Raw genomic sequence first — 72,089 nt, forward strand, 5'->3', positions numbered from 1 at the left:
TTATTCGAAGAATACTGAAGACTCTAAGATTTGTACTAGAAAAGCAGTTGGGTGCTTTAAGTGGAATTTAATAGGTCATCCAAGTAGTATCATGGAAAACTGTGTGGAGGGTGGTGTGAAAGGTGGGGACCCTGCTCAAGAAGTTCCAAGGGGGTTGAATATTAACAAGTGGCCTATAAATCATTCTTATATTTCAGCAAAGAATGTGGCTGTTGTTTGTCCTTGTCCTAAAATTCTGCCTGGGGCTAAATTGAAGACTGTGGATTAATGGCTTTGGCAGAGGAGATTATAAAACAGCATTTTTGTTTGTTTGATTTTGGTTTTTTTTTCTTGGAGACAGGGTTTCTCTGTGTAGTTTGGGTGCCTGTTTTGGATCTCCCTCTGTAGACAACCTGGCCTTGAACTCACAGTGATCTGCCTGGCTCTGCCTCCCTAGTGCTGGGATTAAAAGCATGTAACACCACTGCCTAGCTTCTAAGACAGCACATATGGACTGGGTCATGTGGTTATTAATCATAACTCATATGCAGATCTACAATGATAAGGAGCAAGTAAAAAAGCTAAATAAACAGTTTGAAGGGAAAAGTAGCATCAGGAAGTGTAATGGAACTAAGTCCCGCGCTCAAGGAGTAAAACATTTAAAGGAAAACCTGATGCTAAGTGGAATAAAGGGAGTATGGCATCAGGTCAAGACGCCACCCAGATAAGCTTCCAACTTGTGAAATATAATTTTAAAAAGCTTAAGCAGTGAAGGAGACCATTGATAACAGAAGGCTCATGAAAATGTTTCGTGCTGTAAAGCAGCTGAACTTCGTTGCTTCAGGCACTAGGTCCTGGCTTTAGAGTCAACAATACAATGAGATCCCAAGATACTGTATATGCCAGAATCATGGGACACATGCCAAGGGGAGCTGCAGAGCCAAAAAGAAGAGAAGTATGTTGCAATCAACAGAGATGAAAGGAGTCGGAGATCAGAAGACTGCTTTGACATCAAACGTGGAAATGCATCCTTTGGAGTTTTCCCTGCTGGTTTTCCAACTGGCATTTGTCCAGTATTTGTCCAATATTCCTCTCTATGCTCCCTTTCCCCTCCTTAGGAACAATAATGTACAATCTATGGCATTGTATGTAGTAAGTGTGTGATCTGCTTCTTTAAAAAACTATTTTTATTTTATGTGCTTTGGTGTTTTGCCATGGGTGTTTGGTCCCCTGGAACTGGTGTTATAGGGAGTTGTGAGCTGCCATGTGGGTGCTAGAAATTGAACCTGTCTGCGGGGAAGGCTTTGCCCTGGAGAAGATGGGAATGGGCGGCGGGCTGGGGGGAAGGTGAGCGGGGCGGGAGGGGGGAGAACAAGGGAATCCGTGGCTGATATGTAGAACTGAATTGTATTGCAAAATAAAAATTTAAAAAAAAGAAATTGAACCTGGGTCCTCTGGAAGTACAGTCAGTGCTCTTCACCGCTGAGGCATATATCTCTAGCCTGTTTCTTAATTTTTATTTTACTAGGGTTACTCTTAAGAGATTGCCATGGGTCTCAGAAGAGAATTTGAACTTAGGACTTTTAAACAATGTTGAGACTGTGGTAGGCTATGGGGACTTTTGAAGCTGGACTCAATACACTTTTGAATTGTGATATGACTACCAGCCTATTGGGCCCAGGGAATGGAATGTGGCAGTTTGAATAAGAATTTCCTCCATAGACTCACATATTTTCATGCCTAGTCTCTAGGGAGTGGCACTATTTGAAAAGATAGAAGGATTAGGAGATGTGGCCTTGTTGAGGAAGTGTGTCATTGGGATGAGCTTTGAGGTTACAAAAGTCCATGCCAAGTCCAGTCTCTCTATTGGCCTATGGATCAGGATGTAACTCTTAGCTACTTTTCCAGGGCCACACTTGCCTGTTACTATGATCTTTGCCATGATGGTAATGAACAGTTAACTTGACTATTTTCAGGGAATTTAAAGATCAATGTCCACAGCTGACCATGGGGCAGTGCACTGACAAAATTTCTCACAAAGTAGATCTTTAACAGATTCAGTTATAGAAAGCAAATCATCAGGCTATTTCTCTTGGTGACTTTCAAGCAAGCAGCTCTCTTCCTAACCCTGACTCAGAAGAGAGACACGTGAAGAAGAGTTCAGGATCAACACTCTTTTAGTGTGTCTTAGTGAAAAAGAACTTTTGGAAGCCTAGATATAATCATATTTGCCTCCCATTGGAGATAGGGATTCAGCCTAAATGGCCTTTCAGGAACTTCTTATTCATGTTGGCAGCCTGGGGAGGTTCCAGATCCTTCAGATGGCTTTCCTTCTGATCTGCAATGGCATGGTGCTTCCTCACACTCTTTTGGAGAACTTTACAGCAGCCATCCCTGGTCATCGCTGCTGGGTCCACATCCTTGACAATGGCACTTTCTCTGACAATGAGAGTGGGATCCTGAGCCAAGATGACCTCCTGAGGATCTCCATCCCACTGGACTCCAATTTGAAGCCAGAGAAATGTCGTCGCTTCGTCCAACCACAGTGGCATCTCCTTCATCCAAATGGAACCTTCTCCAGTGTGACAGAGCCAGACACAGAGCCCTGTGTGGATGGTTGGGTGTATGACAGAAGCACCTTCCTCTCCACCACTGTGACCCAGGTCAGTCAATTCCTTTCCCCATCAAGAGTTTATGATGGGACTTTACTGATAGCCTAAAGAGCGCACATGTTTTGAAAATAGCCCTTTTTTTAGCCATTGTAATTATTTCTTTATTTACTATGAGACACATTATTTAATGCATCTAGTGATTGTTATAAAAATTTTAAGAATTTATTCTCCTTATCTTTTCATTATAGGGATGAACATTGTTTAAGAAGTAATTTTTGTGCCAAGTCAGTTTAATCAAATAATTCATGTGGAACCTCATAAACATTGTGACAAGTCAGTGTCATTTAGCTTTAATTTCAAATGTAAGATATCTGGATTACTATACAAAACTACAGTGGCTGGCTAGGAATGTGGCCCAGTGCTATAGTGAATGTACAGTACGTGTGTGGTCGAGGATTCAAACTCTAAAACAAACACCCTCAAAAAATGTTACCTTCTTTTATGACTAGAATGTGGCTAATGGCTAGCACACTTCCAAAATCGTTAAAAGCCCTACAATCCATCACCAATATTGCAAAAAATAGATAGATAAATAAGTAATAAAGTCAGTGCCCAGTCTCCACACCTGAAGTAGTCACAGGGAGGATGGTGTGATGATACACAAGATCCCATAAATTCTCCAATGGTCTCAAATCATTGCATGACATGGTCACATTAGAGAACTTCTTTTTGGGGAAGGAATGTGTTTTGAGCCAGGGTTTCTCTGTGTAGCCCTGGATGTCCTGGAACTCACCCTGTAGACCAGGCTGGCCTCAAACTCAGAGATCTGCCTTCCTCTGCCTCCCAACTGATAAAATTAAAGGTGTGTCCCACCATTGCCTAGCCATTTGAGAACTTCTTAGCACAAGTTACAAGTCATTAGTGTAACCTACAGAATTACAGGAAGATTCCTGGAAATGGGTTTGTTTAAGCTGAAACTGGATGGTAGAAGTCAGATGATGATGAAAACAGAAGCTGGAGAGGAAGATGGGACTGGTACAATATAACTGGAATCTCAAGTTGAATTATTTTGAACAAATTACATTGAAATGCTGCCATGCTTGTTTTCTTCTCTTTCAGTGGGACCTGGTTTGTGGATCTCAGGCACTGAATTCAGTGGCTAAATTTATATTCATGATTGGCATTTTTATAGGACATATCATAGGTGGCCATTTATCAGACAGGTGAGTGACTATGCTTTACAGCTCTCTCTACATGTCAGTATTTTGTTCATCTGTGAGTCGTTCATTCATAAAGAAGTAGTCATTGCAGATTGTATTTCTCTATGTGTACCTTTGAGCCTGGAGATCACTGAGCACAAATGAAAATGTTAAGTGTTAAAAAGTTCATGTGTTATGTGGACACAGAAGTAGCTATTCAAGATATGGTTTAGAGAAGAAGTGAAATAACATGATTTAGAAAGATAAGAAGAGTTAGCTATGGGAATGAGACAAATATGTTTCATCATATAGAATTAAACCTATTTGAATATCTTAATGAAATACTTAGTGGAAAACACCACTATCACTCTTGGTCTGGGTCACTAGACTCCAGGCTTCACAGACATTGCCCTAAATAGTCATGGTGACAAGAGAAAAGAAACTATGCTTTAATTGCGCAAGCATGACAGTAGAATGTCCTTTGATTCCTGTGGCATATGTGCAAGGTGCAATGGGTGTGGCTGGGAAGCCATGCCTGTTGTTTTTATTTTTGCTTCTGCCAAAACAATTTCTCTCTTTCTTTAATTGAAAATAAAATTTTTTCATACAATATATTTTTTATTATGTTTGCTCCCCCCATTCCTTCTAGATGCACCCTACCCATCCAACTTCAGGTTGTGTTTTCTCTCTCCCATTTTAAAACAAACAAGAATACAAAAATTAAAAAAAAAAACAAGAAACACATACACAAACAAAACCCAAAAAGCACAAAAAAGGAATTAAAAATAAACAAGCAAAAGACCAATGAGACCCCCCTCCCAAAAATATGCCCAAACAAAGCAAAATGAGGTAAAAAGTCTACAAAGATACTACTGAGTTAGTTTATTTATTGGCAAGCTACTCCTGGGCCTGGTACCTACCCTGAAGTGTGTCTAGTATACCCAATGAGACTCCACTGGCGAAAACTTTCTTTTCCTACACCAGTGAGTATAAGTTTCAGATAGCTTCTTGATTAGGGGTGGGAGCCTGTGTCCACTTCCCCCTCTCAGTGCTGAGACCTTGTCTGGCTTAAATCTATGCATGCCGTGTGTGTGCTACCACAGTCTCTGGGAGTTCATATGTGCATCAATCCTTTTGTGTCTGGAAGACAGTTTCCTTGGAGGCATCCCTCCCCTCTGGATCTCACAGTCTTTCCACCTCTTCCACATAGTTCCCTGATACCTGAGGGTAGAAACCTCATTTAGGACTGAGTGCTCCAAAGTCTCTCACTCTCTACACGTTGTCCAGTTGTGGGTCTCTGTATTAATTCCTATCTATTGCAAGAAGTAGTCTCTATGATGATAACTGAGCAAGGCACTGACCTATGGGTTTAGCAGTATGGCAGTAGGCATCATTTTAATGTTGTGTTCCTTTAGCAGAAAAATAGTAGTAGGTTTCCCCTATTCCCACGACCTCCCTAGTCTGGGGTTCTTGGCCACTTTAGTATTCTTGGGTATGGGTTCCAGCTCAGAGGGTGGGCCTTAGATCCAATCAGAAGTAGTTGGTCACTCCCTTAACATTTGCGCCACTCTGTCACCAGCGTTTCTCACAGACAGATCACTATCACAGATTACAGGATTTGTAGCTGGGAGCTATTGATGATTGCCTTTCTCCTTGGGTAACATGCACAGAAACTTCTAGTCCCATGAATGCTAAACCATAGGGGTAACCCTTCTAGTTAGGCACCAGTTTGACTTCTCCATGTTCACTGATATATGTAAGTGTAGCCTTCAGTAATAGGCATTTTCAAATGCCATTTAGTGTTAGTTGTCTTTTGCCATATTCCTTCCTTCACCCTTCTCTCTCATCACCTTCTCTATTTAATCCTCCTATTATAGTTTTCCTTTTGTCTCTCCACAACAATATATTCTATTTTCCCTGCCTTAGGAGATCCTCTCTTCATTCCTAGTTCTTACTATATACTCTGTGGTTATTAAGATTTCCATACACATGAAAAGGCTTGAAAGCTAACATGGACATTATGGTGGTTTGAATAAGAATGGCCTCCATAGGATCATAGATTTGAATGCTTGGTCACCAGGAAGTGGCACTATAAAGAAGTATTACCTTGTGGAGTATGGGTGGTCTTGTTGTAGGAAGTGAGTTCTGAGGTTTCAAATGCTCAAGCTGGGCCCAGTGTCCATCACTCTTCCTGTTGCCTTCCAATCTGGATGTGAAACTTTCAGCTATCTCTTGAGCACAATGTTTGTCTGTGTGCTGCCATGCTTTCCACCACAGACTAAGCATCTGAACTTAAGCAAGCCCCAATTAAATGTTTTCCTGTGTAAGAGTTGCTTTGGTCATGAAATCTCTTCACAGCAATAGAACATTAACTAAGGCACATATACAAAAGAACATATATTCTATTTGTCTCTTTGCTCATGGTTACTTCACTCAAGATGATTTTTTTTAGCTCCATCCATCTACTTAGAATTTTATAATTTCATTTTACTTGACAGCTAAATAATATTCCATTGTGTAAATGTACCACACTTTCTTTATCTGTTCTTCAGTTGATGGGCATCTAGGCTGTTTCCAATTTCTGGCTATTTTGAATAGAGCAGCAATGAACATGGATGAGCAAGTATCTCTGTAGTAGGATGTAGAGTCCTTTGGGTATATGTACCAGAGTAGTATAGCTGGATCTTGAGGTAAATCTGTTCCCAGCTTCCTGAGGAACTACCACACTAATTTCCATTGTGACTGTACAAGTTTGAGGTCTCACCAGCAATGGGTGAGTGTTCTCCTTACTCCACATCCTCTCCAGCATGAATTGTTGATCTTGGCCATTCTGACTGGTGTAAGATGAAATTTCAAAATAATTTTGATTTGCATTTCCCTGATGGCTAAGGATGCTGGACATTTCTTTGTGTCTCAGCCACATGTGCATTGTCTCTTGATAAGTCTCTCCTTAGTTCTGTACCTCATTTTTAACTGGGTTTCTGTTTGTTGTTGTTCAGGTTTTTTAGTTCTTTACATATTTTGATATTAATCCTCTTAATCTTTTGCTATTGTGTAGGCTGCTGCTTTGCCCAAATGATGGTATCCTTTGCTGAACAGAAACGTTTTAGTTTCATGAGGTTCCATTTATTAACTGTTGTTCTTAGTGCGGGTGCTGTCAGGGCCCTTACTGATTTCTGTCTTGACCCATTGTTCATTCAGAAGTGACTTGTTCATTTTCTATGAGTTTGTAAAGTTCCTGTTTGGGTGATATGTTCTTTAGCTATCCATTTGATTCATTATAGGTTTTCCTACAACATTTCTCCATTTAGTTTTTGTTTGGATTCCCTGGTTATTGGTGAGACTGGGTTATTATGATCACCTACTATCAGTGTATGAGGGTCAATATGTGTTTTTTTTTTCATTTTTTTTTTTTTTTTGGTTTTTCGAGACAGGGTTTCTCTGTGTAGCTTTGCGCCTTTCCTGGGACTCACTTGGTAGCCCAGGCTGGCCTCGAACTCACAGAGATCCGCCTGGCTCTGCCTCCCGAGTGCTGGGATTAAAGGTGTACGCCACCATCGCCCGGCTCAATATGTGTTTTTAACTGTAGTAGTATTTCTTTTATGAACTTGAGTGTCCTTGTGTTTGGTGCATAAATGTTTATAATTGCAATATCCTCTTGGTGGATTTTTTTTCTTTGGTGAATATGTAATATCCTTCTCTATCTCTTCTGATTAGTTTTGGTTTGAAATCTGTTTAGTCAGATATTAAAATCTCTATACCTGCTTGTTTCTTGGGTGCCCCGGCCAGCGGGGTGTCCACAGGGGCGACCCACCTGCGGGAGAGAATGAAAGGGACAGGGAGACATGAGAAAAGACAGCAAGACAGTGTTCTGATCAAGCTGCAAATTTTATTCTCCTCAGCAAGGCTTATATAGCATGGGAGGGGGAGGGGGCAGAAAGGAGGGAAGGGGTGCAGTTGAAGAGAGACATGCAGGTGAAGGAGGACGTGCAGTTCGTGAGGTTGCAGGATGTTGTGTTAGGTGATAAGGCCCATTGTTCTGTTGCTATGCTACCTGACCTACCTGACCTGTTCTTTATCTTTGGGGACATCTGGTTTAGGGCAGGGGCTTGTTCTCTGGCCTAGCTAGTACTTTTCCATGGTCCATGTTTGGTCCCTGACATTTCCACCTTCTATACGTATAGCAAAACAAAGAAAGTAGGCCCAAATATTTTTGTTGTGATGGGGGAGGGGTGACAGAGGCTCTATCCCTGATAAGTTCCATTGTTGACTGTCAGGTCCATGTAGGCATCCCCACATGCCCCAAAGGAAGCTGGAACGATGCAGTTTTTTACAGGGGGCGGGTTTGAATTCAGGAGGAAAGAGTATAGGGTCTGCATAACCGCCTTGTAATAGAGCATGTCATCCAAGGCACCCAGGATGGTGGAGCACTTTAGTCTCCCTGCCTTCTGCAGTCCCAGCTGCACCCTCAATCTCCTATGCAGTGGGCTCCAGCTCCTAGGCACAGGTGCATCCTCCCCTGAGCAGAGGGGCCTGTGCTGATATGGAGTCTTTATCTGGTTCATCAAGGCCATGATCACGGAGGTCGAGGTGATGGTAATGAACCTGAATTTGTTTTGCCTGAAGTTCAGCCAGCTGACCGTGCACAAATCGAGTTAGTCAAGACAAAGCCCAAGGGCCGAATATCAAGACAAGAATGAGACCAACCAAGGGTCCCAGAAGGGATGGCAGGAGGGTGGTTAGCCAGGGAGATGCAGAGAACCAATTTTGGAACCAGCCTAGCTCTTGATCTCTTTCTTTTTTGCGCTTCTCTAAGCCTTTGCAGACCTTGGCCATGCTATCCCTTGCTACTCCTGTGTGATCAGTATAAAAGCAGCACTCTTCCTTAAGAGCAGCACAGAGACCTCTTTGCCGTAAAAAGAGGAGGTCGAGCCCTCGGTGGTTTTGGAGGATCACCTCTGAAAGGGAGGTGAGGGAGCATTCAAGGGCAGAAATGCCTTGCTCAAGCTGTGCTATATCCTCATCTATGGAAATTCTAAGCTCTGAATAATGTTGATTAGATAAAACCAGGGAAGCTATGCCTGTACTGGCCCCTGCAGCCCAGACCCCCCAGGAGGACAGCCAGAGTGACCGCAGTCACGGGTTCCCTTTTCCAGTGATGGGGGGGGCATGAGGGCAGCCATCTCTGCCAGAGTCTTCTCTTTCCATCTTCCCGAGAATTGATCTGGGGAATAATAGGTTAGCCTAGGGATAAGTGGGGAGTAGATAAGACAACAAAAACCAGCGGGAGGGAATAATCAATCTGAAAAGAGGCTTGGGAGGAAATGGCTCTGGTGATTAGTGACAGGGCCTTATGGGCAGCTGGGGTCAATTGACAGGGGGAGGTGGGTTCACTGGGGCCCCAAAGAATGTCATAGAGGGGTAGAAGATCAGCGGTAGGGAGTTTTAAGTATGGTCGAAGCCATTGAATGTCCCCGAGAACTTTTTGAAAATCATTAAGGGTGGTAAGGTTATCTGTGCGCAGCTGGATGTGCGGGGACTAAGACTCGATTGGAATGCAATTCAAGGCCCAGATAACTAAAGGGCATGGAGCGCTGGATCTTATCAGGGGCAAACTGTAAGCCAGCAGCACAAAGGGCCTGTGACAGATCTTGGAAGGTTGCTTCTAGGATGGAGGAGCTAGGGGCAGCCAAAAGAAGGTCATCCATGTAATGTAAGATATAAGTAGAGGGCCATTTTTGGTGTGTGGGATGGACTGCCTGGGACACGAACTTTTGTCAGAGAGTCGGGCTATTTGCCATTCCCTGGGGTAAGACGCGCCAATGAAAGCAGAGCATAGGGCTCTGAAAATTAACCTGAGGGAGGCTAAAGGCAAAATAAGCTCAATCATCAGGGGTTGGCATTGGGAGCGCCGGCAGTGAACCCGCAGGGGCCTCAATGACTGGGGCACAAAGGAAGGCAATGGGAGGGGGAGGTCCTTTGGATCCTGAGGATATCATTAACAAGGTTCCAAAAGGAAAAGGTTACAACAGGGACTTTGTCTGGGCCAAAGATGCGGTAGTAGTCAGTAAGACAGTCGCCCACCCTTTTCTAGCATTTTTCATCAATCATCCCTTCTTGGGGAAACCAGGGACAACAGTCCTCTAAGTGACTAAAGAATTTGTTGAGGTCTAGCCGGGCGGTGGTGGCGCACACCTTTAATCCCAGCACTCGGGAGGCAGAGCCAGGTGGATCTCTGTGAGAGAGGCCAGCCTGGGCTACCAAGTAAGTCCCAGGAAAGGCGCAAAGCTACACAGAGAAACCCTGTCTCGAAAAACCAAAAAAAAAAAAAAAATTGTTGAGGTCTTTTTTATGAACCCTTATCCCTTGTGTCTTGAGGACCTCTTTAATGCCCTTAATGAAAAGATCATAGGAAGAACTTCCCTGTCCCATGGTTAAGTCTAAGTTTAGACTAACCTCGTCCTTCCCGCTCTCCGGATTGTCAAGAAAGGGTGTCGAGTCAGGCAGTCTCAACGGATGATCAGCAAAAATATCTCCACCAGACGTCTGGGCTTTCCTGGAGAAGGACATTCAACTCCCAACGAGGTGAGGGTCGAGCCACCACACTGGGCCAGTTGCCCTGGCCAGCAGGGTGTCAACAGGGGGCGACCCACCTGTGAGAGAGAATGAAAGGGATGGGGAGACATGAGAGAAGACAGCAAGACAGTGTTCTGATCAAGCTGCAAATTTTATTCTCCTCAGCAAGGCTTATATAGCATGGGAGGGGGAGGGGGCAGGAAGGAGGGAAGGGGTGCAGTTGAGGGGAGACGTGCAGGTGAAGGAGGACGTGCAATTCTTGAGGTTGCAGGATGTTGTGCTAGGTGATAAGGCCCATTGTTCTGTTGCTATGCTACCTGACCTACCTGACCTGTTCTTTATCTTTGGGGACATCTGGTTTAGGGCAGGGGCTTGTTCTCTGGCCTAGATAGTACTTTTCCATGATCCATGTTTGGTTCCTGACACTTGGGTCCATTTGCTTGTATTACCTTTTTCCATCCTTTTACCCTGAGGTGATTTCTGTCCTTGGTGATAAGATGTGTTTCTCTCGGGCTGAAAAAAGATGCATCCTGTTTTCTAATCCAATATGTTAGTCTATCTTTTTATTGTGGGAATTGAGACCACTAATATTAAGAGTTACCAATGAGCAGTGTGTATTGATTCCTGGGTTTTTTTGTTACATTGTAGAGTTTTTTCCCCCTAGAATTATTTATTCCTTGTGATTTCTTGGGTGTGGTCAACCTTTTCAAAATGAAATTTCCCTTCTTGAACCTTCTGTAGAGCTGGATTGGTAGATAGAAATTGATTGATTTTGGTCTTATTGTTGTATGTTTTTCTTTCTCTGTCAATTGTGATTGATAGTATTGCTGATTATAGTAGTCTGGGCTGGGTATCTGAGGTTACTAAGAGCTTTTAGAAATCCATCCAGGCCCTCTGGCTTTTAGTCTCCATTGAGAAGTCAGGGGTTATTCTAATGGGCCTGTCTGTCTATGTTAGTCTTTTATCTTAACAGCTTTTAATATCATTTCTTAATTCTGTACATTTAGTGTTTTGACTAAGTGTCATGGGAAATTTCTTTTCTGGTCCTATGTATTTAGTGTTCTGTATGCTTCTTAAATCTTAATAGGTACCTCCTACTTTAAGTTGGGGACATTTTCTTCTACAATTTTGTTGAAAACATTTTCTATGTCTTCAACTTGGGATTCCTCTCTTTCCTCTATCCCTATTATTCATAGATTTGACCTTTTCATAGTGTCCAAGATTTCCTAGTTGATTTGTCCCAGATTGCCTGGGTATTTTTATATTTAACATTTCCTTTGACTGAGCCATCCATTTCTTCTACCTTGCCTTCAACCTGAGATTCTCTCTTCCATGTTTTGTAATCTGTTGATGAGGCTTACCCCTGAGGTTTTTGTCTGACATCTTAAATTTTTAATTTCCGTGTTTGAGTTTTCTTTAGTGATTTTATTTCTTTGTTAAATTCTCCTTTTATATCTTATACTGTTTTCATTATTTCTTTCAACTATTCCTTTGTGTTTTTACAGACTTCATTAAGGTATTTGTTCATTATCCTCTTTAAGGTCCTTGAATATATTCATAATTGTTATTTTGAAGTCTTTGTCTTGTGCTACAGCTATTTTGCTTTTTTCAGAATCTACTGTAATAGGATTCTGGTGGAGTCATATTGTCTTGGTAGTTCATATTTGTGCTTTTTCGCTGAGATCTAGGCATCTGGAGCTGTAGTATTTGAGGTGTTTCTTAGTGTAGATATTTGGTCTTGTTTTTTTTGGGTGAGTGTTCTGTTCTTTGGTTGCTGTTGCCCTCTATGGATGCTAGGCAAGTGTGGCGGCTGTGGGGTCCTTGGTAGAGAGTGATTCTGAGGGTTGGTGTGCAACAGAAAGGAATGGAGATGGGCTGGGAGGAAAGGCTAAGAGGGTAGGTGGAAAAGCTAAGTTGTCCCAAAGCAGATTCTAAAAAATCACACTTCCAGCCAAGCAAAGTAATTCATCTAACAACAATGGTCATCACAATTTGTGGTATATGAATTTGGATTCTGTGCCTGAAAACATGTCTTTTAAATAGAAACCCATTTCTGCCAAGCAAGTGGCTACATTTTCACACAGCAGAAGAAGTCAACATGGGGCTCTCACATAGTACACAGTGCATACAGCTCCTTTGCTCCTCTTTCACAATCCAATGAATGAAGGTACCACCCTCATAATTAATGAAGTCTCAGAGATCCAATTTCTTAGCACTACTGTTCTGGCCCTAAAGTTTAAATGTGTGAATCCTGGAGGAACACATTCAGATCACAGCAAATGTGTCTTCTGCCATTCATGGGAATAGAATGGTATCTATACCAATCAGGTCATATTGGTGGGAGGGATCTATCCTTAAATCTTGAATCTTGTGATCATTCTCTACCTATTGTTTTCATTTATGGAGTAATGATGATAAAATTTGTCTCTCTGTGACCTATTTCTTCCTTTACTTTTGTGTTTTCATTTTCTGTGTGTTGAAAATACTGTATTTATGTAAATATAAAATTAATATTTTAGTATATGCTCCTCTATATCTCAATGAACACCCATTAAAGTATTAACTACTTAATTAGTTTTCATATTTATTATTCCTTTTTGACAACTGTGTCTCATTATGTAGCACTATGTAGCTTATGTTGGTTCTACATGTATCCCAAGGTAGTGTTTAAATCACAATTCTTTTAACTCAAACTGCCAAGCTTTAGGATTATTATTGTTTGTTATTGGTTTTCTTTTTTTTTTACTCTATGTTCTTTGAGGGCCCAACACCCAGCTTCCAAATAATTACATGGAGACTTATTCTTGCTTATGAATGCCCAGCCTTAGCTTGGCTTATTTCTAGCCAGCTTTTCTTAACTTAAATTATCACATCTACCTTTTGCTTCTGGGCTTTTACATTTCTCTATTTCTGTACATACTTTTTCCTTCTTATTTCATGTCTGGCTTTGTGGCTGGGTGGCTGGACCCTGGTATCTTCTCTCCTCCTTTTATTGCTCCTCCTTCTCATTCTTTCCTTCTGTTTATTCTCTCTGACTGGCAGCCCTGCCTATCCTCCTGCCTAGCTATTGGATGTTCAGCTCTTTATTAAACCAATCAGGTATTTTAGGCAGACAAAGTAGCACAGATTCAGAGAGTTGAACAAATGCAACATAAAAGAAAGCAACACACTTTTGCATCATTAAACAAATATTCCCCAGCACAAATGAATGTAACACATCTTAAATTAATATCCCACAACAAGGGTTGAAACAGATGTTAAGGCTGAAACAGAAAGTTTGGGAAAACAGGGCAATATAAATAAAAAAGCAAGCAGCTGGCATGAGATGGAAAATTACATAGACAAAAGGAAGGACCATACTCTGTGAAAAATAAAGCTGGTCCCAACAGGCTCTCCTGGCCCCCACAGAGACCCTCTCTGAGGGGCATGCCCAAAGCAACTTTACTCTAGAAAATTTCTCAAAGCCATGGGCACTCCTACCTTCATAAATATTCATGCAATTATTGTATCTAATTTCAACAGTCTGAATTGTGGGTTAAAAACAGCTCCTAAGAAGCTTCCTCCTCTTCCAAGGAGGAGAATGCCCCAGACCATTCCAGGAAGTAACAAGGGGAAGACATCTAATAGACACAGACTTACAAACTCAGATATTAGAGGAAAACTTTATTGTTGTCACTTGGCTCATTTGACTGTCTACTCTGGAGTGGACTTTGTGCTCTTGGTCACTCTCCTGATTAAAAATAAACTAGGACCTATTGTTCTGCCTGAACTGGTGTGAATTCCTATACCTTGGCAGCATAAGAAACAAGACTTCTGCAAACAGAACTCCTGCTAATGTCTTACTGTGTGGTCCGAACTGGCCTTGAATAATTTGTATGCTAGAGTACCATTAAAATCATGATCCTGGTGCCTGAGTTTACCACATTATGGAATTACAGGTGGATACCACTGCACTTGGACAAAGAGTTCTATAATGCATTTCTGTCCAATATTAATATTGCCTCTTCAACCATCTCTTTCTTGCATAGACTGTGTTGACAACATTATTTTATCTATTGAAAGAACTAGTTCACATCTAGGTCTTTATCTTTAATTCACTGTCATTATCTCTATTTTTTCATTGAGGTCTTTAGCCTTTTCACATTGGGTATTTTTCTAATACGGTTGTATGTAGCTAGAGTTTTTCTGCCTGGCCCACAGTCAGGACAAATCTCTCTCACCCGCCAGTCTCATAGCCTCTCAGACCCAACCAAGTAAACACACAGAGATTTATATTGCTTACAAACTGTATGGCCATGGCAGGCTTCTAGCTAGCTGTTCTTATATCTTAAATTAACCCATTTCTATTCATCTATAATTTGCCACATGGCTCGGGCTTACCGGTATCTTAACATCTTCTCATGGCGGCCAGCTGGCCGCATTTCTCTGCCTCAGCTCCACTTCCCAGAATTCTCCTCTCTCCTTGTCCTGCCTATACTTCCTGCCTGGCTACTGGTCAATCAGTGTTTTATTTATTAACCAATCAGAACAGCACATTTAACATACAGAACATCCCACAGCAGTTGTATTTACTCTATTATTTTATTTTTAATTAATTTAGCAGACATGTGTGTGAATATAGAACATTATCATATAACTAGAGGTGACACACCTCCTCAAACAACATGGAGATGTTAAGCTTATACATCAAACTAGTTCTAATATTAGAGCAATATTAGTTTCATCTTCAAGGAGTATCCTGACAAATGTCTGTCTACCACCAAAAACAAGAATTATCCTGGCATTCCAAGAAACATGCATAAAACCTTTAGACAGTATGATATAAAGAAATTTAAGACTTCTATGACAACACAGGACAAAAGACAAATTGTCTTTGCAACAATTTGGTAAAGTCATAAAAATTTCAGGGCATTATACTTCAAAAACTAAAATAAATGAAGAATATTCTTTGCAAAAGTGAGAATATGAATTTCCAATTTCTACATTATAACAATCAAATACAAATTTTTACAAGAACAATAAAGTCATAAATATGACAAGAAAAAAGAAGTATGGCCTATTCAAAATGAAACATACTAGGAATGGTCTCTGTGGGAGATTCAATAGACAAATACTTTAAAAGACATCTTAAATATATGCAACAGGATGAAATCAAGCATAGACAAAGTATTAATGACAACTAGGAAACTAGACTATAGGAACATTAGTAGTAGAAAGCATATAAAAGAACAAAACATAAACCTGGATTTTAAAAATACAATAAATCAAAAATTTCCTAGAGACATTTAGTAGCATGTGCCACTAATACAATAATGAATTAGAGAAGAGAAAATGTTAAAAATGTCAAAATTAAGAAGCCAAAAGATAGATTTACAAGTAACGCATTCAGTGGACTTCTGGGACATCAGGAAGCTGACCAAAAATATGCATTATGGCAGTATAAGAATTAGGAGAGAGTGGGGAAGGAACAGACTTTTTGAAAGATATAATGATATGTTTTATGTAATATATCAATATTCAAAGCCAACAAGGTAAAATCTAAGACAGTGAATGCAAAGCCTTCCTTCACAGGAATAATCAATAGAGTCTATACATCAATAGTCAAAAGATTGTATATAAGCAATTGTATAAAGGCGATTCATTCTCATTTTAGATTTTCTATTTTGAATTTAAGTCTTTTGACACCACAGGTTCATGTATTTGATTATTTGGTTCCCTAGCTGAGGGAATGCTTTGAAAGTTATGAGACTTTGGGATGTGGGAATTGACTGGCAGAATTGGGTTGCTTGAGGTTGATGTTGAAGGAGATACCCACTTTGGTTTCTGTGTGAATTCTAATTGGTTTAGACTCCAAGGGAGGAAGTCTGTCACCTGCTCCTGACACTGTAGCTTCTCACTGTGGCAGATGGCACACTCAAAAGCTGTGAGCCCAAATCAATCTTTCCCTTATGTAGCTTCTGTCAGACATTTTGTCACCGTGACTCAATAAATGGTTAATAGATATGTTATGTACATAATTTAGTATGACATACTTGTGTTAAAGTTCTAGATTTGTGGTCTGTCATACATGGCTTAACTCATATGGAAAACTAGTGATATGAAATGAAGAAGAGCCAGGCAGTGGTGGTGCATGCTTTTAATCCCAGCAGTCAGTCAGCAGAGGCAGGTGGATTCTTGAATTTGAGTCCAGCCTGATCTACAGAGAGTGTTCCAGGACAGCCAGAGTAACACAGAGAAACCCAGTCTTGAAAAACCAAAAAAGGAAAAAGAAAGAAAAGAAAAGAAATCAAGAAGAGCAGATGTGGAGGTACACACATTAAATCCCAGCACTTAGAAGGAAGAGGCAGGCAGATCTCTGAGAGTTTGAGGCCAGCCTTGGTGTCATAGTAAATTCTAGGCCTGCAAGGACTACATAGTAAGACCCCATCTAAAAAAGAAAGAGATTGGAAAGAAGCTCTTGGCTGTAGAGGAAGTCTGTCCTTTTAAATTTCTTGATGATTTATCATTTCAAAGTACTTCCTATCTTCATTGTTTGTGCAAACTCGCATTGTTCCCATAATCAATTCCTTCCTTTTCCTCAGGTTTGGGAGGAAGTTCGTTTTCATAGGTGCTTTACTGCAAATGGCCATCAGTGAAACCAGTGTGGCTTTTGCTCCCACCTTCCTCGTCTACTGCTTGTTTCGCTTCCTGGCAGGAATTTCTTCCTCATCCATGAGAACAAACAGTGTGTTGCTCAGTAAGTCAAAGCTTTTGATGGACATTGTCCAAGCTTTGGGTTTGACATGGACGCCCTGTCCAGCTTTCTTAGAAGTCAGACATCGTTTTCTTTTCTTTCAGTATTAGAATGGACAAGCCCCGAATTTCAAGCTTTGGTAATGGCACTGGCATTTTGTGCTGGGGGAATTGGGCAGGCAATATTGGGAGGCCTGGCTTTTGCAACTCGAAACTGGCACCATCTCCAGCTGGCAATGTCTGCACCACTGTTCTTCTTCCTTATTCCCACAAGGTATGAGATTTCTTTCCTCCTCTGTTGTATAATCCAGGGATGACAATACACATGGAATCAGGACATAAGAAAGGCATTTGTATTCCATTGTGTATATGTACCACATTTTGTTTATCCATTCTTCAGTTGAAGGGCATCTAGGTTGTTTCCATGTTCTGGCTATTACAAACAACGCTGATATGAACATAGCTGAACAAGTGCTCTTGTGGTGTGGTTGAGCATTCCTTGGGTATATGCCCAAGAGTGGTATAGCTGGATCTTGGGGGAGATGGATTCCCAATTTTCTAAGAAATCGCCATATTGATTTCCAAAGTGGTTGTACAAGCTTGCATTCCCACCAGCAGTGGAGGAGAGTTCCCCTAGCTCCACATCCTCTCCAGCATAAGGTGTCTTCAGTGTTTTTGATCTTAGCCATTCTGACAGGCGTAAGGTGGTATGAGAAAAACAATGACATCATGAGGTTTGCAGACAAATGGATGGATCTAGAAAAAATCATCCTGAGTGAGGTATCCCAGACTCAGAAAGACAAACATGGTATGTACTCACTCATAACAGGATACTAGATGTGGAACAAGGATGACTGGACTGCTACTCACATCACCAGGCAGGCTACCTGGAAAACAGGACCCCAAGAAAGACACAGGGATCGCCCAACGACAGAGAAATGGAATGAGATCTACATGAACAGCCTGGACAGGAGTGGGGGTAGTGAAGGGCGAGGGTCGAGGGAAAGAGAGCTTGGGTGAGTGGGAGATCCCAGCTGGATCAAAAACAGAGAGGGAGAACAAGGAATAGGAGACCATGGTAAATGAAGACCACATGAGAATAGGAAGAAACAAAGTGCTAGAGAGGCCCACAGAAATCCACAAAGATACCCCCACAACAGACTGCTGGCAATGGTCGAGAGACAATCCGAACTGACCTACTCTGGTGATGGGATGGCCAAACACCCTAATTGTCGTGCTAGAAACCTCATCCAACTACTGATGGATCTGGAGGCAGAGATCCATGACTAGGCCCCAGGTGGATCTCTGGGAGTCCAATTAGCGAGAATGAGGAGGGTTTATATGAGAGAGAATTGTTGAGACCAAGGTCGGATAAAGCACAGAGACAAATAGCCAAACAAACGGAAACACATGAAATATGAACCAATGGCTGAGGGGTCACCAACTGGATCAGGCCCTCTGAGTGGGTGAGACAGTTGATTGGCCTGATCTGTTTGGGAGGCATCCAGGCAGTGGGACCGGGTCCTGTGCTCATTGCATGAGTCGGCTGTTTGAAACCTGGGGCCTATGCAGGGTCCCTTGGCTCAGCATGGGAGGAGGGGACTGGACCTACCTGGACTGAGTCCACCAGGTTGATCTCAGTCTGTGGGGAAGGCTTTGCCCTGGAGGAGATTGGAATGGGGGGCGGGCTGGGGGGAAGGTGAGGGGGGCGGGAGGGGGGAGAACAAGGGAATCTGTGGCTGATATGTAGAACTGAATTGAATTGCAAAATAAATAAAAAAAAAAAAAAAAAGAAACCATAACAAGCCTAAAAAAAAAAAAAAAAAAAAAGAAAGAAAGGCATTTGTGCTTGGTCTACACAAGACCATGAGCACTTCACTTTGTCCTTATGTGACACGAGGACAAGCAACTCTGTCAGACAAAACTGAGGATGCTGAATTCACTTGAATTTAAGATGAGCACAAAGTACTTTTATAAAATAATAATCATACATATGAATAGTAAAAGACCGACATTTTCTGACAAGTACTCATTCTTTATTTGAAAACTGTTAGTTCTGTGTTTTGTTTAATAGCTGGTAAAGTACACGAGATTTCAGTGTATTCAGATTACTTAAAAATAATAGATACTTTCAGTGTAACTATATCCAAAGTAATGATGTAGTATATTTACAGTAAAAAAATGTATAATAATTGATTGATGTTCAAATTTTACCATGCACAAATTTATTTTATTTACTAGAGAAAAAAACCCAAAAGCAGAAATTATCAATGAATTCTTACCAGAATGTTCTTGGCCTTTCTATCTATCCCTGCTACTAAGTTTAAATTATCCAGACAGTAACAGAATAAACATTTAAAGATCATATTGCTTCTGTTGTAGTTTGTATTTCTATGAGTAGTTTTGCAAACCAAAAAAAATTCTTTGAAAATTATGGTAACATTGATATTAATAAAAGGCATATAAAGTAAGTTTATATTCACAATTGTTCAATGAAGGAAAATCATGTCCTCAGTTTAAAGCTGTAGGCAGAATGGCCCATTTCTCTCACTGGCTCTTTGGATTCTCTTGCTTTCCATTTAAAAAAGAATTAAGAAGTGCTATGATGCCATCAACAGAGGAGGCATATTTGGTCAGGAAAGACCACAAAATGTTTATAGTAAATATAGTGAGATGAGTCCATACAGAAAAGAGGGAGGACCCTCTGTCAGGCTCTTCCATATCGCTTTATCTTCATAGCACAGCCAACAAAATTATGATGCTGCTATAGCCAGGCGGTGGTGGTGGCACACACCTTTAATCCCAGCACTTGGCAGGCAGAGGCAAGTGGATCTCTTTGAGTTTGAGGCCAGCCTGGTCTACAAAGTGAGTTCCAGAACAGCCAAGGCTACACGGAGAAACCTTGTCAGAAGAAAAAAAAAGGAAAACATTTGATGCTGCTGTCCACATTTTACAGATTAGAAATGAAGGTAGAGAGGTAGAGTTAACTTGCTTTTGTGGCCAGAAAGCACTAGTTGCTAGGAGTAGGACTGCACTTTGAATGACGGAATTAGTGAACAAAATTTATTCAGTGGCCCTTTTTTAGGAAAATAACAAAGTAGGAATAAATGTTTACCTTAACAACAAATTTGGAAAATGTCTACAAGTATCCTTCATGTTGCCATTCTGGGAACTCCATGTAAATGCATATTTGGGTAAGAATGAGCAGACCAACATAATTCCAGGTCTGCATTCTGGAAAGTGTGGGTATAATGTATGCATGAGTCATTTCCCATTGTCCTTGTGAAGGTCTAGACAGTGTAAGATTATATTTATTAATATAACTGAATGAGTGGTAGGTATTAAATTAAAGAATATAATGGTTCAAGGATAAAGTAGTTTAAAAATGACTGCTGGCGAATTATCTCACATCCATCATCTTGAGCAGGTGGCTGTCAGAATCAGCTAGGTGGCTGATCGTGACCAACAAACTCCAAAAGGGCTTAAAGGAACTCAGAAAAGCTGCATGCAAGAATGGAATGAAGAGTTCTGGAGACATCCTAACCATGGAGGTGAGTATAATGGACTTGTTATGACACAAAGAAAACACAAGTTTGACATATACATGAGTTAGTGTCTGAGAGACAATGTGTGGTCACTAAAAAGACTTCATAATGATGTTTCATTCAAAAAGAATTAAAATCACAGTGACAGTGGCACATGCCTTCAATCCCAGCACTTGGGAGGCAGAGGCAGGAGAATCTCTGTGTTTGAGGCCAGCCTAGTCTACAGAGAGAGTTCCAGGATGGTCAGGGCTATGCAGAGAAATCCTATCTTAAAAAAAAGAAAAATTAAAATCACTTCTGTTTTTCTTCATTTTGTTTCTTGAATTCTGTGTGTGTCACTTTTTTGTTAACACAAGGTAAAGTCATCTGGGAAGAGGGACTTGGAAGTGAGAAAATGCCACCATTAGATTGGCCTATAGGCAAGCCTATAGGGCCTTCTCTTGTTTGATGTGGGAGTGCCTAGCCCTCTGTAGGTGGTTGTCACTCCTGAGTAGGCAGTTCTGTGTTATATAAGAAAGCAAGCTGAGAGAACCAAAGAGAGCAAGCAAGTAAGCAACATTCCTCATGGCCTTTTCTTTTCCAAGTTCCTGCCTCGAGTTCCCACCCTGACTTCCCTTCGTGGTACACCATAGGCTAAAAGATGAAATAAACCCTTTCCTTCCCAAGTTGCTTTTGGCACTGTGTTTATCACAGCAATAAAAAGCAAACTGGACAAATTCAATTTTTAGAACCTTTAACACAAATCTTAAAAAGTCTTATTAATAGAAAACACTCAGAGGCAGATATTGAGGAGAATTCTGAAAGATCAGAGAAGCAGAACAAGCCACAGCTAACCTCATCTCGCCAACTTCTCAGCTGATTCTGTTTCCTCAAACTGAAAGCTTCTGAGTCCTCACCCAAATGTATCTCAGCTGAACTGCTACTAAAAGCCTAAAAGCTTAAAAGCCTCTAGCTCCTGGTCCTCATGCCTTATATACCTTTGATTCCTGCCATCAGTTCCTGGTATCAAAGGCGTGTGTCCTTCCCATACAAGATATGAGATCTCAAATGCTGGGATTAAAGGTGTGTGTCACCTTGCCTGGCTGTTTCCAATGTGGCCTTGAACTCAGGGATCTAGAAGGATCTCTGCTTCCCAAGTGATAGGATTAAAGGCGAGACCATTTTCTGGCCTTCTATGTCTGTCTAATGACTGTTCTGTTCTCTGACCCTAAATAAGTTTATTAGGGTGCACAATATATTGGGGGACAAAATATCACTGCAAGAACCATCTCCATAGGATTTGATTTTTTTACTTTTTATTAGAATATATTGGTTATATGTTGTATTGGTTTTCATTTTGACTGCTTCATACATAGTGTATTTTTATCATTTTACATCATGCCAGCTCTATTTGCTTACCCTCACACTTCTGCTTATTCCTTCCCCTTCCCAATTAGTCCCGCTTCTACTTCAATCTCTCTCTCTCTCTCTCTCTCTCTCTCTCTCTCTCTCTCTCTCTCTGAACAAGTAATTTTAATTAAAGTTTCTTACAAAAGCACTGTGAATTGTGAAGATTTAATTACAATGTTTGGGCAACTCAAGACATGGCCACATCACTAAAGAAAATATCTCTCCTTGCAGCAACCATTAACGGATGAACTCCCTATACATCCTCAGGAGGGATTTATGAGCCTTTCCTAATTAGCAATAGCTAACTACTTATAAATATTCAATGAGAGGTAGGGCTTTAAGAACTCCTCTACTCTCCATGAAGGAAGCTGATGGGCTCACTCCCTTGCAGTTTAAAACTCACGGGCCATGATAAGACAAGAAGATAGTACTATACATCACTCTACACTTTCCACTGCCTTTTACCTTCTTTCTTTCCCCACTTTCACAATGTTCCCTGAACTTGGGAAAGAGTGATATAGCTATCCCATTTATGGCTGAATTCTCAGCATTTGACCAGTTATGACCCAGAAGTAACTGCCACCAATTACAGAAAAAGAAGCTTCTCTGACCAAAGCATTGATCTATAGAAATTAAAAATAAAAATACGGAAGCAATTCAATTGGAATACCATCTCTATTTAGCAAAATAACTACAGTAGTTTCCCAATAAGGTCTGTGACATCCATAGTCATGGGCTTTTGATGGAGTTTAAAGCACCAATGTAAATTCCCTCCTGTGAGCAGGCCTCAAATACTGGTTACCACCGTAACAGTGATGTCAGATACACTGTGAATACAACTTGCCAAGCAATGATCAGTCATGCAGCACAAATGTCTACAGCTGAGTAAAATTATGATGACAATTCTCCAGAGCAGCATACATAGCACCTTCTAGAACTATGAAAGCTAGCCTGCAGGGAGGAAGTTTGCAAATTAGTTCTAGCTGATTTCTCTATGTCCTGCAACCAAAGCATGTAGTATACTTAGTAACAGGTCCTTAGCATTGGTTCTGTTGGGAAATTTAAATGAATTTGTGTGATAGTTACTATTGATTGTAAACTTGAAACTATCTAGACTGTCCTAGGAGATACATTCCCAAACATACCCGCCTGTGTTTGACAGTTTTGATTAGGTTAGCCTCTTGGAATAATTGAGCTTGGAATTATCATGATTAGGTTAACTGAAGTAGGAGAACATCCAAAAACTGACAGCAACATTTCCTTGGGCTTGGGTCCCCAATTACATAAAACGACGAAATCTAGCCAAGCATAGACATTCATTACTTTCTGCTTCTCACACGCAAATGCAGTATGGTCAGACACCTCCTCAATTTCCTGCTGCCGTGATTTTCCCATCATAAAAGACTAAACCTCAAACCATGAGTCAAGATAAACCCTTATTTTCTTATCTTTCTTTTGTCAGATTATCTTATCACAGCAATAGGACAAGTAAGTAACACAGAAAATAGTGCCATAACTATAGGTGAGGCTGCACAAGACCAAGTCTTGTGTGTGGGGGTTGGGGAATTCACTAGAGCCAAAGGACCACACAGAATGATGTTCTAGAAATTTGCAGATGGGGTAGGCCAGGCCCACATCTCAACAGGAACAGAAGAATTCACCATATTCAGTGGAATCTCATGAAATCTCATGACCCTTCACTATTCATGGTTTTTTTTTTTTTACCAGAATTCTAATCTGAACTCCGAAGAGAATCATCCATTGAGCTCTGCTTTTAGCATTCTAACATTTCCTTACCCTGTGTCAACACTCTTCCACATCCCTCCAACAAACAACTTAATGTAATATCATCCTCCAACTTCATTCTAGACATGCTACTTGTGGGGGTATAGCATGCCATGATGTGCTTCAAAATAGAATGAACCTCAAATGAAAATAAATACTCTCTGTAAAGAATTAATCCTTCTGAGACTGTTTTTTTTCTTTTGAGGGGGTTTGAGGGTGTGGGGTAACTATGTTACCCTACTGCCTCTGCCTCCCGAGAGCTATGGCTAAAGAAGTACACCACAGTGCCCAGCCTAAGACTATTTTTTTCAGTCATTAAAAAATCAGAATTTCCCCTTCTGTGTTAGCATGTATATTGGTGTTACTTTTGTTCATATTTTGATGAAGCAGCCATGCTGATGGAACTTCATGAATGTAGTTTCTCTAACATATCTAGAAGACAAAAATCTTACAGAAAGTTTTCTGTTTCTCTTGTTCTTACAACCTTTCCACCAATGGAAAGGGGAAACTCCATGAAGCCCCAACCATAGACAAAGAATTGCAGCGATTAAGGAAGGCTGGGAGCAACAGAAATCCCATGAGGAAGAGGCCCAAATTGGTTATCTAATGCCAAGTGATCATCCCTTTATTTAGGGGTGTGTGTGTGTATGTGTGTGTGTGTGTGTGTGTGTGTGTGTGTGTGTGTGTGTGTAACAGTAATTAAATAAATAGAGGCCATATATTTGAGAGAAAGCAGGGTGGGTGGCATAGGGTAGATGGATGGAAGAAAAGAAAGGATGAAAATTATGTAATTACATTTTTATTTAAATTTTTTTAAATATCAGTGAAGCATCAGGCTCAGATGTCAAGTCATACAAATACATCTGCTGTGTGTGGAATGGGGGACCATATTCTAAATAACTCTTCACTTTTTTCCTTTCTAATCTGGATTTCTAACCTTTATCTGTCTTTCAATAATCTACATACAACTATAGTATCCTGTTTAACATGTCCTCACTGTAGAAATGCCTGAGTTTCCTTTCACTACTGGGCTTACATTTCTCACCACTTCTATGCCTGCCATTATTTTCTTGGTTTCTGTATATTGCTCAGTAGACAGAAACAATAATTATTGATCTAGTCTTCTGTAGGTTACCAGAACACTTACAATGTTTATCATTTTTTGACAACAGTTTGTTGATGTTGTTGAAGGTTGTGAGAAACACCATGAAAGAGGAACTGGGGGTGGCACAGACAAAGCATTCCCCGTTGGATGTGTTCCGAACACCCAACCTACGTAAGCGGATCTGTCTCATGTCCTTTGTGAGGTAGGCTTCACACAGATACTCTGAAAATGGTGTAGTGGTGGCTCCTGCTTTTAATCCCATACTCAGGAGGCAGATTTAGGCAGATCTCTATGAATTTGAACCCAGCCTGGTCTATACAGAGTTCAAGGCCAGCCAAGGCTACATATTGAATCTTGTCTAAAAAAACAGTACAGATATTTATCTTCTTATTAACAGACTCATAGAGAAATGATGAGGAATTTCTATACTGGGGGGATCCAAGGGTTTAGATTATGCTAACACAGAGTTAACTGTGTTGTGAGGAGTGTTTATCCAATTACTCTGACAAGTTCAGTACCAGAAACTGTTGCTTAGAACTTCAGTCAAGGAAAAACTTGGAATATAAGCTTCCTCATTTGTCTGTTTCCATATCAAAGGAGATAAGACTTCAAATATCAACTACATGAGGGTATACATATCAATGGGTACACACAGATATAAAGTTATAACTTTCATTCAGATCAAGCTTTAAGAAAAACTCTAAAACCCTGGATGGAACTAGCTTGTATTCCAAGATTTCTTAACCCCTTAAAAAATTTTAACAGTGATAATTTTTTCCTTCATCATAGAATATTTTTATAATTACAAAATGATCTCTCACTTGTAAATTTTCCAGAAAATAGATGCCTCAATATTTTAACAAGTAAAATGAGCTGCCTGAAGTAATTACATTATTATGTGTTGAGCAACTACTCCAAACCGTATGATGTGACTTTTCTCTTTTTTTCTCCACAGATTTGTGTCATTGATATCTGTTTCGGGACTGCTTATCCACCTCCAATACCTGAGCAGTAATGTGTTCCTACTGCAATGTCTTTATGGTATGCTGTCCATCCCAGCCAATGTTCTTGGAAAATTTTCAATGAACCACATTGGCCGCAGAACAACCCAAATGATTTTCATGTCTCTGTTGGGAATCTCCATTTTGGCCACCATATTTTTGCCTCAAGGTAAGAAAAGGACACATGATTACCAGAGAAAATACAGCCATCCTTTTTCTCAGGATTTGCCAGATTCTACCTATAAGAAATTGGGGATAGGAGCATCCTGTGGATTTGCGGTAAGCTGTCCAGGCATTTATAACACGTTATTCTATTATTCTAGGATAACAGCCAAAATTTCAGTAAAATTAGGTTCAGATAGTTGTCTTTATTGCATGCAATAAGTGTCTGCTACATTTATTCCCAAATGTGTTTAGGTCAACAATGAATCAGTCTCAGATTTACAGCTGATCTCAACTAGGTAACACACCTACAGAGCCTATTCAGATGCATAGCTTTGTTTCTTGTAAAAATGAAGCTCAGAACTTCCTTTCCCAAACTGGCCAAATGGCATTACAGAGCAATTGACTCAGAACAAAGGGTCTTTTGCATAACCAGGTACAGTAAAGATGGAGTAGAATTCCTGGTCTGGGTGGAGTCACATGGCCAGAGGAGAGAGGATCAAGGCAGAGTTTTTGTAGTGAATGGGTTGGCCCAAGGAGAAAGCAGTGAGGATAAGTTTTTAAGGAGTGTAGGTGGATTTGAGTCAGGTCAAGAGAGGAGAGGAAGGAACAATGCAGGACTAAGGAGCAGAGGAGGATGAGGTCAAGAGCATAAGAGCTTAGTTATTACTAGGGCTATGAGAGGACAGAAGAAGAAAGGACAGAGAGGAACTGAGTGTCAGAACAGAACTGAATCTATATAGATAGAATTTTGTCTTAAAGAAATAAAGTGGACAGACAAAAGAGCCCAGTGTACTTAGGTTCTTTTCCCTCAGATTATCCCATCACTAACCATAGTGTCTTCCCCAGGACTCAGGGGAGAAATTTCTCAGGGCAAGTCCCTAGAGAAATTCCAATACTTCATAGCATTTATGTAGGTTAAGAACTTACAATTCTGACCAAAACACACTGTTCCTTCCTCTGTCCCACAGGTTCTCATTACTTTAGCTTCAATGACAATTTATTTCCTGAATATATGTATCTACTCATAACTCACATTGTATCACCATGAATCCAACCCTGGGTTGGAGAGTTGTCTCAGGAAAAGAAACATCACTTGCACTTGTTCAAAGAAGTAGGAATGGACTAAGTCACAGGACTGTTAAAAATGATTTCATTGAGTTAAATGAGTGTATGTCAGGAGGACGTTGAGGGGGTCACCAAGCTTTGCTGAAACCCAGGACTCTGGCATGTTTCATAAAATCCCAAAACAGCAGTGGTGATTCTTGAATGTCAGCAGTGATGTCAGTTTTCTTCCTTGCCTCAAGAAACACTCCAATTTGTAAAGCTTTCATGGCCCTTTTTTAAAATTTAGTTATTTTATTTTGTGTGTATGAGTATTTTGCCTGCATACATGTATGTACACCACATGTGTGACTGGTGTACACAGATGCCAGAGAGGGCATTGGATCCATTGGAAACTGGAATACAGATAGTTGTGAGAAAGAGTCAAACCCTCGTGAGACTTTTTAAATTGAGTGGAAATTGACCCTGTGAATTATTTTACAACTTTGACAGGTTTTCCCAGCAAGAGTCCTTATCCTTGAGTCCTCAGGCACTATTCCAAATCAAGCCAGACCCCAGCTTGCCCACCACTGTAGGCCTTCTGTCCTTCCACTCTTCTGTAATATTGTACACAGGCCATGGATTTTAAATATTGTGTGTATCTGAATGAGTTGACAGTCCTCCATAATTTCCTTCATGACAGCCCTACATTCTGTCTGAAGGATTGCTGAGGCCCTAGAGAGAAAAGGTGAATGTGATTTCCTTCCACAGCTACATGCTCTCCACTTCTTAAGCAAATAGGAGACACTGCATCCACTTTTTTTCAGAAGCTTGTCTTCATTGTAAACCAATATATGCAAACAGGTCACCTTTCTCAGCTTGTAGCCACTGAAAATTTACACATCTCTGCATTCTCCCTCTACTAAATTTTAGGTCTATACAAATTTCCAACAAAATTATATTCCATTTTTGATTGGGGAGCTGAAAAGTTCTACACTTAGATTCATGTGTCTGTCCCACCTGACTGTCACCTGTCTTCCTCTCTAGAAATGCAGACCCTGCGAACAATTTTGACAACACTGGGAGGAGCAATTTCTTCTGCCTCTTTAACGAGCACTCTTGTGCATGCAAATGAGCTAGTCCCCACCATAACCAGGTAAGACTCAAATTCAGAGCAGATTGTTTTCTCAGTTCATTCACTGTTCCTGAAAGGACAAGAACAAAGAAAAACTGCTGGGTAACTTTAGCAACCAATTGTGGTAACAGGAATGGCCACAGTGTCCTGAAAGTTTATATTTTGTCAGATAGATTCAAGTCCAACATACCTTAACCAGCATCTCCTATACAATTTGGCACCACCTGGAAGAATGCAGCTACCAAGAGACACACAACTCTTTTAATGTTTTATTTTGGATTGGTCTTTCATTGTATGTATTTTTATTTTTTTATGATTTCATGCAGGTATGAGGACATTCACTTCCCATTGTCTTCAATCTTCTCTCTCTGCCCACTCTTGCTAACTCCTTCTTCCACACTTCTACCTCCTATACTCATGTCTTTTTTTATTAGCTGCATGTCTTTAAACTAGTGTAGAAAATTTGGGTTCCAATATAACATTTTCAGATACTATCATTTTATCTATCTAACTCCCCTGTCACTCCATCCCCACTTACATTCCCAGTCCGATCCTCAGTAACCCCTTTTTCTTTCATGTCACATACATACTATATATAAATCCTTCTCTCCACTTAAGACCTCCTCCTGACCACTTATGATCATTTATTTCTAGTTTCATACTCCATACCCAGACCTCCACCCATATGTACACATACATGTAAACTAAAGAGTAGTTTACACATATGACAGAACACATGTAGTATTTATGCTCCATAGCATGATATATTGTAAGTGATACACAAGTGTCTTAACACTCTGACCTTGACAAAAAGATAACACCAAACAAAACAGAAATTTGAAAGTTACCAGCATCCTTAAATCAATTACACTGCTCATTGACTTGTAGTTAATGTGAGAGATGAGGTCATAAAATCTGTGTGTGAATTTGCTAGATTACTTCTGATTTATACTTTATGCTCCAAGGGCAACTGCTTTAGGAGTCATTGGAATTGCTGGTAGTGCTGGAGCAGCCCTGGCTCCCCTCTTTATGATCCTCACGATGTACTCTGCTTCCTTGCCCTGGATCATCTATGGGGTCCTCCCCATCATCAGTGGCCTTGTTGCCCTTCTCCTTCCTGAGACCAAGAATCAGCCTCTGCCTGACTCCATCCAAGATGTGGAAAATGAGTGAGTAACACCTTTCCCTTTCCCTTAGGGTACTTGTGTGCCAGTGGTCTGTGATGAGGAAGGTGAATGGGAATTCAGGGTGAGTTTCTCCCTGGCAAGTGACAACTAGGCATTTTCACATATGGTCATTGGCATTGGCACTGAGACATTTTGTACATCCCTTTATATAGGGATTTCAAATGTATTTCGAAACTCTACATCACAAGAATCAGTTCTGACCAGGTGGTGCTAGAAGATTTTATGATAAATAGTACAAGTTCATATGTCCTCTGTTTTACTCTGACCCAATATGAAACACATATCCTGACAAGTTCATGTACCTTCTGTCTTCTTGGCCCCATTATGAAGCACATATCTTTTAAAATACTTCACAATCACACACAAATATAAATAGCATTTCATCCCTCAGACCAGTGAGGGCTGGTAAGCTTTCTAAAGTTAATAGTCTCTACACACTTGGGATGTGACAGTCATTACCTAACTTAGAGACTATATACAAGACTGAAGAACTGGCACCCATGACAGTGTATCTGAGGGAAGGACTCTTGTTTGCTGTGAGTATTGGTTCCACTAGGAATAAAAAGCTCATGTCAGAGAAGAATGGAATAGTCAATAAAATGATCACAAAAAGAAAAGGGAAGGATTATAAAACTTGCTTTGAAACATGCTTCCCATGCTTTCTCCCAAAACCCATTTGAGAATGCATAGATAACCAAGGTGGGAGGAATCAGAGTTGCCTCACAGAGCTTCCCAGGGAGTTCAGTCTTTTATTCACAAGATTTATTCCAATCTTTTGAGAAGAACTGTGGCTTTTCCCAAAGCTGATGGGTAAAGGATGAAGTTGCTCTAAAGAACGCAGGGATATCCCTCTTCTCTGTGTCTTTTCCCATTTTGTTTTCGTTTATGTTGTTTGCTGTATTTGTTCCAGGAGGAAAAGCTCAAAAGAGGCAAAGAAGGATGCTGTTGCCAAAGTGACACCACTTTAAAGAATTCCAACAACTGACCTCTGATCAAGGAAAAAAAATGAAGAAAAATATCATCACAATACAATACTCTAGGATTGTTCTTAATTGTTAGCAAAATTTTTCCATATAAGCCATATGTTGAAATAGTGAGTTAAATTAAAATTAATGTACCAGTTATCCATATATAAAATAACTATAATAAATCACATCAAGGGGCTGGAGAGATGGCTCAGAGGTTAAGAGCACTGACTGCTCTTCCAGAGGTCCTGAGTTCAATTCCCAGCAACCACATGGTGGCTCACAACCATCTGTAATGAGATCTGGTGCCCTCTTGTGGCCTGCAGTCATACATGCTGTATACATAAATAAATAAATAAACAAATAAATAAATAAACAAACAAACAAATAAATAAATAAATAAATCTTTTTAAAAAATTAAAAACAAAAATAAATAAATCACAGCAAGAAATTCGAAGAAAATCATAATATATTGAAGAAATCCTGGGCCAAAATTTCTATAGTCTGCTGTGGGATGGTCTGTATGTCAAATGTGTTGCTGATTGGTCAATAAATAAATCACTGATTGTCCAGTGGCCAGGCAGGAAGTATAGGCGGGACTAACAGAGAGGAGAATTGAGAGAACAGGAAGCTGGGTGAGAGAGACACTGCCAGCCACCACCATGACAAGCCGCATGTGAAGATCCCGGTAAGCCACGAGCCACGTGGCATGGTATAGATTTATAGAAATGGATTAATTTAAGATATAAGAACAGTTAACAAGAAGCCTGCCACGGACATACAGTTTGTAAGCAATATAAGTCTCTGTGTTTATTTGGTTGGGTCTGAGTGGATGTGGGACTGGCGGGTGTCAGAGATTTGTCCTGACTGTGGGCCAGTCAGGAAAACTCTAGCTACAAAAGTCAGTGATACTGGTCAAGTTTTAGGATAGAATGTGGATCAGTGATGTATTGCATTTCCATGGAATTGAAACCTTTCCTCTAAGTCTTGGAGTCTAAGAGGGAAGGGGAAATCTCATAAGGCTCACTAAGTTATAAAAAAAAAAAAAAAGGTCATATGTCTGGTAAAACCAAAATTTGAAGATTCTGTAAGGCATTTATCTAGCTTTATGAAAGGAGTAAATAGTATTATGGAAGGAGACTAAGCAGCCAAGCTTCAAAGGAGGTATTATTTGACTATTGAGCTGGCCAGAAGCTGTGCAGAGAGCCCCAGGTAACAATTTTTATAAGGTGTTAGGGGGCTTTTCAGTGATGTAGCTGCTCTTTTGAGTCATCACTGCCCTTATAACTAACCCCTCATCCAAATTCCTCTTAGTAACCTCAAGAAAATCTACTGGTTCACCAAGTTGGGCTTTGATGCAACTACTTTGTTCTGTCATGGGTTCTCTTTCTGAGGAGAGTACACTGTGTATGTTGTGTTTCCCTAAGAAAAGTCCGTCATATAATGGTCAGCCATCTTCCCATTGCTGTAATGAGATATCTGAGGAAAATTAACATAAGGAAGAAAGATTTATGGTGGTTCCTGTATCACTGGCTTCATTCCCATGGCCACTTTAGTCTACTACTTCAGTGCCTGTGTGAGGCAGCACATGATGGGAAAAGGGTGTGCTGAAGGGAAGCTGCCCATTTCATGGCAGCTGAGAAGGCAGGTGTGGGGAGAGAGACAGACAGACAGAAACAGGGAGACAGAGAATACAGAGAGAGACAGAGGCAGAGAGAGACAGAAAGGCAGAGACGGGGAGAGAGAAGAGGAGAAGTGGAAAGGAGAAAAGAAGTGAGGTATTTCCACAAACAAAACACCCTTCAAATCATACCCTATTAATCTACTCCCTCCATGAAGGAGCCTCCTGCACATTATTAGTTCTTTTGAAATAATACTAACATTTTCAACTGATGAGACTTTGGTGGACACTCTAGAACTAAGCTGTACCAGGAAGGTGGACTATGGCTTCTTTCAGAATTCATGGGGAAATAATTGGTGGAATAAGCATAATTGATAGGGTGGGGTAGAAAAGAATAATTGATAATACCAGACTTGGGAATTACTTAAAATACATTTTAAGTTTATATAAAGATTAGCAATAATAGTGTAGACACTGCTAAGTGTTGCAGCATTGAAAAATGTATAATAATGTACAAAACTAAGAGTGAGAAACAGGTATTTTGCCTGAGTTTCAGTAGATTCCAGCTGTGACTGCTTTGTCAATTGCCTTGTCCTTAGGCGAAGCAGAGCAGACAGTCTGTGGTATAGCTAAGTTGCTAACTTCATGACTGTAACAAAATAAAAAACAGTAAGGGACCAAGTTCCCGGTAACATCAGTGCCAAAATTTACTCCAAGGCATCATCCTGTTTCCACCACCTCCCAAAAGTGCCACCTGCTAGCAAAACCCACGACCCGATGTGTAACAATCTGGCCCTTAGCAGCCATTGCATGTTTGTCCTGGCTCATTTTGTGTCAACTTGACACAAGCTAGAGTCAACAGAGGGGAGGGAGCCTCACTTGAGAAAATGCCTCCATGAGTTCCAGCTGTAAGGCATTTCCTCAGTTAGCGATCAATGGAGGGCAGGGTCCAGCCCATTGTGGATGGTGACATCCTTGGGCTGTTGGTCCTGGGTTCTATAAAAAGGTGGGCTGAGCAAGTCAGAGGAAGCAAGTCAGTAAGCAGCACACCTCCATGGCCTCTGCATCAGCTCCTGAATCCAGGTTCCCGCCCTGCTTGAGTTCCTGTTCTGACTTCCTCCAATGATGGACTATGATCTGGAAGTATAAGTAAATAAACACTTTCCTCCCAAACTTGCTTTTTGGTCTTGGTGTTTCATCACAGCAATAGAAACCCTGACCAAGACAATGTTCATCTCACAAGGCTAAATGTATTTGTTCTACTACAGTGTCCCCACAGCTCTTAACTTTCCCATCATTTCTCTAAAATTCAATTTTAAAGACTTCTATGAAATACAGTGTAAACCCTTAGATGCATTTCTCTGTGGCAACTAAAAATAAATAAAATCAATGTGATAGTTTTTCTGCAAGTGTTATAATTTCATTTTCTTCAAAGCTGACTAAATATCCATTGTGTATATACACACCACATTTTCTTTTTTCTAGATTTATTTTATGTGTGGGTGCTTTGCCTGCATGCATTCATTCCTGGTGTCTGTTGAGATCAGAAGGAGGTATCAGATTCCCTGAAACTGAAGTTGTGGATGATTATACATGACCGTGTGAGTGCTAGGAACTAAGCCTAGATCCTTTGGAAAATCAACAAGTGCTATTAATCACTGAGTGATCTCTCCAGCCCCCATATTTTCTTGTTCCACTCAGCTGTCAACTGGCATCTAGGTTGGTTGTTATAGGGTAAAAAGGTCAGACAAAGAAACACAACCTGGCCCTGAAACCAGAGCCAGAGAAAGCAATACACTTTGGCTCTGCAACCAGAGCCAAAGAAATACACTCTGCCCAAGACCAACTGGGCATGAAAACTAACCAATCCCTGAGAGGAAAACCAACTAACCAATCCCTGAGCATGAAATCCAGCCAGTGTTTGAGCTTGCCCAGAAAAACTCTCTTCCGTAGTTTAAGGAGAAACAAAAACTTTTCTTGATAAAAGCAGGCTACAGGAATATACGACCACCAAGCCAGGCCTGCAGAAGATACAAAAACAACACTCTGTTCTGAAAAGAAGGGAAAACATACTTGTGTTGGCTAGTTTTATATAAACAACATAAACTAGAGCCATTTGGGAAGAAGAAAACCCAGTGGAAAAAATGTCCCCACCAGACTGGCCTGTGAGCAAGCCAGTAGGCCGCATTCCTAGACAACCTCTGCTTCAGGTCCTTGCCTCCCAGGTTCCTGCACTGAGTTTCCACCAACCTCCTTCGATGCTATACTGTAGAAGCATAACAGAAGTAAATCTTTTCCTCTTCAAGTTACTCTTGGTCATGGTGTTTCATCAAAGCAATAGAAAGCTAACTAAGATAGAAATTGGTACCCAGTTGTGAGGCATTGCTGTGACAGACCTAACCATCTGTTTTGAGGAGTGGTGTAGTGATATATGTACTTTGGCTAGGAAAACCGTTGAGAGCTTAATGAGCAATTGTAGGAATTTAGAAGATAGTGATGAAATCAATCAGAAAATGGAGGCCTTGCTTGTGAAGTTTGAGAGGGAAATCGTGAAAGTGCCCTAAAGACTCTATCTGGTCCATTGATACTTTGGGTTAGAGCCACTAAACTGAAACTTCTTTGCTGGGACAATTGATGCTGGTGAATCAGGGCTGAAGAATCAGCTGTAATTAAGAAGGTACTATCACCATTGAGAGAAAATTGTCTGGGAAATATTTCCTCAGGGTCAGCACACAGAAGCTGTGACCCAGAATGAACTTTGTGCTAGAAGCCAAGCTTGGTAATATATAAGAATTTCCTAGATGGTACTGGCTTTGAAAGCATAAAGGGGACATCCAGAGCAAATGAGGCTTGGCACCATGACAGCTAGGAGAGGCAGTTGGTTAATGTGCACTATTAGTTGAAGTAGAAGCCCTAGGTGTAAAGGGGTCATGGAGAGAAGTTGAGGCTTGTTACCGTATGGCAGGATCTGAGACCCTGAAGAGGTCTCAGAAAAGGCTATACTGGTAGAGGTACAGCCCAGCTGCAGTAGAGATCACAGCATTTTGAAGATAGCAGTATTGTGATAATATTTTATTTGTGTTCTAACAAATAAACCTTATCTGGGGATCAGAAGACAGAGACAGCCACTAGATCAGGGATAGAGGCCAGACAGTGATGGCACGTACCTTTAATCTCAGGATTTGAGATCTCATGTCTTTGCTTGGGAAGTACACATGCCTTAATGGGGGCATCACATCACTTCCTGGGGGAAGTGATGGCAGGAAGCAGAAAGGTATACAAAGCACGAGGACCAGGAACTAGAGGCTTTTTAGCAGCAGTTCAACTGTGACCCTCAGCGGTGAGGACCCAGAGGCTTTCAAACTGAGTATTCCAGGAAACAGGATGAGCCGAGGAGCTGGCCAAGTCAGGTTGGCTGTGGCTTGTGCTGTTTCTCTGATCTTTCAGCTTACACCCCAGTATCTGGCTCCAGGTATTTTATTAACAAGACCATTTAGCATTCTGTGTCACACAGTACCAGAAAATGACTGGCAAGGACAGCAGCAACTCTGAAGTGCAGCAAGCCTGAGCTTACAAACTGTGTGTGCTGTGAACAGCAGGACTGGGAAAATGGAGCCCTTTGGAGCCTAGAGGATCCTGTGTCAATCACTGCAATTTTTACACTTTTGAAATTTGATTTTGCTCTGTCCAGATTTGTGACTAACTGTGCCCTGGATATTCCCTCTTGGGATAAGAAAGTTTTCCATTGATTTTGATTTTACAGTCTTTCTTCCCATAGAAGGGAGAAAGCACAACACTTGACATAGAACTATAGGCCACGAAGAATGCTGAGAACAGGAGAAATAGTCTTCTCCAAGGAAGAACCTCAAATTAGTCATTCTCTACCAGGACATCATACATACAACATACATACAAGTAATACTATACAGACTGAGAAAGTTGTATTTATATATTTAGGAAAATATGTGTGTGTGCGTATGGGTGTGTTGTGTGCAGCAACAATTAAAGAAATAAAGAGAGTAAGGGAGGGCTCATGGGAATGATTGGAGGGAAGCAACAGAAGGGGCAAGTGATGTAATTACATTTTAATTTCTAAAAATAAAAATACATACTTTTAAAAACTTGAAATCCAGTTTATATATATGAAGTCAGCTCCACAGTGAGCTTTGTGTTGAAGAATATGAAGGACTGATTCATTGAAGAATGGCTAGTGAGATTTGTGAGAAATGCCAGAAAAGCAAACAGACAAAATTTTTGAGACAGGGACTCACTATGCAGCCCTGACTGGCTTGGAACTCATCATGTAGACTAAATATGCCTGTCTCTGCCTCCTGAGTGGTGGGATTAAAGATGTATGCCACCATGCCTGACCACAAAAAGATATTTTTTAATGAATGAAAAGGTAAAAATAAAAGTGATGGTGTTTCAGGGAGAGAGAAAGAGAGAGAGGATAGAGAGAAAAAGAGAAGAGGGTCTCAGAAAATTGTTGCTGAGAAAAAAATGAGGCATTCTTAAAAACTATACCTCTTTTGGTTTTATAATTATTTTTAGTAGTAATCTGGATTAAGACAGGGAAATACAAATCAAAATTATCTGAGATACCATCTTACACTGTTAGAATAGCTAAGATCAAAAACACTGAGGACAACTTATGTTGGAGAGGATATGGGGCAAGGGAAACACTCCTCCACTGTTGGTGGGAGGGCAAACTTGTACAGGCACTTTGGAAATCAGTATGGTGACTCTCAAAAACTGGGAATCAATATTCTTGAAGACCCACTAATACCACTCTTGGTCATGTACCCAAGGGATGTTCAATCTTACTACAAGGACACTTGCTCAACTATGTTCATAGTAGCATTATTCATAATAATTAGAAGCAGGGAGCAAACTAGATGCCCCTCAAATGAAGAACGGATAAAGCAAATGTGATACATATACACAATGGAGTGTTACTCAGCTGTTAAAAGAAACAATGACATCATGAAACTTGCAGGCTAGGAGAATTCTGGGAAGAGGAATGGCAGAGTCAGGAGTTGCCAGCCAGATCCAGTGGAAGCAAGATGAGAATGCCGAACTGAGAAAAAACACCAAGTCACATGGCTAAACATAGGTAAGAGTTATGGGTTAATTGAAGTGCAAGAGCTGGTTAGTAATAAGTGTGAGCTACCAGCCAAGAATTTATAAGTAATATTCAGCCACTGAGTCAATTATTTGGGAAGTGGCTGCTTGGTATTTGGGAATAAGCAGGCAGGGGAGAAACTTCCACTTACTTGTGGCACCCAAATGTTTGGAAAGACTTTCCACATAAAACCTGAGAAAGCTTTAAAAAAGGATTCTAAACACACAAAAACTAGTCAAACACAGCTTCTTGGTAACTACCAAACTCCAATAGGCTTTGTTTGCTGACAGTGAGCAGAGGCATGGCTCCTTTAAGAGATGGTTTCTTCAGATGCAGAGATTTATAGTCAAACACCAGGCCAAGCTCCAGGAGTCCAGTCAAAGAGAGGGAAAGGGTAGTATATGAGCAAGAGGGGTTCAAGATCATGATGGAGAAATCTACAGAGACAACTGAACCAAGCTCATAGAAACTCAAGAACTTTAGACCAACAGCTGTACCTGCTTGAGACTGGACTAGGCCTTCTGCATAGGGGAGGATATTGAGTAGCTTTGTCTGTTTGAGGGGCCCCATGGCAATGGGATCGGGATCCATCCCTGGTGCCTGAGCTGGATTTCTGGAGCCCATTACCTATGGTGGAAGGTTTTGCTCGGCCTTGATGCAGAGAAGAGGGACTTGGTTTTGCCTCAACTGAATGTACCAGGCTTTTCTGACTCCCCATGGGAGCCCTTACCCTTTTGGAGGAGGGCATGAGGGGTGGGACGAGGGGGGGAGAAGGCTTGGGGGAAGAGGGAGGAGGGATGAGTTGGGGATCTGTTGTTGGTATGTAAAATGAATTAAAACATTCTTAAATTAAAAAAGAAAGATAAATAAAAAGAAAAAAGAGAGAGAAAGAGAGATGGCTTCCTGACTCAGCTTAGTGGCAAAAACTGTGTGTGTGTGTGTGTGTGTGTGTGTGTGTGTGTGTGTGTGTGTGTGTTTTTTAAGAGGCCCTGCAACCAAACACTTAAATGGAGTTTATGAGCAGCATTTGGTACACTACTCCTTGGCAGCATGGACCCAAAAACCTCTCAGGATTGGAGTGGTAAACATGGATTTCAGAGCTGGTGGTAAACATGCCTCTGCCATAAGACTAGCCTCTCAAGGAACCAAGGATTGGGGCAGAACCAAATGCCAAAGCTGCAGCATTATTCCTAGCCATGCATGCCTATCAGCTTGAATGCTCATGTGGTCAGAAATTATAGGGATAAACAATAAGGCAGATTCAAAAAACCAAAAAATAAAAAAACCTCTAAGAGGGTTACACTGTGTTTAAAAATATAAGATAGAAATAGATAGATAAACAGATAGACAGACAGACAGATATATAGATATATAGATATATATATAGAGAGATACATACATACATACATACATACATACATACATACACAGACACATAGAGAAACAGATAGATAGATAGATAGATAGATAGATAGATAGATACATAGACAGAAGATAGATAGGTAGATAGATAGATAGATAGATAGACAGACAGAGTGTATTATCATCATGGCAAGGAGCATAGTGACAGGCAAGTGTGGCCCTGTGAAAGACCCTAACCCTTCAGGCTTATACCCCCCCAAGCCCCAGGAGAATGAGGAACTAAAAAGCTAGTTCCAAGTGTAAACTCCACTCCCACCCTGATACCCCCCCTTTGAGGTTTTGGGAAGAATGTGCATGTGGACGTGACTGTACCCACCCTGTGATCAGGCCATGATCTTGTGAAATTAGCCTCTTGACATAAATCAATCGAAACGAAATTGTATGGGAATTGTAATCTTATGGCTTTGTGGGTTTTTCCTTTAAAAGTACCCATGTGGCTGCAGTAGGTGCAACTCTTGCCCTCAGGACAAGGGCAGCCCGACTGTATAGCCTCATCAATAAACCTCTTGCTGTTTGCATCAACTGGACCAGAGTTTGGGTTCTTGGGGCGCCCACCTGAGAAGGTAGTACCCTGGGTCTGGGGTCTATCATTTGGAGGTCCCACCGAGATTTTGGGATACCCCTGGACCCCCACTCTGCCAGTTGGAGGTAAAAACAAGCTCGATCTATGTTTTATGTTATTGTGTTCTTGTCCTTTGTCTGGTCTATTAGCATCTGTATTCTGTGCCTGTGCAGGTGCACAGGACCTGTATCTGGGACCTGTGAGGGGAGCAGATGTGCTCAGACGTCCCTGGGTCCCCGCTCTGGAGGTCTCCTCCAGAGTGATCTGGAGGAAGGAGATGGACTTAGTGTCTCTCCTTCCCAGGGTGGGGTGGGGGGAGCGAGGCTGTTCGAGGCCACTCCCATCTGAATCTGTACTTTCGGGTTGTCACCAAATCGACCACCGCGCGGACTGTGTCTATCATTGTCCTCTTTTATGTTTTATCTGTCTTTGTCTCTATCTCTTTTTCTCTCCACATGGGGCAACAACTAACTACCCCCCTAAGTTTGACTTTAGATAACTGGAGAGATGTCCTTGCCCGGGCTCACAATGCCTCTCTGGACGTCAAGAAAAAGAAATGGATCACCTTCTGTTCCTCGGAATGGCCAGCCTTTGAGGTTGGCTGGCCAGGGGACGGGACCTTTAACATTGGTGTCATTCTGCAGGTGAAAGCTCTTTTCAGTCTTTGACCAAGGACCACACTGACACCCAGATCAAGTGCCTTACATTTCAATCTGGGAGAGTTTGGCCAGAGACCCACCTGCCTGGGTGAAGCCATTCCTCACTGCTTCGCCCGCCCCAGCAACACTGGGGCCCCGACCTCCACTTCCTCCTTCTCACACTCCCCTTACCCCTAGATCCTCACACTCCCACTCCCCTTGTCCCTGCAGCCGGTGCTGCTCCTTGGCAGCCAGCTTCTCTGCCTGAGCTCGGTGCTTCCGCAGCCCAGCGCTCACTGAGCACGGCCGGAGCTGCTGGTCGCCCGCGCCCAGGACCTTGTTCTCTGCCACCGCCGCCACTGCCACCATCTTCCTGGGGCTGAGCCGGCACGAGAAAGCCTTCCCCTTGACTCGCCCCGAATGGGACTTCAATACCCCTCGCAGTAGGGAGCGACTCCATCTCTATCGCCAGATTCTCCTGGCAGGTCTCAAAGGGGCAGGTAGACGCCCCACCAATTTGGCTAAGGTGTGCTATATTACAAGGGTCAGAGGAAACTCTGGCAGGGTTTCTAGAGGAATTAATGGAGGGATACTGCATGTATACTCCCTTCGACCCCCAGGCGCCGGACAGGCAGGCTGAGGTTATAATGTCCTTCATTGGACAACATCCGCACTAAGCTACAGCGGCTGGAAGGGCTCCAGGGGTATATCTTGCCAGACCTAGTAAAAGAAGCTGAAAAGATTTTCAACAAAAGAGAGACGCCGGAGGGGAGGGAGGAAAAGCTGCGTAGGGAACAAGAACAGAGAGAGAGCTTAAGAGAAATAAAGAATTGTCTAGAATCTTGGCCACCATAGTCTCAGGGACAGAGTAAAATAAGCCTAGGCAGAATAGGAACCTGGGAAACAGGAGGAGGCCACCGCTGGAACAGGACCAATGTGCCTATTGCAAAGAAAAGGGACACTTGGTCAAGGAATGTCCAGTCCGTGTCCAGAAGACAAAAACACACAAGCCTGTCCTGGTACTGTCCTTGGAAGAAGTTTAGGTGAGTCGGGGCCAGGAGCCTCCCCCTGAGCCCTGGGTAACTCTTAAAGTGGGAGGCCAACCGGTGACATTCCTGGTTGACACAGGGGCCCAACATTCGGTCCTTACCCAGACCAAGGGGCCTCTGAGCTCCAAAACATCATGGGTCCTGGGGACCACCAGGGGAAGACTATATAAATGGACTTCAGAGAGAGAGGTCCACTTATCCACAGGAAAAGTTACTCATTCATTCTTGCTAGTACCAGACTGTCCATACCCACTGCTGAGAAGAGATCTTCTCTCCAAGGTAGGAGCCCAAATTCACTTCCAAGAAAAGGGAGTCTCCTTTATAAACCCAAAGGGTCAGCCTCTCCAGGTACTAACCCTGAGACTGGAGGATGAGCACTGGCTACACGAAGCTCCTCCAAAATCCCTCCGAATGGACCCCAAATGGCTCACCAACTACCCCTTGGCATGGGCAGTAATAGCAGGCATGGGACTGGCCACCCAGGAGCCACCACTGGTGATAACTTTAAAGCCTACCGCCACCCCCGTGTCCATCCGCCAATATCCTATGGCCAAGGAGGCAAAAGAGGGTATAAGACCTCACATCTAAAGACTCTTACAATTGGGCATTTTGAAGCCCTGCCAATCGGCATGGAACACCCCCTTGCTGCCAGTCAAGAAACTTGGCACAAATGACTGTAGGCTGGTCCAGGACCTGAGAGAGGTAAACAAAAGGACTGAGGGCATTCATCCTACTGTACCTAACCCTTACAATTTGCTCAGCACCCTGCCTCCAGGACATGTCTGGTACACTGTACTTGATTTAAAAGATGCCTTTTTCTGCTTGAGATTGAGCCCTCAGAGCCAGACCCTTTTTGCCTTTGAATGGAAAGATCCAGAGTCTGGATACTCAGGGCAGCTGACCTGGACCAGGCTATCGCAGGGATTCAAAAATTCCCCCACCTTGTTCGATGAGGCTCTGCATCAAGACCTGGCGGACTTCCGAGTTAACCATCTAGATCTGACCCTCCTCCAATATGTAGATGATCTGCTCCTGGCAGCCGAGATGGAACAAGGATGCCTCCAAGGTACCGGGGCCTTGTTAAAAAGACTAGGAGAGCTGGGATATTGGGCCTCAGCCAAAAAGGCCCAAATCTGCCAGTGAGAAGTGACTTACTTGGGGTATCTTCTACGGGAGGGCCAGAGATGGCTAACCGAGGGACGTATTCTGATACCCCCGCCCTCTAACGCTAAGAAGCTGAGAAAGTACCTAGGGAGTGCAGGCTTCTGCCGCCTCTAGATACCAAGGTTCACAGAAATGGCCCCGTTATACCCCCTCACGAAGGCCAATGCTCCCTACACCTGGGGCGAGAAGGAACAGCAAGCCTTTGATAACATCAAGAAGGCTTTATTATCAGCCCCTGCGTTGGGCCTCCTGGACATAAAAAAAAAAAGCCGTTCACCCTATATGTGGATGAACGAAGAGGAATAGCAAAGGGAAGGAAACTGCAGTAGAGCATAACTGCCACCTAGTGCTGGCTGAAACCCATGGCACTCGGGAAGACCTGATGGACCAGCCGCTTCCGGATGCAGACTGCACCAGATGGAAGCAGCTTCCTATATCAGGGGGAATGGAGGGCAGGCCTTGAAGACAGCCAAAGACACCTTCTCTGCGTGGGTGGAAGCTTTCCCTACAAAGGAAAAAAAAACAACACAGGTGGTAGTCAAGAAGATCTTAGAAGAGATTTTTTCCCCGTTTTGGCCTGCCCAAGGTAATAGGGTCAGATAACGGCCCTGCCTTCGTTTCTCAGGTAAGTAGGTTGGTGGCCAGGATATTGGGGCTGAATTGGAAGCACATATAGACCCCAAAGTTCAGGACAGGTAGAACGTACCAATAGAACCCTCAAAGAGACCCTCACTAAATTAGTGATGGAGACTGGCACTAGAGACTGGGTCGAACTCCTCCTCATGGCCTTGTTTCAGGTTCGGAACACTCCTGCTTTCTTTGGTTTAACCCCCTATGAAATCCTCTATGGGGGCCCTCCCCCAATAGCAGACCTGTTGGGGCCTGACACAGAGTCCTTTGCTACACCCCCCCAGTCTCCAGGCCTGCCTGAAGGCCCTACAACTCATCCAGGACCAAGTCTAGAAACCACGGACAGCTGTGTACCAGTCCAAACCACCTAGTGTGCTGTATCCCTTCCAGATTGGAGACTCTGTTTACGTCTGCAGACATCAAACTAAGACCCTGGAACCTCGCTGGAAGGGACCTTACACCATGTTGCTGACCACCCCAACAGCTGTCAAGGTTGATGGAATTGCTGCCTGGATCCATGCCTCCCACATCAAGTCGGCACCTGCTGAGACCAACAAGGACTCCATAAAAAAGCTCCGAGCTAGACTGGATAAAAGACAGAGAGATCAGGAAGCCCAACAAGGCTGGTTTGAAGGATGGTTTAACAGGTCCCCATGGATGACGACCCTGGTATCTGCAATTATGGGACCCCTGCTTATTTTACTCTTGCTTTTAACTTTAGGCCCGTGCATTTTAAATATGTTACTGCAGTTTATACGGGAGAGATTATCTGTTGTACAGGCCCTTGTTTTAACTCAACAACACCAAACTTTAAAAGTTACTGAAATATAGGATACCATAATTTTAAGATTAAAATTTGCCAAAAGAAAATGGGGGAATGAAAGGCCCTAACCCTTCAGGCTTACACCCCCCCCCAAGCCCCAGGAGAATGAGGAACTAAAAAGCTAGTTCCAAGGGCAAACTGACTCAGCCACCCCTGCCACAACATAACAATGTAAAGAGATTTCTATTAAGAGATGTGCTCAACTGTGACTGGGAAAATTGCAAGTGTTCCAGGAAAGACCACTGTAACCTTTGTGTAAACTTCACTCCCACCCTGATATCCCCCTTGAGGTTTCAGGAAGAACGCGCTAGCGGACGTGACTGTACCCACCCTGTGATCAGGCCATGATCTTGTGAAATTAGCCTCTTGACATAAATCAATCGAAACGAAATTGTATGGGAATTGTAATCTTATGGCTTTTGTGGGTTTTTCCTTTAAAAGTACCCATGTGGCTGCAGTAGGCGCAACTCTTGCCCTCAGGACAAGGGGAACCCGACTGTACAGCCTCATCAATAAACCTCTTGCTGTTTGCATCAACTGGACCAGAGTCTGGGTTCTTGGGGCGCCCACCTGAGAAGGTAGTACCCTGGGTCTGGGGTCTATCACCTGGAAAAGTAGCTAAGAATTACATCCTGATCCACAGGCCAATAGAGAGACTGGACTTGGCATGGACTTGTGTAATCTCAAAGCTCATCCCAATGACACACTTCCTCAACAAGGCCACATCTCCTAATCCTTCTATCTTTTCAAATAGTGCCACTCCCTAGAAACTAGGCATGAAAATATGTGAGTCTATGGAGAAAATTCTTATTCAAACTGCCACATCCCATTCCCTGGACCCAATAGGCTGGTAGTCATATTACAATGCAAAAGTGTATTGAGTCCAGCTTCAAAAGTCCCCATAGCCTACCACAGTCTCAACATTGTTTAAAAGTCCTAAGTTCAAATTCTCTTCTGAGACCCATGGCAATCTCTTAAGAGTAAAATCAAAATTAAGAAACTGGCTGGGGAGATGCCTCAACAGTGAAGAGGACTGACTGCACTTTCAGAGGACACAGGTTCAATTTCTAGCACCCACATGGCAGCTCACAACTCCCTAGAACACCAGTTCCAGGGGACCAAATACCCATGGCAAAACACCAATGCACATAAAATAAAAATAAATACTTTTTTAAAGAAGCAGATCACACACTTACTACATACAATGCCATAGATTGTACATTATTGTTCCTAAGGAGGGGAAAGGGAGCATAGAGAGAAAATATTGGACAAATACTGGACAAATGCAAGTCAGAAAACCAGCAGGGAAAACTCCAAAGGATGCATTTTCTAATTGTTTTGTATCTGTTTAGATTTGCTTTGTGACCAAGTATGTGGTCAATTTTAGAGAAGGTTCCATGGGGTGCTGAGAAGAAGGTATATTCTTTTTTGTTAGGATGGAATGTTCTGTAGATGTCGATTAAGTCCATTTGAGTCATGACATCAATTAAGTCCTTTATTTCTCTGTTAAGTTTCGATTTGGGGGATCTGTCCAGTGGTGAAAGTGGGGTGTTGAGGTCTCCCACTATTAATGTGTGGGATTTTATATGTGATTTAAGCTTTAATAATGTTTCTTTTACATATGTGGGTGCCCTTGTGTTTGGGGCATAAATGTTCAGAATTGAGACTTCATCTTGGTGGATCTTTCCTGTGATGAGTATGTAATGCCCTTCTTGATCTCTTTTGATTGATTTTAGTTTGAAGTCTATTTTGCTGGATATCAGGATGGCTACACCCGCTTGTTTCTTAAGACCGTTTGATTGGAAAGTCTTTTCCCAGCCTTTTATTTTTAGGTAGTGTCTATCTTTGAATTTGAGATGTGTTTCTTGTATGCAGCAGAAAGATGGGTCCTGCTTTCGTATCCATTCTGTAAGCCTATGTCTTTTTATAGGTGAATTAAGTCCATTGATATTGAGGGATATTAATGTCCAGTGATTGTTCATTCCTGTTATTTTTTGGTAGTGATGTGTGTGTACTTTTCTTCGTTGGGGTCTACTGCTGTGGCTTTATCTATTGCCTGTGTTTTCGAGGTTGTATCTGACTTCCTTAGGTTGGAATTTTCCTTCTAGTGCTTTCTGTAGGGCTGGGTTTGTGGATAAATATTGTTTAAATCTGGCTTTGTCATGGAATGTCTTGTTCACTCCATCTATGACGATTGAAAGTTTTGCTGGGTATATTAGTCTAGGCTGACATCCATGGTCTCTTAATGTCTGCATTACATCTGTCCAGGACCTTCTGGCTTTCAAAGTCTCCATTGAGAAATCGGGTGTTATTCTGATAGGTTTGCCTTTATATGTCACTTGGCCTTTTTCCTTTGCTGCTCTTAATATTCTTTCTTTATTCTGTACGTTTAATTGTTTAATTATTATGTGGCGAGGGGACTTTTTTTGGGGGTCTAGTCTGTTTGGTGTTCTATAGGCTTCCTGTATCTTCATAGGCATTTCCTTCTTTAAGTTGGGAAAGTTTTCTTCTATGATCTTGTTGAATATATTTTCTGTGCCCTTGAGTTGGTATTCTTCTCCTTCTTCTACCCCTATTATTCGTAGGTTTGGTCTTTTCATGGTGTCCCAAATTTCTTGGACATTTTGGTTCATGACTTTGTTGACTTTAGTGTTTTCTTTGACTGATGAATCTATTTCTTCTATTGTATCTTCAACGCTAGAGATCCTCTCTTCCATCTCTTGCATTCTGTTGATTATACTTGCATCTGAAGTTCCCAATCGTTTTCTCAGATTTTCTATTTCCAGCATTCCCTCTGTTTGTGTCTTCTTCATTTTTTCTATTTCCTTTTTCAGGTCTTGGACTGTTTCCTTCATTTGTTTCATTGATTTTTCTTGATTTTCTTTCAGTATTTTATTGTTCTCTTCCAGGACTTTATTGATTTCTTCTAATTTGTTTGCCCTTTCCTCTAGTTGTTTACAGCGTTCTTCACATTTTTTTGTCTTTTCCTCTACACGAGCCTCTAGCTTCTTCATGATGACATTCATAAGGCTATTTTCTTCTGCTTCTTCCAATTTCTGATGTTCAGGTCTAGGTGTTGGAGGAGGGCTAGGGCCTGGTGATGGTGTATTACTATTCATTTTGTTGTATGTGTTTCTGCCTTGACGTCTGCCCATCTCCTTGTGGTTCGTTCCTGGCCTTATCCGCACACTTGGTTCAGAGCTGACAGATTCAGGAAGTCTCTCTCTCTTGTCCAGATGGGAGCTCTCTTGTCCAAATTGGAAGTCCGGGGCAGGATGGAAGCTCTTGTTCAGAAGGGAAGTCCGGGGGAGGATGGGTGCTCTCCTCTCTCTCTCTCTCTCTCTCTCTCTCTCTCTCTCTCTCTCTCCTCCAGATGGGAAATCCACGGCAAGATGGGAGCTGGGGGCCAGCCTCTAAGTCTCAAGAAGAGGCTTGGGGCTCAGGCGGATGGGCGTGGGGGCAGGGCGTGGAGACTGCAGGGTCTGCCAGGGGTCTTGGAGAAGGAGATCCTTCCCGGTGGGGCTAGAAGGGCACCTGCCCGGGGACCAGAACCTGGGGCCAAGTTGGGCAGGTCTTCCCCGGAGTGGCTGGTGCCCAGGGATGGGGTCGGGGGCAAGCTAGGGCACTCACCTGTGCTTCAGAAGGGAAGTCCTGGGCAAGATGGGAGCTGGGGGCCGGCCTCTAAGTCTCAGGAAGAGGCTTGGGGCTCAGGCAGATGGGCGTGGGGGCAGGGCGTGGAGACTGCAGGGTCTGCCAGGGGTCTTGGAGAAGGGGATCCTTCCCGGTTGGGGTAGAAGGGCACCTGCCCGGGGTCCAGAACCTGGGCCCAAGTTGGGCAGGTCTTCCCCGGAGTGGCTGGTGCCCAGGGATGGGGTCGGGGGCAAGCTAGGGCACTCACCTGTGCTTCAGAAGGGAAGTCCGGGGGAAGATGGGAGCTGGGGGCCGGCCTCTAAGTCTCAGGAAGAGGCTTGGGGCTCAGGCAGATGGGCGTGGGGGCAGGGCGTGGAGACTGCAGGGTCTGCCAGGGGTCTTGGAGAAGGGGATCCTTCCCGGTTGGGGTAGAAGGGCACCTGCCCGGGGTCCAGAACCTGGGCCCAAGTTGGGCAGGTCTTCCCCGGAGTGGCTGGTGCCCAGGGATGGGGTCGGGGGCAAGCTAGGGCACTCACCTGTGCTTCAGAAGGGAAGTCCTGGGCAAGATGGGAGCTGGGGGCCGGCCTCTAAGTCTCAGGAAGAGGCTTGGGGCTCAGGCAGATGGGCGTGGGGGCAGGGCGTGGAGACTGCAGGGTCTGCCAAGGGTCTTGGCGAAGGGGATCCTTCCCGGTTGGGGTAGAAGGGCACCTGCCCGGGGACCAGAACCTGGGGCCAAGTTGGGCAGGTCTTCCCCGGAGTGGCTGGTGCCCAGGGATGGGGTCGGGGGCAAGCTAGGGCACTCACCTGTGCTTCAGAAGGGAAGTCCTGGGCAAGATGGGAGCTGGGGGCCGGCCTCTAAGTCAAAGGATGCATTTTCACGTCTGACGTCAAAGCAGTCTTCTGATCTCCGACTCCTTTTATCTCTGTTGATTGCAACATACTTCTCTTCTTTTTGGCTCTGCAGCTTCCCTTGGCATGTGTTCCATGACTCTGGCATATACAATATCTTGGGATCTCCATTGTATTGGTGACTCTAAACCCAGAACCTAGTGGCTGAAGCAGCCAAGTTTAGCTGCTTTACAGGACTAAAATATTTTTATCAGCCTTCTATTATCAATGGTCTCCTTCACTGCTTAAAATTTTTTAAATTCTTTCTCACAATTTGGAAGCTTATCTGGGTGGAGTCTTGACCTGATGCCATACTCCCTTTATTCCACTTATCATCAGGCTTTCCTTTAAATGTTTTACTCCTTGAGCGCGGGACTTAGTTCCATTACACCTCCTGGTGCTACTTTTCCCTTCAAACTGTTTATTTAGCCTTTTTCCTTGATCCTTATCATTGTAGATCTGCATAGGAGTTATGATTAATAACCACATGACACAGTCCAAATGTGCTGTTTTATAATCTCTTTTGCCAAAGCCATTAATCCACAACTCTTCAATTTAGCCCCAGGCAGAATTTTAGGACAAGGACAAACAGCAACCAAATTCTTCTCCAAAATACCATAAGAATTATTTCTAGCCGGGCGGTGGTGGCGCACGCCTTTAATCCCAGCACTCGGGAGGCAGAGCCAGGCGGATCTCTGTGAGTTCGAGGCCAGCCTGGGCTACCAAGTGAGTTTCAGGAAAGGCGCAAAGCTACACAGAGAAACCTTGTCTCGAAAAACCAAAAAAAAAAAAAAAAAAAAAAAAAAAAAGAATTATTTCTAGGCCACTTGTTAATAATCTTCCCTTCTGGAACTTCTTGAGCTGGGTCCCCACCTTTCACACCACCCTCCACACTGTTTTCCATGCTACTACTTGGATGGCCCATTAAGTTCCACTTAAAGCACCCAACTGCTTTTCTAGTACAAATCTCAAAGTCTTCAGTATTCTGCCAATAAACAGTATAGTTAGGCTTGTCTGAGCGATGCCCAGGCCTTAGTACCAATACGTTCTTAGTGACTGTTATATTACTATGAAGAGAAACCATGACCAAAGCAACTCATAAAAATAATCATTTAAATTAGGGCTTCCATGTAGTTGTAGAAATTTAGTCCATTATTGACATGGTAAGAAGCACAGTTGTAACAAGCATGGCACCAGGCAAGCATGTTCCTGGAGAAGAAGCTAACTAAGAATTACATCCTGAGCAAGGTGTCTGATCATAAGTAATGGGATCCAGAAAGCCAGCTAATACACCAGGGATAGATACCTGGCTCAACCTTGATGCAGGGGGAGTGGCTTTTCCTGCCTCAACAGAATGTATCAGGCTTTGCTGTCCCACCATGGGAGAACTTATTCTTTAGGAGGAGGGGATAAGATGTGGGTTGGGGTGGGGTTGGGGGACTAGGGTGAGCAGGAGGAGGGATGAGGGGGGATCTGTGGTTGCTATGTAAAATGAATTTTTTAAAAAATTAATAAAGAAAAAAAGAAAACAAGAATTACATCCTATTCATAGGCTGAGAGAAAATATCAGCCTACTATGGGCTTTTGACACCTCAATTCCCACCCCTAGTGACATACTTTCTCCAACAAGACCAGCTATACCTCCTAATCCTTTCAAAGAGTTTCACTCCATGGTGACTAACCATTCAAATATATGAGCTTATGGGGCCATTCTTATTCAAACCATACACCACTGCAGGTACTCTTCAGTGTTTGAAATTTCCATGAGACTTGGGGAAAAAAAGCTAATACTGACCTGGACACCTCACCTTCATGGTTAGCTTTTATTACCACAAAGTGCTAGAAAGGCTGCTGAGAGATAAAAGATGAAGTGTTACCAGGCTATGCAAACTAAAATAACTGACCCAGCAAGATTTGCTCACTTATGGCTTTAATGTTTGGGGAGATAACCTATACCTGTCTGCTTAGTTTAAGGCTCACTCAACAAGAGGGGACCCATTGCTAGTACTGTTAATGGGACCATGAACCTGTGGCTAAAGAGGTCATAGATCATTAAGGAGAATACTATCATTTTGCTAAACTCATACAGTATCTAACTACCTTCTAAAACTTATTTTTATACCCATAGATTAGCCCATCTCTTGACCCTCCTCAAAGAAAAAAAAAGATGCTTCCTTGTGCAATGGACTTAGCTCAACATAGAGAAGCACAAATGAACAAAGTGCTGAGAAAAAGTGACTCTGAAGAACTCATCCCCAAATGAGTCATTTATGTCCCAATCCCTTCCCACGAGACCCAGAGTTCAGAGAGGACAACTGTGAAACTGTGTCTTCTGGACATGGCTGATAAACTTTCAACACCTGTGGAGGCCTACACAAGACTTGCAGAAGACCAGTCTAGTCAATGTTACAGCATGGACAGTGAGGGAACTCACAAGATCCCCTCTTAGTTGAGAAGCTTCAGGAAGTGATTAGAGTAGTATCTATGTATGTTTCTCATACTACAGTAGATAACCTGACACACATGTACATGTTGGCACCAGTAATTCCACTGAGTAGGTTCTAAATACATCTACAAAGAAGTTCTGAAAACTCATTGCACTCTTATATTGGGATTAACCCATGGATCTGCCAGGAGAAATTTATTTTGGGGTTAACTCACAAGACAGAATAAGGGAATTTCTCACAGGATCCTTGAAGGGTGAGGTATGGTCCAATGCAGTTCTCTGGTGAGATCTGTCCTTGTTCATACCAGCATCCAAAACCACAAGGTAATGAAACAAAGAGAGAGCTGAGTATGTGCATCCTAGGTCTTAAGGGTCCCTGGTGGCCATGCCCCAGGAGCATGCACCCCAAGGTCATAGGCAGGTATAACAGCTACCTGCTACCTTGCTAGAGGCAGTGCTTCAGGGCATGGTTCAAACAACTACTCAATAAATCTCCCCCTTTTGTCTTAATAAGAAAGTTCTAACCTAACACAAAACTATATACAATAGGAATGATTATTAACTATTATCCAGGAGAAATAATGGGTAATGACCTAAGCTAATCAAACAAGAGACACATACTAAAATCCAGAGATGTCCAGAACATAGGGAAATGGTATGTTAGAGAGATTATTCCAAAGCTGTCCTATCCTGAAAATCCTAATCTAGTACTAGTTCTAGTACTTAGTTCTAGCTAAGATATGAGAAGATTGTAACTGTAATTGTTAGTCTTCAACCCCATCAAAGACCTGAGGAGAAATATAATAATACCTGAGAAAATGGGAAAATGCACACAAGCAACTTTCCGAAATCTTTTAAGAATAGGCAGAGAAAGCTGGCAGCCTGGACTGTCACCTAAATTTTCTCAGTACTATTGGGGCATTCAATTTGGCTACATGCCTAGAATATTTGACAGACCTGTAGCGCCTGCGCTATCACCTGTTCACCATGTCTGAGCAAGGCGCTGAGGATTAAAAACAGAGACAAGACAGTGAGTCATTCATCTCAGTAGAATGCCCTTTATTGAAGGAGGGAGGAGTCCTTAAATACAGGCTTATAGCACAGTGGGAGAACCCCAGAGGGCAGTTTGCTACAGATGTTTTACATATTTGTATCCTAGCTGTTTACACCAAATATACAGGATACACAAAAAGGAACCTCCAGTAAGCTGTTCAGGAGGAAGAAAACTGGCAGGTAATTAGCATAGGGAGGACATCTGATCAAGGTCAGCAAGCAAGGCAACAGCTACTCAAGGAACGGGGGTCAGGGCCCAACAGATTCCCCCCTTACTAAAAAGAAAAATGAGCTTCCGTATTAGGTTACATGTGACATCAGCACATCACCTTACCCATCCTGGAGACACCAGCCCAGGTCATGCAGGCTCTCTGTCTTAGGTCAGTGAGTGCCCTCAAGGTATTACCCATCACTGAATACTCAGTACCATATAGGCTCAACCATGTGTGAGTGGTAGGGTTAACTGCTGCCAAAGATCTCAAAGTGGCTCTGGGCTTGCAATCTGTGCGTTCGACACAGAAAAGACCAACAGAAGTCCTAACCCACCCATAGCCAGTAGGCTAAGGGCAATTGAGCCACTCCCTTCCTTAATGACCCTTACTGCAAATTGGAGTTCTTGTAAGATGGTATCCCAAAAGTAAGTAGAACTCGAGTTTTATTAATTTTATAACTGCCAAAGCCAATCAAAATGTATATTACTGCTGAATTAATTAACTGTGGTAGTTACTTTTGCTGCCAGGGTCTCCACTGTACTAGCTGTAGTAACCAACTATGAAATAGCAATCCCAGAAACAGTAGCAGTGGTGGCTGGTACCACTGTAGTAGCAACAACAGCTGCAGTGAAGTCAAATTCTTTTCTGGAGCATGTGAGCACCATCTGTGTCTTACTGCTGTGGTCCACTGGCATGGACACAACTCCAGGAACATGAACCACCAAGGCTCATTTTTCTTGATCCCAGCACCACTTAAGCTGGCAGCTCTGTAAAGAACAATTAAGGACCACAAAAAAAAAAAAAACAGAGACAGCACACAATGAGCAGAACTAATGGTCTCATAAAGGCTACATTTTAGGCTCACAAATTTTAAGGTATCTTCAAAGAGGTCTAGATGAACTTCAGGAGGCCATAAATGTTTCAAGAGCCATTCTTGAAAATGTGAGTACTACACCAGCTTGAAGAGGATTGCAAAAATGAAAAGGCTTAGCTGGCATGGTACTGTTAACAAATGGAGGTCAGTGACCATACTACCAAATGTCAGGGTTACCCTCTAATCTTCAAGGTGCCTGGGTGACATGTTCTCAAACATTCTTGAAAAAGCAGTTACCATTTATTACCTTCTGAAGAATCCAACCACATGGCTACAGTTCCTAGGCTTACATTAATGCTTGCCAAAGCTCACCAAATTGGACTCTCAAGCCCCACTGGCATCTGAAGGGGAGAATTTTCCACAAAGGCCCAATAGGTCTCTGCCATGTTGGGATTCAGCAGCAGCCACAGGGCACACACAGCACTCAGGAACCCAAAGAGAAACCTCATTGTCCTGCAGAAAGACACAAACAGACCCCTGGGCCCACACCAGCACCAGATTGGGTCCCTTCCAAGTGCCAGTAGAAAGATCCTTCCATTGCACCAGAGGATGATTTGCAACAGGAGCCCTCCAGTGCTTATCTACAGTGGATATTCCAGCAGAATCCACCAATGAAAAATTTAAAATATATAAAACAAGGGAAAGAATAGAATGTGGAGAGGAAAGATGAGCCCCTAGCTCCCCCCTTTTTACTTTAGCAAAATATGTTTTTAAGGTACAATGGCAGCATTCTACTATAGCCTGTCCTTGAGGATTATAGGGAATACTAGTCTTATTAACAATAGAAAAATCTTGGCAGAATTTTGAAAACCCCATACTGTTGTACGCAGGACCATTATCAGTCTTTATGCATTTTGGCACTCCCATATAAGCAAAAGCATGAAGACAATGATTCTTTACATCCTTAACCTTCTCACCTGAATGGGCAGAGGCAAAAATTAGAGAGGAATATGTATCGATAGATACATGGATATATTGTAATTTTCCAAAGGAAAGCACGTGGGTGACATCCGTTTGCCAAACATGATTAGGTAAAAGTCCTCAAGGTTTAACTCCCAAATGAGGAACAGGTAAAAATTCAACACAAATAGGACATGAAATCACGGATCGGTCACTGTGGGCTGGGTCACAGTAACCGCGTGTGGGGCTGAAGGTCACCACTCAGCCCCTGGGGGGTTCAGGCGCCACCACTGTAAGCAGCCCAACCCTGCAGGCCCTTGCCCTGGCCTGGCGTGGGCTGTGGCTGTGGCTGAGGCTTTGGCTCCCACTCCGCCCCACCTGGTGCTCATGCTCCAGTGTTGGCGCCTCCCACCCCCACCCCCGAGCATACCTGCCCCACCGCTGCTCCAGGCCATCTCATGTGCCGCAGCATGCCCCTTTATCTGCTGCACTGGGTGCATCCTGCGCACAAGCACTCCCGCCTGGCTCCCCCGGCTGGGACCTCCTCTACCTGAGTATCTTTTAACACAGCTTTAGCTTCAGTTAATTGTTTTTTAACTTTGACATTATTGTTAAACAATGTATCTTTAACCAAGCTCCACAAAGAGAAAGTACCTAAGGCTATGGAATCAGGCCCTTCTTTATGCACGCATTTTTGTAAGTCAATCTTAACCTGTTCCCAATCTGGTATATTAAATTCCGCAGAGACTAGAAACCAGGGACTAACATTCTGGAGATTCTGAATGAAATCTTTAGCCATCCTGCTCTTAATGGTGGTGCCCTGTTGCTTCAGCAGTCCAATTAATTGTTCCTCCAGGAGCAACTGCAAACTAGCTGCACCCATAACAATTCACCAGCTCTTACCTTCTTTTAAAATGCTGGCCAGCCTTCTTTGGGTGTCCTTCAACATGTCCCTTCTTTCTCGGATCTAAGGGGAACCTCCACTTGTAGTGCCCGCGCTACCACCCATTCACCATGTCTCAGCGAGGGGCTGAGGATTAAAAACAGAGACAAGACAGTGGGTCTCAGTAGAATGCCCTTTATTGAAGGAGCGAGGAGGCCTTAAATACAGGCTTAAAGGACAGTGGGAGAACCCCAGAGGGCAGAAGTTTGCTACAGATGTTTTACATATTTGTATCCTAGCTGTTTACACCAAATATGCAGGATACACAAAAAGGAACCTCCGGTCAGCTGTTCAGGAGGAAGGAAACTGGTAGGGAATTAGCATAGGGAGGACATCTGATCAAGGTCAGCAAGCAAGGCAACAGCTTCTCAAGGAACAGGAGTGAGGGTCCAACACAGACCATTTTCAGAAACAGGAATTTTGAAAGACCATCTTGCCCTGTCTTGCTTGGCAAGTTTCAGTAATCACTCTTCCTTGTGTCCTACTCATCCAGAAAGGACAGCATTCATACTGTCAGCAGTCAAGGTAAGGACAGTTCTTTGCCCAGCAGGCCATTATGTGCCAGGAAGAAGACAAACTTCCAAATGGAGTGTCTTAAAAGCCCAGCATTCTCTCGGGATCAGATCAATGCTGCCAGGAGCAATTATGTCTCACATCAACAGAATTCTAACTTATTTAAATGCCGTATTCTCTAGGTCTAGGAAGTGTTTGAAGATTACCTATCCATGTGACCTATGTATCTGTAAATCTGGATGACCTAATTAACATAACTGTAGAGATGACAAGCATAGATGACTATAAATCTGTAAGTCTTATCTACCTAAATAACCTAAAGACTAAGGCTTCATATAAAAATGGTAATATAAAAAACATATAAAAAACAGTCTATAAACAAATAAATGTACAGTAAAAGGACCATTGTAACCTGAATCTTAAAAGGTCTTATTAATAAAAACAAACCAAAAGCCAGGTATTGGGGTGGATGCTGAAAGATCAGAGAAACAGAACAAACCACAGCCAACCTCGCGTTACCAATTCCTCAGCTGATCTTGTTTCCTCAGACTGAATGCCTCTGTTTCCTCATCCAAATGGATCTCAGCCGAACTGCTGCTAAAATATAAAAGCTTAACAAGCCTAGTTCCTGGTTCTCACACCTTATATACCTTTCTGCTTCCTGCCATCATTTCCTGAGATTAAAGGTGTGTGTCACCATGCCTAGCAGTTTACAGTGTGGCCTTGAACTCACAGAGATCTGAATAGATCTCTGCCTCCCAAGTGATAGGATTAAAGGTGTGTGTGTGCCACCATTTTCTGGCCTCTATGTCTGTCTATTGGCTGTTCTGTTCTCACACCCTGGATAAGTTTATTAGGGTACACAATATATTGGGGGACACAATATCACCACAGACCGTGACCTCAAAATTGTGACAATACACAAAATATCTTAAACAGAGGTAATGTATAGTGCAATATATGATATGAAAACAATCTTAAATATGTGTCAATATATAAAATATCCTAAACAGAGGTTGAATGTACATACAGTATGACAAATGTGATTTTACATTTATATCAATATAAAAAATATTTCAAATAGAAGTAGAAATATATGTACATTACAATAAATATAGTTCTGTATTTGTATCAATATACAAATTATCTTAAATAGAAATATAAAAACAGTTTACATTTGTATCAATATACAAGAATCCATGACAGTGCAAATTATCTAAGGCTGATACTTTACTAAATTAGTTTACTAGTATATACAATAATCTACCTTAATATCCTCTATCTATCCTATCTATCCATTCCCCTTTTTCTTTTCTTAAGAATACTGAGCTGAAGTGGGTAAGTGCTGGGTCCCTTTTTGTCTAAATAAACAGCTAGGTCTGACTTGACCTGCAGTTCAATGCACTGAGGTTGAGCTGCCTGGACTTTTTCCTCAGGCTAACATGGGAGAAAGTTAGGACTGAAGTACTCAGCAGGCTGATCCGAGCTGGAAGAGAGAAAGCTGTGGGGCAGCAGGGAGCAGAGGGGAGCAGACTCTGCCAGCAGGGCAGGATATTTAAAAGAGACAGGGAAGTGTGGAAAGTGTGCCACAGTAGCCACAGAGGCTGGGGACAGAGGCCACCCACCTTTGGAGTTTGTCCAGCATTAACCCACAGAGTCTATTTAATGATTAAAGGAATTTATTTGGGGGTTAACTCACAGGACAGAATAAGGGATCCTGGAAGTGGCCCCATGTAGTTCTCTGGTGAGCTCTGCCCTTGTCCACACCAGCATCCAAAACCACTTGGTAGCAAAGTGAAGAGGGAGCCATGTTTGTACATCCTAGGACTTGAGGGTCCCTGGTTGCCACACCCCAGGGGCATGTACCTGCAGGTCACAGGCAGGTGTAACAGCTACCTGCTACATTACTGGGGGCGGTGCTTCAAGGCATGGCTCAAACAATTATTCACTACACTCTTGCTTGTTGCAGTTGAGACTTTGGGTCATTTCCAGGACTAAGGACCTTTGTTCACAGCTAGTTTTTCAGGTTTCTGCTCATAAATGATAAACCCAACTGTGATCTCCAGATCTCTTTAGATGTTCTAAAAAAAATCCTTTGTGATTTGGAATGTTCACAGTCAGGAATGTTAGCAAAGGAACTAAAAAACTGGACCCTCAACCATAGCTGAAGGTTTTTCTGTGTTCCACCCAGGCCAGAGCCGCTCAGACCCAAGTAAACACACAGAGGCTTATATTAATTAAAACTGCTCGGTCATTAGCTCAGGCTCATTACAGACTAGCTCTTGCACTTAAACTCAGCCCATTTCCATTAATCTATATGTTGCCACATTTTCCATGGCTTTACCTGTGTGTCATTACCTGCTGCTCCCTGGACAGCAGGCTGGTGTCTCCTGACTCAGCCTTCTTATTCCTAGAATTCTCCTTGTTTTCTTATCCCACTTATACTTCCTACCTAGCTACTGGCCAATTAGTAATTTATTAAACCAGTGTACAAAAGCATTATCCCACAGCATGAAAGGAAGACCTAAAGATGGGAGAGGGATGAAAAGAGGCACCCAAGAAGAGTTGGAGGAAGGATTAAGAGGTGGATTTGATCAAAACAAAAAATTTATATATGAAAGAAAAAGTGTAATGTTTAAATACAAACTAATGGAATAATAACATGGACCATAGCAGACCAGCTGCCATGGTCAGCTCATGGTAATAAAAAGAATGCCTCAGAGTAGTGAGGGATAGGAAACTTTTTTATCTGAGGGTATTTATGAATAAGTTTTAATATATCTATGACTGGTGAAATAAGGAAACACATGCTTTCTGATGATAACTTTCTCTTTTATTTCATCTTAAGAATAGGAAGAAGTAAAGTGCTAGAGAGGCCCACAGAAATCCACAAAGATACCCCCACAATAGACTGCTGGCAATGGTCGAGAGACAGCCCGAACTGACCTACTCTGGTGATGGGATGGCTAAACACCCTAATTGTTGTGCTAGAAACCCCATCCAATGACTGAGGGAACTGGATGCAGATATCCATGGCTAGGCCCCGGGTGGAGCTCAGGGAGTCCAATTAGCAAGAAAGAGGAGGGTTTATATGAGCAAGAATTGTTGAGATCAAGGTTGGATAAAGCACAGGGACAAATAGCCAAATGAATGGAAACACATGAACTATGAACCAATGGCTGAGGGGCCCCCAACTGGATCAGGCCCTCTGAATGGGTGAGATAGTCAATTGGTTTGATCTGTTTGGGAGGCATTCCAGGGAGTGGGACTGGGTCCTGTGCTCATTGCATGAGTTGGCTGTTTGAAACCTGGGACTTATACAGGGTCGCTTGGCTCGGCCTGGAAGGAGGGGACTGGACCTGCCTGGACTGAGTCTACCAGGTTGATCTCAGTCCTCGGGGGAGGCTTTGCCCTGGAGGAGGTGGGAATAGGGGGTAGGCTGGGGAGAAGGGGAGGGGTGTAGCTAGAGTTTTCCTGCCTTGCCCACAGTCAGGACAAATCTTTGTCACCTGCCAGTCCCACAGCCACTCAGACCCAACCAAGTAAACACAGAGACTTATACTGGTTACAAACTGTATGGCCATGGCAGGCTTCTTGCTAACAGTTCTTATAGCTTAAATTAATCCATTTCCATAAATCTATACCTTGCCATGTGGCTCGTGACTTACCGGCATCTTCACATGCTGCTTGTCCTGGCACAGCTGGCAGTGACTCCTTCTGCCTTCCTGTTCTTTCTTTTCTCCTCTCTGTTAGTCCCGCCTATACTTCCTGCCTAGCCACTGGCCAATCAGTATTTTATTTATTGACCAATCAGAGCAACACATTTGCCATACAGAACATCCCACAGCAGAGGGGGACGAGAGGGGGGAGAACAAAGGAATCCATGGCTGATATGTAGAACTGAATTGTAATTAAATTGTAAAAATAAAATAAAATAAAATAAATTTGAAAAGAAAGAAAAAAGAATGGGCTCTGGCTGGGCGGTGGTGGTGCATGCCTTTAATCCCAGCACTTGGGATGCAGAGGCAGGCAGATCTTTGTGAGTTTGAGGCCAGCCTGGTCTACAGAGTGAGATCCAGGACAGGCTCCAAAGCTACACAGAGATACCCTGTCTCAAAAAACAAACAAACAAACAAAAACCAAAAACAAACAAAAAAAAAAAAGAAAAAACAAAAGAATGGGCTCTGAATCTTTCTGTCTCCACATAGCTACATATCTCCACACTGTTGCATACAGCTACATATATTATCATGTATACATATTTTCACATGGCTACACATCTTTCTTTTACATACATTTCTCTTGTACATATCTTTCCTATAAGCTTCATCTTCCTTGGCTCCACACAATTACAAATCTCCACACAATCACAGCTAAATATCTCATTTACATAGCTCTCTCAATATTTACACAGTTCCTAGGCATAGCTCCTCTACATACAGCTCTCTCTCACACACTCACTCATACATCTTTCTTTTACATTACTCACTCACTCTTTACTCACTTTTTCACTCCCTCCCTCACACTTCTCTCATGCTACTTCTTTACCTCTAACTCACCACACACACACACACACACACACACACACACACACACACACACACGTAGCTAGAGTTTTCCTGCCTGGCCCACAGTCAGGACAAATCTCTCTCACCTGCCAGTCCCACGGCCACTCAGACCCGACCAAGTAAACACAGAGACTTATATTGGTTACAAACTGTATGGCCGTGGCAGGCTTCTTGCTATCTGTTCTTACAGCCTAAATTAATCCATTTCTATAAATCTATACCTTGCCACGTGGCTCTTGGCTTACTGGCATCTTCACATGCTGTTTCTCATCGTGGTGGCTGGCAGTGTCTCTCTGACTCAGCCTTCCACTTCCCAGCTTTATCCTCCTCCTTGTCCCACCTATACTTCCTGCCTGGCCACTGGCCAATCAGTGATTTATTTATTGACTAATTCGCAACACACTTGACATACAGACCATCCCACAGCGCACACACACACACACACACAGCACACACACACACAGCACACACACACACAGCACACACACACAGCACACACACACAGCACACACACACACACACACACACACACACACACACCTCACTCACATTCTGAAGCTGCTCTCAAACAGTTCTATACAGCCATCTCTCTCCACCCTGCCAATGGGGCTCCCTCACAACAAAACTCTGGACAATTATAAGTTACATTTTCAGAGCCTTGCACATTCTCAATGCACAAGATAAGTCATGTAGTTTCTTTTAGGATAGTAATGTCATACTGACCCATGCACGGAGCTCTAAGTTGGTGAGGGATTCCAGAAAGTAAGTAAAAGGGCTGGCTGAACCTTGAGCCTGTAGCATCAACTGAGGCTGGGACTATGTGCAAGAAGTCAGTTACTTAGAAAGTTATGTTGAAGTTGCTTCAAGATCTGACCTTGAATTAGCAAAACAACACCTGGCAAAAATGGCCTTGTGTATTTGTCTCTAGGGGCAAACTGCCTGCTTTGAATCTGCTCTGAAGTCTAAAGTCAGCTCTCTGTGTAAAAGGCTGTCTTTGTGACTGAGAATCCTATGTTAGTCTGAGTAATGTAAAATAGCCTAGTATTGTTTCTATAGATCAAAATTATACAACCTAAACAGAAATCATAACCTGATCATCCACCTCGATATGGATGCCTAAAGATGTAAAACACACTACCAAAGGGCTGTGGAAGGAATCCCACAGCTGTTCTTATTAGGGGAGCATAGCAGTGGCACCTGAGAAAGTTACAGATAGAAAAGAGTTGGTTTCCACAGCCAGTGACCCTACAGCTTTTCCAGGTGGGGCTCCCCATCAGGGATATGTCTGGTGGGTCAACTTGTCAAACACTGGTTGTCACCTGCTGTATACTTCCATGGCCCTCAGCTCCAGGAAGTGAATGAGTGTGAAGAGAAAGTCAGGTTTCTTTGGGGGGTTATCAGTGTATATTTCCCATACTACAGTAGATAGCCTGACACACATGTATATGTGGACAACACTGATTCCACTCAGTAGGTTCTGAATACATCTACAAAAGAAGATCTGGAAACTCATTGCACTTTTGCTTGTTGGAGTTGAGACCTTGGGTCTCTTCCAGGACTAAGGACCTTTGTTCACAGCTAGATTTTCAGGTTTCTGCTCATAAATGATTAATCCAACTGTGATCTCCAGATCTCTTTAGATGTTCTAAAAAAATCCTTTGACAATTGAGAATGTTCACAGGCAGTAATGTTAGCAAAGGCACTGCAAAACTGTACCCTCAACTATAGGACCAAATTCCCTTCCCCTCCTTCAAAATATTGGTACCAGCCCCAGGACAAAAGCAAAAGATTCTTGCAGGAAATTAAAGGTGTCTTTCTCGTGTGGATAGGGGTCTAGACATTACTGTCAGTGCAGAGTGACCCAATAGCAAAGTGGGAAAAAATTGTCTGGATTGAAAAAAAACACTAAGAATCTCTGATCTTAACAGAGATGGACACGGATAAAGAAGTGTGTCATTCACCTGCACTTAGCCCATGTGAGAACACTCTGAGAATGCTAGAATGGGGATAAAATAGAGAATTGATTCAGACCTAAATCTTATCCACTCCTTCCCTGCTGAAAATACTATGGAGCAGGAGTGAAAGATATTTGAAATTAAACTGCACAATAATAAAAATAAAATAAGAACCCCCACCCAACTCTGTCCCAGTTGCCTGCCAGCAGGCAGGGCTCCTGCAGGAAGGCCCCCTTCTCACCAAGACACCCCACCAGACCCTGCAATCTACACACCCTGCCCCCATACCCATCCTCCTGAGATGCCAGCCACTTCCTGAGGCATGGAAACCAAACTGCCAGCTCTCATTGGACCAAGATGTAAGTGACTCTGCTAATACCCAGAGTCCTGCCCCTAGGACCCATCCCTGGGACACAGCTGGTCCCCGGAAACTCCTGCTCAACTCTGTCCCAGCCCTGCTGCCCAGGCAGGGCTCCTGGGGGAAGGCCCCCCTCGCCAAGCACCCTACTGGACCTTGCAATCTACATGCCCTGGCCCCATACCTATCCACCTGAGACCCCAGCCACTTCCTGAGGCATGGAAACCAAACTGCCAGCTCTCATTGGACAAAGAGCTCTCATTGGACCAAGAGTAACCTCCTGAGACAAGGAATCTGCCAGCCCTCATTAGACCAAGGGTTGCATTCTGAGACATAGAATCTGCCACCTCTCATTGGACCAAGAGAGGCTTCCTGAAACACAGAATCTGTCAGCTCTGACTGGACCAAGAGCCCTGATAAGACCAAGAGTGGCTCTGTGAGTCACAGAATCAAATAGCTTAGGTTGACCCAAGAGCAACTCCCTGAGACACAGAATCTGCCTGCTCCAATTAGACCAAGAGCTAAGATTGGAACCAGAGGGGCCCCCTGAGACACAGACACAACAACTCAGAGTGGACCAAGAGCAACTCGCTCAGACACAGGCACCTTTTATACCTATTAGAGGAGGAGATGGGCAGACATCAAGGCAAAAATACATACAACAACCTAAAGAGCAATATGGCATCATCAGAACCTAGCCCTCCTCCAACAGCAAGACCTGAACATCACAATGTAGAAGAAGCAGAAGAAAGCAACCTTAAGAATAGCATCAGGAAAATGCTAGAGGCCTTTCAAGGAAAAATGAAAAATGAAATTGAGAAAAAGACAAACAAAAAATTGGAAGAAATCAATAAAGAAATTGAGAAAATGACAAACAAAAATTGGAAGATATCAATAAAGAAATAGAGGGGAAGACAAATAAAAAATTGGAGGAAATCAATAAATTCCTTAAAGAAAACCATGAAAAATCAATTAAACATGTGAGGGAAACAGTTCAAGACCTGAAAAGGGAAGTAGAAACAATGAAGAAGACACAAACAGAGGGAATGATGGAAATAGAAAATCTGAGTAAACGAACAGGAAACACAGATGCAAGCGTAACCAACAGAATACAAGAGATGGAAGAGAGAATCTCTGGTGTAGAGGATACAATAGGGGAATTAGATTCATCAGTCAAAGAAAATACCAAAGCCAAAAAAGTCATAACAGGAAATGTCCAGGAAATTTGGGACACCATGAAAAGACCAAACCTAAGAATAATGGGGATAGAGGAAGGAGAAGAATACCAACTCAAAGGCACGGAAAATATATTCAACAAGATTATAGAAGAAAACTTTCCCAACTTAAAGAAGGAAATGCCTATGAAGATACAAGAAACCTATAGAACACCAAACAGACTAGACCCCCCAAAAAATCCCCTCACCACATAATAATTAAACAACTAAATGTACACAGTAAAGAAAGAATATTAAGAGCAGCAAAGGAAAAAGGCCAAGTGACTTATAAAGGCAAACCCAACAGAATAACACCCGATTTCTCAATGGAGACTTTGAAAGCCAGAAGGACATGGACAGATGTAATGCAGACACTAAGAGACCATGGATGCCAGCCTAGACTAATATACCCAGCAAAACTTTCAGTCACCATAGACGGAGTGAACAAGACATTCTAAGACAAAATCAGATTTAAACAATACCTATCCACAAATCCAGCCCTACAGAAAACACTAGAAGGAAACTTCCAACCTAAGGAAGTCAGATGCACCCATGAAAACGCAGGCAATAGATAACCCCACAGCAGTAAATCCCAAAAAAGAGAAATACACACACACTATCACCAAAAGATAACAGGAACTAACAATTACTGGTCATTAATATCCCTTAATATCAATGGACTTAATTCACCTATAAAATAACACAGACTAACAGAATGGATATGAAAGCATCCAAATACCATCTTTCTTTCTGCTGCATACAAGAAACACACCTCAATTTTAAAAATAGACACTACCTCAGAGTAAAAGGCTGGGAAAAGACTTTCCAACTAAATGGTCTTAAGAAGAAAGCTGGTATAGCTATCCTAATATCCAACAAAATAGACTTCAAACTACAATAAGTCAAAAGAGATCAAGAAGGACATTACATAATCATAACAGGAACGATCCACCAAGATGAAGTTTCAATTCTGAACATTCGTGCTCCAAACACAAGTGCAACCATATATGTAAAAGAAACATTACTAAAGCTTAAATAATACATAAAACCCCATACATTAATAGTGGGAGACTTCAACACCCAACTCTCACCACTGGACAGATCTCCCAAATCGAAACTTAACAGAGAAATAAGGGGCTTAACTGAAGTTATGTCTCAAATGGACTTAATATATATCTACAGAACATTCTACCCTAACACAAAAGAATATACTTTCTTCTCAGCACCCCTTGGAACCTTCTCTAAAATTGATGTGCTCAGTCACAAAGCAAATCTCAACAGATACAAAAGAATTGGAATAACCTCCTGTATTCTATCAGACCACCATGGTTTAAACATTTACCAGTACCAACTAAGCTAGCATCTGGGCCCTGATTCAGGGCTTTGAGTTGGTCCACCCCATTATATACCACCATTTATGAATGCTAGAATGTGAGAGAAGCTGGTCCTGAAGAACCAGAGTTGCAGGATCACCATGATTCTGGCAATAGCAAGATATCCAAGATGAATCTTGGTGGTGGTCCAATATTGATGGTGTGTCAGAAACTAGAATGCTTGAACCAGACTCATTACAATGACACTGTTTGCCAAGGAAACAAATTATGAAGGGGGAGTTCCACTGTGTCTCAGTTAGGAAGAAATCAAGAACAAAGTTGTAGCCTTTTTGGAGAAAACAAGATTGTAGATGAAAATGAAACTGAAGCTGCCAGAATGGTCCCTGTGGAAAAGGAGAAAATCACTTTTTGGAAACTCATTGCTAAGGTCACTATAGAAGAGTCAAAGGAGTTGGCTTTACAGTAACCAATGCCACTACCAGGAATGAATATTCAATGGAGAGGTAGGAAAGATAGAGGAATGGAGCAGTGAGTGAGCAGTGGAGAGAGGCAGAACTAGAGACACAATGTCATTGACTTGTGTGAGAGAAGTCTACGGTGGACAGGGGAGCATCTCGTTGTCGACTAGATCCTACAGGGTGGTATGCGGCACCCTGGAGCTTGCACTCCAACTGAGCACTCAAACACACTGCCCAGATACATGATCACCCTGGTTCTGAGCAGCAACAGCATTTCCCAGATGAAGAATAGTTCATTTTCTGGATTGGACCTTCTCAAAACACCTCTATGGTCTGTCATGTCACTGGAGACCTCTCTGGTATCTATGACCCACTGCCCCAGGCTGTGTTGAAGCTCAAGATTCATGAGGATATCTGTGGCCCTACAGTAGCCAGAAGCCATGTTGATGTCCCTGGCCTGAGTTACAATCGAGGTCCATACAGATGTTTTTGGCTTGTCTGCTGCCTAAGACTATGATGATGTTGGCTGTGCTTCCACTGGGAACATGTTGATGTGAGTTGCCTGTGCAGTCCCCTGAGATCACCTTGACATCTGTGGTCATGCTGCCATGAGGGCCATGACGTGGTCATGATCCTGCTGCAGCCAGGGGCTGCCCTGAGCCCTGTGGATGTCTGTGGTATGTGCTGCCACCTAAACCTATGTTGATATCCATATCATGTGTTACCACTGTGTGCCATGCAGATGTCTATTAAATTGCTTCCACCTGGAACCATGTTGATGCCCTAGGCTGTGCTGCTGCTGGGGCCATTTTGATCTGACTGACCTGACCTGCCACCTGAGGCCATATTGATGTTCTTGTCCTCCATGGCTAACAGAGGCTATGATGGTGTCCATGGCGTGTGCAGCAGCATATGGCCATGTTGATGTCTGTGGTCTGTACTTCCAGACCAGAGAACATGCTGAGGTCCAGTCCATCTACTGGTGCTGGAGACCATGTGAATGTCCATGGTCTGCCCTGTCTCCAGAAACTGTGTAAGTCCATGATCTCCTGCTGACTCTATAGGGCAAGAAAGCTACTTTTGTCAGGATATTGATGACTTCAAACTCACAGTGAGGAAGAGGGACATAGAAGGCTTCTGTGATAACTCCTATCCATATCCTACCACACCCCCTGAAAAGAAGGAACAGTTTAGATAGAAAGTCACCAAACAGAACTCTTAAAATTGTGATAAGGATGCTGACTGCAGCTGTCCACCACTGATGGCTTCTGGTGAAGGTACAGGTCGGGAAGGACTCAGTTTTATCTAAGGGGCTGACATCCAGGTGTTTGAACATGCACAGTGAGAATATGTGTAATACAATGGGTCTTGTTTTTGTTTGTTTGTTTGCTTGCTTTTTTTTCTTTTTACTCTTTTTTGTTGTAAATATATTGTGGGAATAAAGAATGCAGAATCATATTACAAGACTTTATTCACATTAGGTCATAAGTTCCTCAGACTTTAAAAGCACTATTTGGCCAGTTCCTGTGTTTATAACAGGATTCAACAAAGACCTACATTTAATGTCTAGGCCAATAAAGTCAGAACTCTTAAACTAATGGGGGAAAGCCAAAGGAATAATGATGGACTAATGACCACATCTGGTCAAGATAGCATAGCAAAGATAAGACTGCATTTCTGATCAATATGACAGGATATCTCACATTTAACTGGACTACAATACACCAAGACAGGAGTTTATGTTTTTATTCAATTCATTAGAATCTTTCATGAAAAAAGGAAGGAATGGACTATTAAGTACACAGTAAACTCGGGTTTACTAAATCTCCCAATAGTTTTTTGTTTTTGTTTCTGTTTTTGTGGTTTTTTATTTTAAAAGAAAATTTCATTCCTTTTACACACTAACCCCTGTTCATGCTCCCTCCTCTTCTCCTGCTTGCCCACACAATCCCCCATCCTACTCCCATCCCCTCCTCATAGAGGGGAAGGCATCCCTAGGGTCCCTGTAGTCAATACAGGCTGGCATACCTAGTTCTGGCCAGACCAAATCCTTCCCTCCTGCATCAGGGCTGAGTAAAGCATTACAGCATAGGGAATGGGCCCTAAAAAGCCACTTTGTGTACCCAGGATAAGTCCTGTTCTCATTGCCAGGGGACCCACAAACACATTAAGCCAAGCAACTTTCACCCACATTCAGAGGGCCTAGTTCAGTCCCATGCAGGCTCGCCAGCACTCAGTCCAGAGTACATGAGCTCCCATTAGCTTGGGTCAGCTATTTCTCTGGTTTTCCCCATTAGCAGCGTTATTCATAATAAGCAGAACCTGGAAACAACCTAGATGCCCTTCAACAGAAGAATGGATAAAGATAATGTGGTACGTATACACAATGGAGTATTACACAGCAGTAAAAAACAATGTCATCGTGAAATATGTAGGCAAATGGATGGAACTAGAAAAAATCACCCTGAGTGAGGTAACCCAGACCCAGAAAGACAAACACGATACGTACTCACTCATCAGTGAATATTAGATGCAAGAAAAGGATAACCAGACTACAATCCGCAACCTCAGAGCAGCTAGGTAAAGAGGAGGACACTAAGAGGGACACATGGATTGCCCCAGGAAGGGGAAAGGGTTAAGATCTCCTGAGTAAACTGGGAGGGGGTAAGAGAGGGAAAGGGATAGGAGGGAATGTGAGGTGGGAAAATGGAGGATAGACGAGGAGGGAGAGCATTGAAAGAGATATCTTGACAGAGTGTTTCATTTTGGGGATGGAGAGAAATCTGCAACTAGGGAAAGCCCCAGGAACTCACAAGACTGTCCCCAGCTAAGACTCATCGCAATGGTGGAGAGGGTGTTTGAACTAGCCTTCCCGGCACTCAGATTAGTGTCTCCTATTTGTCATCATAGAACCTACATCCAGTGACTGATGGATGCAGAGGCAGAGACCCACAGCCAAGGACTTGGTCAAGATCCTGGAGTTGAATTAAAGAGAAGAAGGAAGGGTATTAAGAGCAAATGGGGTCAGAATCAAGATGGGAAAAAACACAGAAACAGCTGTTTTTTGTGATTTCAGACAAAGTCACCAGTGTGCAGGTCTGGCTAACCTAGAACTTGTTGTATAAACATGGCTGGCCTTGAACTCCTAGATATTTACCTGCATCTACCTGCCAAGTACTAGGATTGATTGAAGATATTGCATCACTGTGCCCAGAATTTCCCAAGGATTATTTTTAATTTAAATATACTGTTTAGAATTGATACAGGAGTATTGAATGTACAAAATTTCTAACCCCCCCTTCTCACAAACAATTCCTCCCATGTCCCCAACTTCCTCTCAAATGCGAGATCTCTCCTTTATTTATTGTTGTTGCACACACACACATGCACATATGTGAAACCTATTGAGTCCATTTAGTGTTACTCATAGTCCATTCATTTAGGACTGAACCCTTGGGATTACAGAATCTATTGGGGCTCACGAACCTGAGCACTACTAACTGATTAAGCAGCAAAGAAAGGAAATAAGTCACATGCTCCTGATACTAAATATTTATTTTCAGTAAGTGGAACCAACACAAGACAAACTGGAGGGGTTCACAGTGGGGGCAGGGTTTGCTTTTCTATAATATATTTATTTATTTTACATCCCGACTTCAGCCTCCTCTCCTCCTCTCCTCCCACTCCCTCCCCCTCTGCTCAATCCATCTCTCTTCCATATTCACTCAGAAAGGGGCAGGTCTCCCATGGGCATTAGCAAAGCATGGCATATCAAGCTGAGGGAGAGGGTTTGTCTCATTTTCTTTTGTTTTGGCTTTGTGTTTTGTTGATGTTGTTCTTGTTGTTTCGGTTCTATTGCATTTTTTCTTTGTTTTGATTACCAAATGGTTTTTTGAAAGATTTTTATTTTATGTGTACATTTTGTCTGCATCATTACTGTGTACGACTTGTACATCTGGTTCCCATGAAGGACAGAAAACAGCATCAGGCTCCCCTGGAACAGCTGTTAGACAGATGTAAGCCACCATGTAGGTGCAGGGAATCAAATCAGGGCCTTGGAAGAGCAACCAGTGATCTTAACAACTTTAGCATCTCTCCAGCCCCCATTAGGGATTTTTTACACTTTTGATTTTTGTATGCTTGGTTTGTTTTATTTTTGAGAGAGAAAAATCATGAAGTTGTGTGGGTTAGAAGGGGAGCAGGATCTTGAAGGTTTTAAGGGCATGAGGAAAAAGCATAATCAAAATATATTAGGTGAAAAAAATAAAAAGAAAGCAGGCTTATAGAAGATATCAGTAGGGTTAAGTTCAGAGTTAAAAGGGGATAAAGAATCCCCAATAAGTGACATCAAGAGAAAAGAATATTAAGTCAATGTATATACTGTGTGTTAAAGCTCATGTATGTGTCAATGCAAAAACACAACACTAATGAAAGCAGACAAAGAAACACACTGGACCCAAATACGAATGACCAGAGCTCAGGACTACAGAGTGTGCTTATGCCAAATCCCATGTTCCTATCTGGTAACAGTTTCCTGCAGTTTATATTTATGAATCAGGACATTTTACATCAGATAAGCAGGTCACAGAAAAGGGGGAAAATCTCATCTATAGGCCTTGGGTGCTATGAGATGACATTTATAGCCTTTTGGTTGTTAGAAAATGAGGATTAGTTTGTAGATTCCCAGAATTTGCCTAATAGTCATAATGTCATTTGCTTAAAAATAGTGAGGACAATAAATTGTTATTAGGAGGGTGAGAGATGGCCCAGAGTAATTCAGTTCTGCACCTGCAACATTCCACCCTCTCCACACCACTGAAGTTCTAATCATGGAATACCCTTTATAGTAACAGCTTCTTTCCAGGAAATTTCATTCACATGTGTATATATGTATGCCTAGGTAGGTAAGTGTGTATATTATACACACAGAGATTAATTTAAAATAGCAGCATATACATCATTGTGTGCCTCCCTAGTATTCAGAGAACTGTAAGATCTCCAACATTTATCTTTTGATTGCTGCATTTCTGGTATTAGAACACAAGTGATCCTCACATTTACTATCTGAATCATCAAACTCCTATGTGAGCTTTGCACTGGAGCACTTTAAGGCCCTGTCTTTGTCCAGCCTCTCACAACTATGAATATGTATACAATGGGAATGAATTGATCTAAATCATGTCAGACAGCAAAGGTGGAGAATTGTACCATAATTCTTTTGCATTAACTTCCAGATTCTATTCATTAACCCTGTTAAACAGATTCAAGATGAAGCAAATTACTCCCAAGGAACAGAAAATGAAAAATGCTTCATTAGAGTTCCTGGAAATTTGTATGATCTACCAATGGCTTCATGCCATGGAACAGATTAACATTGGTTTATTTTCAAAGAGTTACAGGTCATTTTCCAGAGTTCACCATGGCGGTTGGTGCTCAAAGTTTCTAATAAAGTAAATGTTTAACAGACTGGATTACAGGAAAAAAATATTAGCAGAATTTTTTGGTTACTTGGTAGAAAACAGGTCCCTCTCTGATTCCAACAACACAACAAATCACAGTTCTATGAGTGGTGTGACTTGAAGATGGATGCATTAAGAAAAGCTCAAAACAACCTATGTAGTGTGTTTCTGTGAAACAGAACTTTATTTCAATATTTATACTGCCCTGGGTGTAAGCATTTCTTAATGCTTAATACCCAATTATGCACTAACCAATCTATTGAAAATTCTGGTGGGAAAGATGGCATTGGACAGTCCCTGAGTATTAACTCGAGAGGCAAGGGAGGAACTACAGCTATCTGAATCCAGACTAAAGAAGCATTTGTGGATCCTGTGGATCCTTCACAGCCTTTAAACTTACTTATTGTCCCCACTAAATTGTCACCTACAGGAATTATATATAGCACAAGAGGATAAACCTTAGGAATGGATTTATTTACGCAATAAGGGTCATAAGATACTGTTTAACTTGTTCTTCTTTCGCAATTAGTATATCAGGGGAGGATCCAATGTCAACAATTACATGGAATCGATCCTTGCTGTATTATTTTACCCTTAACCAACAATCAGTTTTTAAATGTGATGCAAAACTCTATGGATTTTCAAATCCATTTGAAGAAAGATTTCTATAGAAGGATAGGAAGTCATTATCCAGCTGGCAAGCTATGGGATTTTCTCTCACAAACTGAATTTATGATTATAAAGATTGTCCGACCATCTCCCATGCCACAGGAAGATACTTATTTTATTGATGATTTTTCTAAGTGTTTAGGAGTGATACATGGTCCAAATATCCATCAATCTACTAATATATTTACCTCATCCCAAAAGGTAGAACTGACAGCTTTGATTCATCTATAACAGTTAATTCATAAGCCATTAAATATCATTTCAGATTCTGCTTGTGTTGTAGGATTATTTCCACGGAGAGACTATATTAGTGCACACTCAAACCTCCCTGTGTTTGCAGTAGGAAATTAGTAAGTTGATACATTAACTTTCCCTATTTTTACTTCTCCTGAAGAAAATTGGGGAAGAGTGTGCTGTAGCTAGAGTTTTCCTGCCTGGCCCACCTCAGGACAAATCTCTGTCACCCACCAGTCCCACAGCCATTCAGACACAACCAAGTAAACACAGAGACTTATATTGGTTACAAACTGTATGGCCGTGGCAGGCTTCTTGCTAACTGTTCTTACAGCTTAAATTAATCCATTTCTATTAATCTATACCTTGCCACATGGCTCGTGGCTTACCGGCATCTTCACATGCGGCGGCTTGTCATGGTGGCGGCTGGCAGTGTCTCTCTCTCAGCCTTCCACTTCCCAGAATTCTTCTCTTTGTCCCGCCTATACTTCCTGCCTAGCCAATGGCCAATCAGTGATTTATTTACTGACCAATCAGCAACACACTTGACATACAGACCATCCCACAGCAGTGTGCACCTGTCTTTGTAGAAGTAACCACTGAAACAATATGGATTCGACTTTGGCTTCCTTGGTCCCCTGGCATTCAAGGACAACAGTGGATGGCAAGGACACAGTGGAAGTCACTAAAAAGGTGGAAAACCTCAGCCAATGGCGCCAGAAGCCACAGGACCAATCAGCACCAACTAAGCTAACTTCTGGGCCCTGATTCAGGGTTTTGAGTCAGTCTACCCCATTATCTACCACCGTTTATGAGTGCTAGTAGTATGAGAGAAGCTGGTCCTGAAGAGCCAGAGTTACAGGATCACCGTGATTCTGGCAACAGCAGAATATCTGAGATGAATCTTGGTGGTGATCCAATGTTGATGGTGTGT

The 72,089-nt window shown here is 42.4% G+C and overlaps 1 protein-coding gene across 1 annotated transcript; it reads left to right on the plus strand.

The window, feature by feature from the left end:
* Positions 1–2,240: 2,240 nt before the first annotated feature.
* Positions 2,241–30,632, plus strand: LOC131897662 (solute carrier family 22 member 19-like). Its single transcript, XM_059248630.1, has 10 exons — positions 2,241–2,642; positions 3,711–3,814; positions 16,948–17,102; positions 17,204–17,372; positions 20,526–20,649; positions 25,009–25,124; positions 25,878–26,092; positions 28,177–28,285; positions 29,230–29,433; positions 30,362–30,632. The coding sequence occupies exons 1-10, from the start codon at positions 2,241–2,243 to the stop codon at positions 30,417–30,419; spliced, it is 1,656 nt and encodes a 551-aa protein (XP_059104613.1). The 3' UTR covers positions 30,420–30,632.
* The last annotated feature ends 41,457 nt before the right edge of the window (positions 30,633–72,089 follow it).

Source organism: Peromyscus eremicus, chromosome 1 (assembly GCF_949786415.1).
Source record: "Peromyscus eremicus chromosome 1, PerEre_H2_v1, whole genome shotgun sequence".
Lineage (NCBI taxonomy): Eukaryota > Metazoa > Chordata > Mammalia > Rodentia > Cricetidae > Peromyscus > Peromyscus eremicus.

Excerpts from the sequence above, each read along its gene's own strand:
- LOC131897662 (XM_059248630.1), top strand. The coding sequence starts at position 2,241 with ATGGCCTTTCAGGAACTTCTTATTCATGTTGGCAGCCTGGGGAGGTTC. Across the intron at positions 3,815-16,947 it reads GGTGGCCATTTATCAGACAG|GTTTGGGAGGAAGTTCGTTT; the intron begins GTGAGTGACTAT and ends CCTTTTCCTCAG. Across the intron at positions 26,093-28,176 it reads CACCATATTTTTGCCTCAAG|AAATGCAGACCCTGCGAACA; the intron begins GTAAGAAAAGGA and ends CTTCCTCTCTAG.